Genomic DNA, 71,490 nt, shown 5'->3' with positions numbered 1-71,490 from the left:
AGCTAATATCGTTTATTTAGAAAATATATGAAGCTTTCATTTACAAGCAATGAAATGTCGGAACCATCAACCATCCGCTAGAAGAAAAAAAAAAGCCCGAAAATATTACCAACAATTCCTGCTCTCAAAGCACCAGGTTACAGAAATACAAAGCAGAGCATCATGTCTTGTTGCTTTGACGCTTTTGGTTCTGGATTTTCCTCCTCAGCATCTGGTCAGGAATGAGGTCGGACTCTTTGACGTCTCCGTTTCCACAGCCAACCACAGGACACCTGGAGGACACACACCACATGTTGAGGTGTTCAAACGGAAAGCAACTTTAACGCTCAAAAAGCTCTCTGTATATCGACTGGAGAATTGTTTTCCAACATGTTCTGTGGGATAACCGAGTGCAAACCTACCTCGTATGCGGGTGCATCTTTGTAAAACAGAAGAGCATTAAACAGTTTGGATATTTCAGTAACTTTATTCAAGAAATGAAAGTCATAAATTACATAGACTCGTGTCACAAGGAAACTTATTTTGAACATTCATTTTGGCTCATCAACTCCCATAAAACTGGGAGTGTGTTTCATCTAAGAATACTAACAGAAAATTGAGTGGAAGGAAAAAGTGTGATAGAAAAATGTGCGCAAGCAGAAGTGTGATAATTGCAGCCTGGAGGGGATTGTGAAGCAAAGCTCATTGAAGAGTTTCGGGAAAGAAAGGAAGAACATCAAGAAAGTTGGACTTTCTCAGAAGAGCAACAGGCTGCTCTCCTCCATGTCTCTCTGCACTCATGCAGGAAATCATGCAAAAAGAGGCCCAACCAGGTTCAGTATGCCAACATTTCTGTATTAAAAATTATTTTATTGTTCATTTACGACATTCAAACGTTGCAATAATCTAGGTTTCGAGCTTATAATAACTACTTTCATCAATCTTTCATCACTTTCTGATTGAGTCACTCTGAGATTTGCTCTTTTCAATATTACTCTTATTTACTGAGATGATCCTGCAGCAGCACGACTTATTTAATATTTAGTGAGAATTTCATTAAAGGCCATATCAAAAACTTAAGAATGGAGAATGGAAGATTTTCTTTGGGATTTTATCAGAGCTCCACATTTAGCTCGACTCCAACATCAAAGCGCTACAATGAGGAATCCGTGTTTTTTGGGGGGGTTTTTTAAGCAATTAAAGGCAGCCTGCTGCTGGTCCCATGCCAACCTGCCGAGTTGTTTACCGGCGCTGAACCTGACTCGACTCTCTAAGCGTCCTCGCAGGGAGAGTGTCTTACCGGCACGTCTTCTTCTGGCTCTGCTTCGTTTTGATCAGACTCAGTATGGCTTCCTCATCGTAGTGGTGGTTGCACTTCTTATTCTTCATTGGGTTCACCATCTCCACCTTGAATGCAGATAAAACACAGCAGGCAGGTTGCTTTGAGTAACAAAACTTATTAGAACGAAGGAAGAAAGAAAGAAAGAAAAAAGAAGAAAGAAGGAAAGAAAGGAAGAAAGAAAACAACAACATTCAGTTGCTGAAACTGGAAAGTGTGAGTGATTTCTAATGGGAAGTCCAGAAAGAAAGTGTTAAAGCATCCAGGAATGATTTACCTGTGTGAGTGGGCAGGTGAAGTTGACCTGGCTCTGGGTGACGGCGATGTCCTCGTCGAGTTCCTCTATGCCCTCTGCGGAATCCTGGTCGGCTAAAGAAAGCACAACATGCACGCAGCTTGTGTCCAATCACAGCGAGTCGGTGATGATGAACTGGAACATCAACAGGACGACTGGAGGATACCCAGTATGCAAAAGAGGCGTGCTTGGGCAGGATTAGCCTTACAGATTATGCCAGGAGGAAGCACTTCAGCGGTGATGGATTCAACGCTTTGCTCCAAAATAAATCCCCTTGCACAAAGTCTGTAAGTTTCCCATGAAACATTTATCACAAACACAGGATTGCAGTTACATTTTCTATTGGGGCTGAAACGATTGATCAAATGAATCGTGACTAATCGGTTATTGAAATAATCGTCAACTAGTTAGTAATCGATTAATCACTGACTGGATTATACACACTCATAAAAACCCATTTGCTGAAAGACATACTAACTCAGAGAGGTAATTAAACCAAAACTGTACAAAATTTTTTTCTTTTTTGCATTTAAGATGAAAAAAGACCCCACTTTGTAAATACCGTATGTTCCATCCTCTAATGTGATAGTTTTAGTTTCATGTGGGTCAAATTCTCTAAAAAGATAGAAAAAGAATAATGGATTACTAAAAGAATTGTTAGTTTCAGTCCCATTTTCCATATGGTAAAAAACAAATAAAAGCTAAATATCCCTCTATATTCAGTGACCCGAGTCATATTACCCACATGTATGTACTATCTTTTGTTAAAGTTGCAGCTGCAAGTCATTGGGTGTCTTTCTCGTACTTTTGCACACCTACAAAGTGGCTGGTCTGTCCAACCTTCTTTGCAGAATAGCTGAAGCTCAGTCAGATTGGATGGAGAAAATCTGGGAGCAGCAAACACCACTGAATGTATGTTTTGGATCGTTCTGCTGTTCAGCTCCATCCAAGTTCCCTCTAACTCCGACTACCTTCACTGTCCCTCCTATAGAGAGGCACACCCACAGAATGCTGCTGCCACTCTCATGTTTTCCCTTGGGGATGACGTGTTTAAGGTGATGTACAGTTAGTTTTTCAGCACAAACAGCATTTTGCATGTAGGCCAAAAAAAAAAAAAAAAAAAAACCCTCAGTTTAAAAAAAGCGATGTCTTGGTAGGTGCCATACTCTTAACCAACATAAAATCCCAACCAAAACACGCAGAATTTTGTGCTTTTAATACGAGACAGTGGCAGAAAGGCCCAAGGGGTGTAAATACTTTGTATATACATCAATACCTGACCAATAGAATCACAAAGTCTAACCTTCTTGCAGAGAGTTCTTGATGTTCTCCTTGAATGCAGCCACTTTCTGGTGATTGTTCAGATCAGCGTTGGAGAGTTGAGCGATTCTCTCTGCAAACCGCTCCTTCACTTTGGCAGACAGGCTGAACATGGCCTCTGGATGCTGGGGAGTGACCTACAGATAGAAACACATGTCAGTCAGCTTATTAAACTGGAAAAGAAGCTTCATGTAATTGATCTAAAGCTTCAAAATTATTTATTAGATGTGGAAAATATCAAGTAAAAGAAATGCCAAAAAAAGAAGCTCCAATGATGTATTCAGGAATCAAACATTTACATTGTACTTTTCGTTAATTAAAGTCTTCTTCTCCATAATCCCTCTTATGTTTGATCTTGGTGAATTAAAAGAAGTGCTGGAGTGCTTTCCACTTGGATGATTCTGATTGTGACACATTGTGATTCACCTCAGCTGTGGCTTGCTGTACAATATCAACAAAGTAGTTTATCTCCCTGTCCAGCTTCGCACACTCCAGAATCATGGCCTCCATCTCTTTGATGCCAGGGTTCATGTCTTCATCTTGAGCAAAACACACACACAGGCACACAGGGAATTATTAAACTGCTTTATTTAAGTAAGTAAATGTTATCTGATAATAATTGTACACAGAGATCAAGCGTCTTAAATCTCTGATAAGACACAAATGAATTAGTAGCTTATTTTCAATTTGGCAGTCAGAAAACACATTTAGCTAAAGTTTCAATTTCAATATTTGTAACATTTTTAATCTGATTTAAATTCCAGATCATTTCGATAGCCAAATACAAATGTTTAAAGTGATCTTATTGAATTTTAGTATTATTAACAGCTCCAAAGCTGTGCACAAAGCTAATTTTCTCAGCCGGTTAAAACTCAGTCATGATAAGAGATAAAATTATACGAACATGTACATGATCATGAGTTATGCATCTCAAAACTCCTTGATGGGCTCCCAATTTTATTATCACATTGTGTCAATGAGACAAGAAGTCAGTAAGACTGAGCTTATTTTATTGTCACAACTGTTGACTTCACTAAGTCAAAATATCAAAGTTATTATTTCGACTAAGTTTTTGTTGTCCCATAATCACCAAGATAATAAAAATGCTGCTAGTCGAAATATTAAGGTATTCTTATAATTCTTGTGGGAAAAATAATATAATAAAGAATCACAGAATATATATATACTGCTTGGTTAAACTTTCCTCAAAAAATATTGATTACATTCTGCAAACATATAGGTTTGACATCAAAAGGTGAATGTTACACCTGGATCCTCCTAAAACACAATCATAAGTTTTGGGGAGAAGATCAGAGGACTTTCATTTTTGTAATAGTAGTAGTATACGAACATGCATCAGTTTCATTATTATAGTTGAAAAACGTCTTTTTTTAAAAAACATTCCATCCCTGACAATAAATATGTTGATTAAAAGCAGTACAAGAACAAAAACACGCCGGAGAAAACTGTTACTGTACCAAAAAAAATTTCACAAAGAGTCTGTGATATTTACCCCGAGTTTCCGCTAGGTCCATAGCAATATCTGTCACGATGTCCATTCCTGTCCCGAGGTCTGTCTGACATGACTTCAAGCTGGACAGTATTCCGTCCACAGCCTTCAGAGACATCCTCAACTGCAACGTTTGTCTTTGGTGACAACAGAGGCGACTTCCGGTTAGCCTAGCCTGCTAACGTCCGCGGCAACCTGCTACGGCTAACACAGCTAGCCGCAAAGTTATTTCATTAAGTTTAGAAACAGCGTCTTTCCGTGTTTAATTTTTGAAACGTTTTTAGAAAACACACATTGAAGCCAAATGACGATAACACGGATGAAAAACCCCTTCTTAAGCGGCTAACGTTTCATTTCCGGGTAAATTATTTTCAAAATAAGAGAGTCGCATAAAAATCAGATGTAAACAACAACAACAAAAAACTAATTTGGAGATCATCAAGAATCCTTTTTATTGGCAAATTTCAGTAAACAATGGCACAAATTATTAGTACATTAAGGTAATCCACATTAGCTTTGTGGTACAACTCAAAATTAGTGCATATTGTATTAGTTTAACACATGAAATGTAAGTAAACTACCAGAGGCGGCTTACATTCATAAGGCATTATTATAACACCTTTTATTCTCCTGATATGACATATAAAAAATGTATTAAAAAGGTCTATATTTCAGGAAAGGAAAAGTACAGTATCTTACTGAAAAATTGTTGTTGATATGTATACCACTTGTACTTTTTCCAAGCAACAACACAAAAATGGAGGAAAAACCCCAGGCAGCAAGTGGGGGGATCTTAAGATGAAATGACATAGCCAGATCTTCACAGTACTGTTCTGAACTCATCAAAAATAAAACTGGGCACGTGAGCTTCGACCACCTTTAGAATACAGAGGAAAGAGGAGACAGATGTTACCATCGCACAAATAAACAGTCAAATGTTTTAGACTCGACTGCTTACTACATTACAGACAAGCATTGTGAAACACATATATACTGATTTAAAATTATACGTCTTTTTAACATTTACAGATCCTTACCGCGTTTTCGGATGTGTAAGATAAACTGATTGTTGCCCTACCTTGCGTGAGAGTTTCGTGTACTTCACATAGTCTTCGAGGAACATCAGCGCTCCCACCACATCTGAAGGCATGTCTGGGATTTTCTGACTGTTGTGGAATACAACAGAAACCGAAATGTGCAGTTATGAAGCTCTAAGAAACAACCAGAAACTACCCTAAGAATCAAAGTTTTCTGCCGTTTTGTTACCTTGTGCACTGCTCCATGATAGATCGGATGAACTGACCGATGAGAGCCAGGAACTGCTGCGTGTATCTGGAGTGGAACTGCTTGAGGAGCGTGAGCATCCCGAGTACTAGTGGTGGCCAGTCAACTGGGTCTGTAGCTTTCCTGCAGCTCATTCCTTTGAGAAATGAGTCAGGAAGTCAGTCAAAAAGCCGAAAAGTCAACATACTTTTTTATGTTTTTGTGATGTTCCAACCACAAACTACAAAGTATTTTACTGAGAATTTATGTGATGAACTAAAACAAAATAGGCCACTAATAAGATGTAAAAAGAAAAGTATATATGGTTTTACACATTTCTTTAAGAAATTCTAAAAAGTGTGGCCCACACTTGCATTCAGTCGACCTCTTCCTTACCTAAATCCAGTTGAAAATGTGTGGCAGGAAGTGAAACTTGCTCTTCACAAATGCTCTCCATCCAATCTGACTGCACTTACAAAAATCTCACTGTTGTAGCGACACGCCCCCAACAACCGAAATATACATTGGAGTTTGTGGTTAAAACAGAAGCTAGTGAATAAGTTAAAATACTATGAGCACTGTTGTACCACATTGTCTCTAAAAAAATAAAACACTAAAACTGCACAAGAAGGTACCCTGGTTCTTGTTGTACTGAAGCTTAGGCAGCTGAGCCACAACAAACAGGAAGTTGATGATGGGGAAGTACGGAAGACGCTTTGTTGTGATGTATATCTGTAGAAGATGCAAACCGATAAGGCAAAATGAGACTCTTGAAAATAGCAAAATCACTGAATTGTAAGTGAAACCTTTGTTCTTGCAAACCTTATTGAGTGGGTTATGAATGCCAGCGGCCTCCAGGTAGGCAGTGATCTCGTACAGAAGAGTGTTGTCTTCTTTAGGATAGGGCAGGGTTGGGTCTTGGTAGTGGGCCTCAATGTCTGCTAGCAGAGACCTGGTGAGATACAAGCATATTCATATTGAGAAACATTCTCTGACGTTCCATTTATATCCAACATAAATGTTGATTGGCCAGATTTAAAAAATGGCACATTCTACAGATTTTTTTTTTTTATCACAACTCAAGCCAGTTTTAGAAATTCATTAAAAGATGCAAATAAACATTTTTTTAGTCATTTAAATGAGTAATTCAGCTACCCATTTAAAAAGATAAACATTTAATTGCCTAAAACGCAATAACATAGGATTTCTTTAGAAAATCTAAACCAGATGAAGCTAAAACTCCTAAAACCTATTTACAAAGGTGTTTTTATCTTAAACACATAATGTATACATATTTTTTATAGTTTTGGCTTTATTACTGATCTGAATATGTTAGAGTTTTTTTGAGTAAACTAGTCACCTATTCAAATAATCCATTAATTGCAACTATTCCAACTAATTGTTTCAGCCCTATCTGCATTAATACTGTATGTATATTTTGAAATGAATCCTTACTTTCAAGCACTGGCATCAGGAAAGCCATTTTAGTGCTGAGACACGATTAAAATATTCTCTGCTTGGTGGTGAGAACAGACGTACTTGTTGAGATTTTCCAGAGCAGCTGCCAGGTGCTTGGAGTCAAACTTGCAGGAGTAGTTCAGCTCATTTGCAATCTGCTGCCGGAGAATCTGCATCTGGCCAACCTACAACAATTCAGACTCTTAACATCATTTAAAAGCACTGAGTTTTTGACAGAAAGTTGACAGTGCCTCTTATTTTCCGTTCACTCCTCAGTTAACAGGAAGTTGCTACCTTCATGATGGATTCCAGATATGCACCCCAGATCTTTTGTGATTTGGCCACAGCACTTGCATAGAGTTTGCTGGCATTAGCTATTGAAACAAAAACCAATAAGGAAGATGTACAAAAAAAAGTCTGACAGATTGTACATTTTTCTGAGTAAACACCTACCCACAATGCCTTGTACTGGGTTGACAGCAGCTAGCACAGTTTTGAAAACATCCACCACTGCTTTGTCCTTAAGAATGGTTTTCTGGAGCATTGTCAGGAAGTTCTGAAGACACAATCAGGTTAGAGAATGAATATTAGTAAGCCTATGTGAGCGGTGAATTCGTAAGAAGGCTCTGGGATGTGAATTTGAATACCTGAAGTTCCCTGACGATCATGAAGCAGAGCAGTCGGTCGAGTCCGTTGAGACCAAATGTGCCCAGGGTGCTCTGGATCTCAGAGAACAACCTGTTGTTGGTCACTTCCTGGTGGCTCTTCAAGTCGTACCAGGTGTTCAGCTGGTCGATATAACATGTCACCCTATAAAAAAATGTTTGGTAGATGTCAGGTGGATATATTCGGTAAAAATAAAGAGTACTATTTTTACTGTTCTCCCAGTATCATTATCCTATTTTAGAAAAAATCCAACATTTACTATTAGTTCATTTATTTAGGGGGCAAATCTTACCAAGTGTTTCTGGTCTAGTTTCTTGTGCAAATATTTTAGTACACTTGAAATAAGACAAGACTGAATTACAAGTGACTTTTCCACAAGATTTTGGAGTTTACTGTAAGTAAATCATCCTTTAAAATTTATGAAAAAGTACTAGTTATAAGTGAAATAGTCTGCCAGTGGAACTGGAACTTTTTCATCAATATTAAGGTATAATATTAAGGGATTATTGACATAAAACAAACTCCTATTAAGACTGAGCTTTTAGGCCCCAAATTGTCCAGGTGGATTTGCGTGAGCAAAAGAAAATATGTTGAAATACGGGATGCAGTTTGACTATTTATTTTCCAAAGGCTTTGAGAACATTGTTATAATACATGGCATGGTGAGGTTTGTTTTTGAAATATCAGAAAATTAAAAAAATTTGCCAGACGTCCAAATCCACACAGAAATGATCAATCTTCTGCTATTTCAGTTTTCAGACCTAAAACCCATAGAAAACTTGTGACCTGTAGAAAACAACGCATTAAAGGGAACCCTGAAGTCTGGACGTAACCTAGTTTCTAGATCCTCGTAAGTAATTCAAGTTGCTTTTATGAACAATAGGGGTACCAGATATGCTCAGCACCTGTGAATTTAGTAAAAACAATTAACTCTCAATCAAACCTTCAAATTGAAGGTTGTATTTTCATTGAATGTTCAGTGTGGGATTATTCTAAACATAAGCTGAATTTATTTTCAGGCTTTTTAGACATCTCCAACCATGAAGCCAGTGAATATGGAAAGTAATTGTAGAAGTTTTGTAATCAGAATCTCTTTAATTTCCTATTGTGACCTACTTTGGATCGGTGATTCGTAGGATCTCTCTACAGAGACGACCGATGAAGGTGGCTGACTCGTCCACAGACGGGAATTTTGGAATGGGGATGTGTGTGGACTGATAGACACTCTGCCAGTCCTGGATCTGCGTGGCAGCAAAAAAATAAATAAATCTATTAATGTGACAATTAAGAACAAAATGAATAGCCAACAACCACTCTAACTAGAAGGGAGATAAATATTTATTAATAAATCTTCCATGGGGTTTTCACAGGCTTAATTCTGTGTTAAGCCTGACCTTGGTCCTGAGGAAACTGTTGCATTCCTGCTCCACATTGTAGTTGATGATGCGAGAAACTTCCTCTTGCCAGATTTTAAGGCCATAAATGCTGACATAGTCCTGGATGTACTCAAATGACCTGTAGAAGCCGTCCATGGTGGCCGCCATGTCCTTCAACTTCGGCATCAGTTCGCTGGGCTGTGAAAGTATTCGTATTCAGTAACATTTCGAGTTTACCTTTGCAAGGCGGAAAAATGACTAAAACATGTCTTCACTGAGATTTAAACCAGAAGAAAGAATATTTTGCATGTAATCTGTTTCTGGCTAGCATTCCGGAGAACGATCATCACTTCTGACTATCGATATAATCTGAACTGAAGACTGCCAAAGGCTCCAAGACACGTTGCTATCAGCGAAAAACAGATCTGATGTCTCACCTTAGCCTTGGGGCTGAAGGTTAAGCCTTTGTGCAAAGCATACGCCACCCTCTTCACCAGCTCCTTCCTGATGCCATCTTCCAAAAGCTGCTTGGGATCCACCTAAAACAACACCACACGTTAATGCCGCCAGTTATACAAACTGTACTTTGTGGAAACTGAGTTGGGAAACATTTACTTTGATGATTCCCACTAAGGTGGTCTTCATCATCAAGATGCCTTCAGTGAAGATAGAGATGTCATGGGTGAGTTTTGCCACCTGGAATGGCATTAAGAAGAGAGATGTTTGAGGCAGGAGTAATCTGCTAAACCAGGGATGTCAGAGTCATTTTCATTCTGGGCCGTATCAAGACCATGAATGCTCTCAATGGGCCGAATGTGCCAGAATGTATTGATGAAACCCATTAAGAAACTGTTAAAATATTAACAAATACAGTAGCTGTCTCTGCATTCAATGAGTACTTCTTAAAATTAAATAGTATTGAACATATTTTCACATTAATGTAATTCAGTAGCAAACAGATAAAAGCAGCTTTGACTCATAAAAATAATATTTAAGCACACAACTTCTATCTTGAAAGTTCGTTTTATGTGGCCCTCTAAAGTCTAAAGGGCCACATAAAAAGCTGCGGTGGGCCAGATTTGGTCCCCGGGCCTTAAGTTTGACACATCTACACACTCAAATCAGGCCAGTGTGAGACAGAATCGTTCTACTATAACCATCATTGAGACATTTGACCTAAGTTGTATTAGCATTTACTATCTTGTTTTTATTTGCAAGGACCCATTTATATTACCCACTGAAATCACATTTCATTTGAAGCCATTTCACAAACGAAAGCCGCGACCTCTGCCGTTCGCTTTCTAATTAAAAGCAATTCAAGTAACTCTACCGCCGCAATCCGTTTCTACACAAAGCCCTCCCGTTTAATTTGTTCTTTACATCAAAAGCTGCGAATGGGAACTGAAAAATGTTCCGAAACGCCAGCAATCACGACGTCCCCCCCGACCCCACCCCTCTGAATCCCATCCAGCAGATGAATCAACATCAAAACAGAGCGTCATAAGGGCCTCTTATCTATCTCCTTAATTTAATGCCGGATCAAAGGCGTTTTCTTCCACTTCATTGGCATGCAGTGAGCACTAGAGGAGGAGTGAGACTGAACCGCGGCGGTTGCTTTACTTCGTAACGGGCTCCTAGTTGGGAGTAGTCCTTCAGCTTGTCTTTATCCAGCCGCGTGGGCACTTCCATGATATTGTGGATCTGAAGTTTGATGATTTTGGCCAGAGAGGTGAACATGCTCTCTGGGATAATCTGAAGCACCTACAGCCACCAGAGCAGAAGCAGAACATTAATGTCGTTTGCTATGAAGTGCACTACGTTGTAGGGAAAAATTTATTATTTTGGCAAGCTGTCAACCAGAAGTTTCAAGAAACAATCATAATTCAATGACTAATTGCACACGTAGTGATTCCATGATCCCTAATGTGAAGCATGTGAAAGGCATTTTTTTTGAAAAAGTATTGAAATCCCTAAAGTGCGCCCAGATTTCATTACTCAGCAAACCCCAAATCTCTGGGTGTTTTATTTGGATTTTATCTCATAGACCAACACAAGCTGACACAAAATTTGCACAGTGCAAAAAAAAACAATACATGGTTTGCAGCATTACTTGTAAATCAAACTAAAACAAAGTGGCACATTTAACTCTAATACCTCTAAGGTGAAATCCAATGCAATCAGTTGCCTCTACCAATCACCAAAATAAATAAACAGAATTAAACTGAACTTAATCTCAGTCTAGATAAAGCTATGAAATGCTTTATCAAAGCATAACGATATGTGAAAATGAACTAATTGAGAATCATTGATACGATTTTAAAAAGATGTTAGCAGATCTCGATCCAATCCGATTGAGTGAGAATTATTTTATAAAGGAGAATTGCCACACATTTCAGTCGCTACGGATACAAAGCTGGTGGAGTAATCAGAGCATAATAGGTTTCTACAAAGCATTGACTCATGGGAGCTGAATACAAAATACTTTTCACTATTTCATTTGTAAAAAGTGTTAAAAACAGTGCCTCATTTCTTTTTGTGGCACAAAAAAAATCCCAAACAAATACATGCAAAATTGCAAAATAAATCAAATTTGAAAGAGTTTAAATGGTCTGAAGACTTCTGCAAGTTACTGCATTGCTAGGTACCTTTCTAACGTAAGCCACCAACTCTCCAGAGTAGAACTGGGAGACACTCAGCAGGTCGGCGCTGTTGGCCTGGTTGATGCGCAGCAACGGCAGATCCAACGCGGAAGCCAGCTGGGCACACACACGAACCCACAAGACGATCATTTTCCACCATGCACAACTCAGGACAACGGCGCGGATAATTTATCCGTGCTCGTTATCCGATCTTTGAGCGCCTGCATGTGGCTGACGTACAAACGGTCCTGACCTTCAGAAATGTGGCTCTGAGCTTTGTGACCATGGATGGGTTGACTCTGATGCTCTCCTGCATAATAGATGTAAAGCTGCCAAAGAAAACGAAAGTCAGGAGAAGAACGAGAAAAACTGCCACACGCAGACAAAAGTAAGAGCACAAATAAGCCCAAAAATCTAAACTATTGGAGCTCGGTGGCTTTTTAGGGCAATTTATGAGAAGGAAAGTTAAGCCGTAATGGTTACTGATGTTCTTGGCTTAATTCAGACAACCTAGAAACACAAAATAACCATGCCGGACAAAATAATTAAATAAAAAATCAGCTATTAAAAAGACAATTTTTCTCACCATAATTATTTATTTTTTGATTTACTGATACTGTGCTGAATCTCGCTTGAATTTTTGCCACTCTGGAATATTTCTGAAACATTTTACAATGCGTTATCAGTAAGTACCTGTCAATTATCTGCCACGCGTACGAAAGATCTCCAACTATCTGCATGGTGATCAGAACCTCCTCCTTGATGTTGATGGTGCGGATCATTTGGTGCAGGAACTTCCTGGTGTCGGCCAAAAACTGACACACCTGCAAGTTGGACTCCAGCTGGTGAAACTCCTGGACCTGGACTCAGAAAAAAAAAGAGCTAATTATTTAAAAGACTGAAAGACAAAATACTAAAAAAGGAGGAGTATTGTGGCAGTTTTATGGCTTCTTTTTATTTCCCCTGTTGTAAAAATGTATTTTCACATGTATTTTATTAGCCTCTAATATCTATTGAAGATATGAACACTGTCTGGATGTTTCACCCTTTAATGAATGGTCGAAAAAAAAAACCCAACTCATAGTGAAAACTAATGTCAACCAATGAGTAATGAGTAAAAATTCGAAAGTAAGTTACTACATAAAAATTCCCCTGATATAGGTCAGTATTTAGCAGCCTTTGGCTAAAATAACAGCACTAAGTCTGTGAGAATATGTTTTAAACACCCTCTCCCATCTTGACACAGTTAATTTGTTGTCCTATCTTCCTTTCTTTGTTTTTTCCCTATTCTTACTTAATTTTCTCTTCCTTTTCTTTCTTTGTTTGTTTTTTTATTTATCATTGGACCACTTCTCTGTCTGCTGCCACACCATGCATCATGGTGAAGATGGTGTTTATGGCAATGTACAGTGTTTCCCAAACCCAGAATGTAGTGTGAAGACCAAAAAGCATTTTGATAGCTCGACAGGATTGTTAAGAATTTTGTTTTCATTCTTATGATTGTTAATTATTTGCTTCTGTTATTATGATTCATTTTACAACCAAACTTTGTGGTAAAAAAAAAAAAAAAACAGTTTCTGTTTTAAGTTATCTGTCTTATCGCCAAAGAAGCTATTGCTAAAAAAAAAAATCTTACTTTTGAGTAATAACACAATGATGTCGGAATTGATCTAATCTGGAGATGTAACGCCTTGGTGAAATATAAATATCCTCCTCACCTCAACAAGAGCCTGGATCAGCTGCACCGTCTTCCTCCCAGCAGCTGTGGAGTCCTCATAGTTCAAAGACTCGATCTGCTTTGAGATTTCCCTGAACCACGCTTGTAAATTCTCTGTGAAGGTTAGCAGAGGATTGAGCAACACACAGATTAAATAATTTGCCTCCATTTATGCTACGTCTGGCATTTTTTACCACCAAACCTCCCCAGCAGCAACATTATTGTCTTTAAAAGTTGGAGCCTTTCTGATCCAACACTAACAATCAGTGGCCTCTCCATCCATATGCAGCTAAAACCACTTCCTAACTCACCGTTCTTCTCCACCCTGGTGAGAGGCTTGACCCCGGAGAAGACTTCGGCCAGTTCGGTCATTCTCTCAGATCCCTCTTTCTTGTAGCTCTCCCATTTGATCTGCTTCTCTGACAGCATCTGCTTGAACATCTGGAAGAGGGACCACGCAGATGGTTCGCCGATCAAGACGGATTAGACAGGCCTTATGTGTAATTAGAATATTAAATTTGCGTTGTAATAAACTGGCTGCCCCTTATGCTACCTCCACCGTAAGCTCAGAGCTAACAGGGACAGACCCGACTAACACAAATGACTGAGAAATCTAGTTCCAAACTTTTGTTCTTAATTAAATACAGGATGTTTTAATGTTAATATACTTAAAAGGAGAATAAAAAAAATAAAAATTTATGCCGAGTTTCCGCTCACCTCTTTGAGTGTGAACTCAAACTGAGCAGTGTCGAGCAGGAGCTGAAACAGGATCCTGGGGTTGTACTTGGAGTCGTTGAGCACTTGATCTTTGATCTGACGCAGCCGCTTGTTGTTCAAATCATAGGCTGCAAGACAAAACATGCCCGTTTTTTTGTTGTTGTTTTGTTTTGCATAAATTTTTCCCATACAGTGAATTAAAGAAGTATTTCGACCGTCTGAACTTTTTCACATTTCGTCAGGTTAAAGCGATACACTGAGATTTTGTGTGGCAGACCAGAAAAGAAATGGTGTATAGCTTTAAAGTCAAAAGAAAGACATTTCTAGTGTGGTATACATTTGCATTTCCCCTGAATCAGTACCTTGTAAGTTCCATTTTGGCTGCAAAAGTAGCTGCGAGTCTCTTAAAGCAAGTTTCTGTCAGCATTTGGACAAGTACAGACTGATGTTTTTACTCATTCAAATCTGCTAAATATCTCAAATAAAACAACAAGCACAACTGATTTACTTCTTTTAACAACAGCAAACTTTTTGACTTCCTTCTCTCCACAAACACCTGTTCGATATGCTCACCCGACTCTGCAGAGTGCAGCATCAGCCAGCGGATGGCAACGTTGCAGTCTCTCAGACAGTTCAGTAGTTTGGGAATGTTGTCCAAGATGAGCTCCTCTCTGAGGAAACCTTCCTTTAAGAGCTGCTGCACCTGCGGCCTCAGGCTCTCCATACTGGCTGCATAGCGGGAGCCCTACAACCAGTGATGGAAGTGAAAGAAGTAGATTTATTTATTTGTCCAAAGCAGTGGCTGTTACGATGAACGGCAATGCTTCCAGGACAATTGAGCATCTGGCATCTTTACTAAAGTAATAGGTTTGATTATGCTATGTCTTTTGAACGCCCGTTTCTTAAAGTGACACCCAACCCACTTTCCGTACATTCCCAAACAGAGTACTGTGAATAAAAGAAGTTTTTAACACCTGCTCTTTGACGTTCGCCGAGTCCAGGGTGTAGTTCAGAGCCGTCTTGGCAGCTTTGTACGGTTCCCAGGCCTCCACCAGGTTCACCGTGATCCCCATGTAGATACTGATGACCTACAACATAATATTCACAACATCAAACTGGCACGTAACGTTGAGTTTATAAACAAAAAAAACAAAAAAACGCCTCATGTTAAAATCAGAAAATGAGATCTCACCCAGTTGTCAGGGAAGTACTTATCTACTATCTCCCTCATCTTGGCCTGCTGGGTGTGCAGTATGGAGGGGCTGAAGAACAGGCAGACGTAAAGCATGGCGGCCTGGTTGGCCAGCGCCGTGCTGCGATGCTCCGGTAGAGGGTAGGCGGACACCTGAGGGACAGAAGGACACACACAGTCATGGATCGGATGAAGAATACAGAGCTGGGCGATATGGCTTAAAAATGAAATCTCAAGTTTTTTCATACCAGGTCCGATTTACAATTTCAATCGAATTTCTTTTTGCTTGCTTTCTTTTATAAAAAAAAAAGAAGAAATTACTGAATATATTTCAACATGTGGTTTTAATTTCAATCCCTTCTGTGGATTTGTATGACAGACAATTATAGCCAGGCTAAGAGTATTTTTGTTTAGTTACAAGAATGTAGTGATATTAGTAGAAAAAAAAGACACAATTTTACCAGGAAAAAAAAAAGTCTAAAAATTGCACAAAAAAAGTCGTTCTAATGAAAAAATAGTTTAGTTATCACTGTCTGATGTGACCAGTTCAGTTGTATAGATCTTTCTCCAAAATAGACGATCATTTGCACAAATGCTTCAAAGTCCTGCTACTGATAATAATTTGATGATGATGTGCTAAAAGATTAAGTATTATTTTAAGTATTAATATCATCTGTAAAGCTTATACCAGAGTATAACTTCACAAGATGCTCAACATTCCTCATTTTTATTTGATATTTTTCATGTTGGCATTTTCATAAAATTACAACTTTATTCTGATAATATTACTACTGTATTCTAGTACTATTATGACTTTATTCTAATAATTACAAAATAATCTTAGCCTGGCTCTAATATTACATCATAGAGTTGACCTGACTTCAAACTCCAAATAAATAAAGGCTATAAAACACTCTTGTCAAACAAGATGGCGGGCTTGGGCGCGCCAATATCACTCAGAATTATGGAAATCAAAGGAGTGCATTGGTAAAAAAAAAAAAAAAAAATCCAGATTTTCCAAAAATAAATTCTTCGAAAACCAAAAATTTGATTAATTCTACTAACACGTGGCTACAATCAAAACCTTAGGTTAAAGTCTCATCAGATCTACAGCATACTCTCTCTTATACACTCAATACATGCTTTATGACGCGTTTACTCACTTGGTTGTAGATGTCATCTGAGCGCAGCCTTCCAATAACCATGCTAATGAAAGTGCTGCTGATGGGAACCCTCTGGAAGTAGCTCTCCGGGTAGTTGGCCGGCCGTTTGGCTCCAGGCTGGGCGGAATAGCAGGTGCTGCGCAGGAGCTTGCAGATGTCGTCCAAGTTGGAGTCGGCAGAGGAGCGGGCGGCACTGAAGCACCAACAAACCCGGTCTCGGTCAAACCAGACATTGTGGCACTAATGCACTTAGATGTTTTTGTCAAAATATTCTACACATAACGGTGTAGCTTCAATACGGCATGCATGTGTTTTTTTGTTTTGCTTTGTTTTTATTTGAGAAACCGCTGTAGGGGGATAACCTTTGCATGAGCCAAGTGAGTGACTCAGCTTCTGCTGCGAGCAGGATTACACCGTGTCACTGTAAGTGTGACTCACTCGGAGAATGTTGCATCTCCGCGGGGGGTTCGTCGGCGGGGGCGCTGTGTGAGTCACACTCTCTCACCTGTATCTGTAATAGGAGACGAGCATCCTCTCCCGGACATCTCCTTCAATTTTCTGGTCGATAACCAGCAACATGACTCCGTACAGGTAGAGAGCCTCGCACTGGGTGGGCATTAAAAAGATGTAAAGGTTAAACCAAATCAAAACACTCTACTTTGATGTGAGAACTAGACAGAGCGCAGTCAGCTATGTTAGCTTGCATCTAACGGTAAAGGAAGCCAAATAAGAAGCATCACGATCTCTTACAAGGAGCTGTTTCCCATCCTCATTTAGGAGCACAGTTTCCAAAGTCTGCTGGATGTAAATGCCCTCATGGAGGTCATCCAAGTATCTGGAGAGATATAGCATTATAACGATACATGCAGAGCCTTGCACAAGTGTTTACGCAAACTATTAAAGTTAATTCCTGTAATGTAATAGTCCAAAACAGAATTAAGTCTAATGACGAAGTGGAAAGAAAAGAATAAATGGGATTCAAATTTTTCAGTGGAGTGAATGATGGTGCCGCCATGGTTCACTGTGGGGATGGTGTCTTCAAGGTGATGTGCACTACTAGTTCTCCTTTATTTGTGAAGACTTGTAATCTTTATAATTCATGAGAATTCTTTTCTATGCAGAGGAGTAAGCTGATGTACAACATGGACGCCAAAACTCCAACACCTGGGTGTGAAATGGGCTACAAGTTGGCAAAAATCCAAAATATCCTTATTTCGAGGTGAAATAATCGACTGAAGATACAGTTTACAGTTCATTTCTTAACTCAAAATATTACACATAGACTTGAAACTCTACAAGTGAAGTAATGCCTCTATTAATTTCTCCAAATACATCTGGAAAAAAATAAAAAATAAAAATGAAGTACCTGTTGAGATCCACTATGTATTTGTGGACACTCTCAAAAGCCAAATAGAACCTCGACAGAATCTCGATATTATTCTCTCTGAACTCTTCATCTAGGTCCTGTAGGTCCGGTTTGGCCTCCAGCTTCCCCTCATAATACTCAGGTCCCTGAAGAAAGAATTACACATCATACAAATACAAGCAATCATTCTGTCTTGCTGACAACGTAGATCAAGCCGAGACCTTAAAGCGACTTCATACAGCTAAGTTAAATGATTTGTTTCGTACCTTGAAGTAGCTGAAGTCACAGATAATGTCTCCATATTTTTGCTGATCACTTTTGTCTTTCATCCTAAACACTGCGGGGATGAAGTCAGAAAGACGCAGGAGCTCTGCAATAATGGCGTTTCCTCTGGAGACTATCCGGAGAATTGCCTGGCCACACAGGTTATTGTCTGCTAGGAAGTCCACCATCGTGGCTGGAGAGAGCAGAGGCCTTTCTTTTGTTGCAAATGTTCCAGATATTTCTACAAGGGAAAAAATGTTGGGTTTTTTTAAACTGTTTAAGACTTTTTGATCAGGTTATATTGTCCTGACTGATTACTAGTGCAGGATATCGATGAAAAACATTTTGAATAAATTCATATAACCTTAACAAATTTTTAAAGAATTACTATTACTATACCTCTTTTGTGTTTTGCAGCTCTTGGTGGATGTAGAGTCTGGTTTTTACAGCTATATAAAAATGTATCACGAATAAAGAAAAATGTTATGATTTATATTACTTTATTCCATGGTTAGCACACATCTTCTAGTCTTTTAGCACCTAGTAATTTAATGGTTTACACTGTTTATATCCGTCTCTCATGCTTTCTCTGCAAAGTTTAGGAGTGTGTTTTGCATATTTACATTTTATATGACATTTATTCCAGTTTTCTAACAATAAATATCTTTTTTACTTAGCATTTGTTTGGTGTGATTGTTGCTTTCATGCTAGTCCCTTTGTTGTAACTTGTTTCATACAAGGAGTTTCTTCTTCTGAAATGTGCTTAAATAAAATTAGATTGACAAAAACTTCAGCCAATTATAAGTTGACTCGAACAAATTTATGAACATGCAAAATAGTACAACTCTGTCTCTTTTCAAAATCAGCACATCAGTACAATGGCTATGTATTAATTTATAAGGACCAATGCACAACGCATAATTATGATGTTATTTTAAGAAAACTGCTTTCAACATTAGCGCACACACCCACGTAGACCCAAGGCGTTTTAACAAGAACTGATACACGTGAAGGATTGATATTTTAAGAAACGTGTTTACTTTATTTTACGCTTTTCCATCATCTGTTACTACTAGCCCGTTAGCCTTTAGCTTCAGTAGTGCCTTTAATCACTAGCGATACGGTAGGCGAAGTATAAATACATAAAAATGTGTATTTATTTTATGTCTGACGAGCCTTGGTTGAATTTAAGGCTGAAATGTGGTGACAAATATGTAAGCGTTAAGAGTCTGGCTAAAATGTCTTACCCCTTTGCAGCTGCCCTGTTTACTTCCTCATGACCAGTCACATGACTGTGTTGCTGGGTGCGTTGAATTCTCCTCACGGAGCTCGCAGGAGGTGGGCGGGAGCATCTGGTACCCTTTCACAGTATTTAAAATTGTATTATGTAAATTGTATTTTCTGTTTTTGCTCTCAAATATTATTAATCAGTTTGGAACAAATCTAACTGATGACTAATATTATGCCTCAATGCTGAATTCAATTTTTGGTTAAAATATTCCACCCATAAATGAAACACTACATGAGAAAGTAGAATACAACATAAATTCTCCTTGATGCTTTGTATTACTACACACGTGACTGATTATATAGCAATATCTGTTCTTTCATTAGGCAAACGTCATGTAGTTGTTTTGAGCTAAGGAAGAACCAACATAAAACGAGTAAAAGAAGCAACAAAACTTTGCCATATAGAAACATAACCTAGATTTTTTTTTAAATGTGTTCCTAATGTTCTAAAAGCGTATTATTTGGTAAATAATTGTTCCAAAAACAGCAGAATTTAAGCATGTACATCTTGAAACATTTTAAACATACTTACAAACAAACAAAACTAAAAATAAGAGTACTTTTGTTTGCTTTTATGCTTCTAAAAACATTTACTATTTTAATTGTTTACTTATGGTATATTGTACATTGGTTTAAGACAAATAAAACTACTGTAGTTCTTTCTTCAGGCTGTAAATCATGTACTTTATTTAGATAAACATGGGTTTGCTTCAAAATACGCATCATATTATTTTTGATGAAAATGTTTCAAATTAAAAATCTGCACCTTACACTATTTTTACCCTGAATGGTAACAATTAACTGAGAGTGATTTTATTTGGACACTTGAAACTAGACATTACCATGGTTACTGTGCCATAAGAAAATATGTTTGCTCAATCACTTCTTTCATTAGGCTGTTTATTTAAACAGTTATCAGTCCTGCTGCATTTGCTAGTAGACATTTTTACAATTTATACAACAGCTTCAAACTACTAGACCATAACTGCAGCTCTGTTGTTTTGTTGTATGAGGATGTTTTGAACAACAATATTTAAATTTTCAATGTATTTTTTTTTCTCCATTTTCTTTCCATTTTTCACTCGTTTTCTTTCTCTCTTTTGGACGCCTCATCCTTTGGAGATGCAGGGTAAGCACTGGGAATGAAGAGCAAAGGGTGACGTGAGCGCACACTCCTCTAGGTGGAGACAGAGATCCACTGCATCTTCAGCTTGTCTCGCTGCTGCTTCCGTCCATCAGTCAAAGGGGTTTGTGAACTTGGATATGTGGCTCCACAGGGATGCAGTGATTTACAGGGATCCAACCCGAGCAGAAATTAAACTAACCTGCTGTCTGAGAGATAAAACCACAGGGCAGAAGTGTGAAACCATCTGTCTTCCACCTGACAAGTCGTCCATGCATTAGGAAAGTGGACTTTCCCCGTTCAGAAAATGTTTGGATTATTCAGTTTTGGTTAATTTCCCTACCTGCATCTAGCGTGGCTGTATTGATGTCATACAGTCAGCGTGGATGAGCACGAACAGGCGGTGGCGTTTCTTTCAACTTTAGATTGAACTTGTGTTTTATTGCCAATATGTTCAGCACAGTGGCTGGCACTTCCTTTAAGCAGTGTGAACCCAAGGTTAATGACAGTCATATGGTCAGAGCTGCTTGTTCAGCCTGTTAACTGTCTGAGGCACAGAAGGGTTTCATCTGGATTTTTCTTTCCCTCGGTGTGGCCCGGCTGGAATATTGAAAATCCTCAAAATTCACCTTTTTTTTTGTAGTGAAACTCCAGTTTGAAACATAGTTTGGGGGGGGGGGGGGGGGGGGTTTACAAAGGGTTCTCTGCTTCAGGGTATTTTTGCAGACAGTCTTTGATGTTTCGACTTTTTTCAGCAGTGCAAAGTGTTGATAGATGAAAAATTGACAGTCTGTCACATATGGCAAGGTGAGCTGCAACAGAAAATCCCAAATTCGGAGCTTCTTATCCCTGGGAGCTCCTGGGGCGCAATTATTTCAATACGCTGAATATTAAGAGGCTCTGGAGAAAGACAAAAATAGTCAGATGTGCATTTAGATTCAGGGCTTGGCTTCTTATTGACCTGCCTGTCCACAAACTTACATACTCTGTTCCCCCCCCGCGGAAGCTGGATTTATTACCTGTTTACCATCACACCAAGGTCACTCTCTCAGCAGCACCTGGGTCAGATTTATGAGATTCCTGGAAGCATCATGAAAGGTTTTACACTAATGAGGTCTTACATTACACACCTTGTTTATTTCCTCCTTTTGTCGTGATGACTCTGAATGTGTATTTTTTTTCTCAGTGGTTTTGCTGGTCTTTTATTGGAGAGTTGTAAAGTCGTACAGCACACAGTTTAGATCTAATGAATCTCACATGCACCCCCCCCCCCCCCCCCCCCCCCCCCCACACACACGTAGACAACTGTGCACTTCAATAGTGCCGTCTTTTCCCACAGAGACGTTCCTACAGGACCTCACATCAAACCATATTACAACCACAAACTTGTGTATTTTATTGGGATTTAATCAGGTAGACCAACACACAGCAGTTCAAAATTGTACAGTTGAAAGGAAATTCTCCACATCACAATAACGTGCTACTTTTTTGTTTGCTCCATCTCGTCAAAATCCCAATAAAACACAATGAAGTTTGTGGTTGCTTTGTGACAAAATGGGAAGGATTTTTTTTTTTAACCCCCCAGCCATGTCAAATTGCTAATGAGAATTAATTTAGTCATCAGCTAGAAGGAAACCTAATGCCCCTGATGTTTGTGACCACTGACAGATCTCATTCACTTCACTAAGTGGCAAGGCGACCAGTGTCATCCAGCTGTGCTTTCCCTAATGTGCCTTATAATTATGACTGCCTCAGTGACTCATAAATTTAAAAATTCTTTGTCATTAGCTGTGTTGAGCAGCCACTGATTGGCAGTACTATGAACATACGAGTGCATGGATACAGAAAATGGTCTGGTTCCACGACCGCAACAATGTCACAGAAAGCATGCGTTCATGCGTGTGTGGGTGGGTGTGTGTGTGTGTGTGAGAGCAACAAGATGGATATGCAGAGATTCAACAAGGTGCGCCCTGCCTGTCCCCTGAGTCACTCTGCGCCATTTATTAGCACCAAGTTGACTCTATTTGGCTTGACTTGTAATTAAACCTTTTCATGGTTAGAACTTTCACACCGCTGTGAACTGTGTGAGGTGATTAAAGGCTGTTCAATTTGTACTCCGGTCCCACTGCTCTTCTCCCTCATTGATCTCTTTCGGGCCCTTGAAGCGACAGCTGCTCACAGGGGGGCTCTTCATGGAACAAAACAGGATGCGCGCCCTGCCTCTCCATGTCAGCAGGTATTACACTGTTAGCTATTGGATGTAAGCATCTGGTGTGGATGTTTGCTAGTCGATGATGTTTATATGACTAAAGAAATTATAGTCTTCTTGGGTTAATGCTCATAATTTGCAGAAAAGAATCACCTGTGCAGATACTGCAGATGTTTATCTCCATGTATGACATGGGGAGAAATTATATACTGTGTTGAAATTATGTACCGTGTTGTGAAAAGGTAGATTGTATTGCTTTTTTCTTCTTTTTTTTTTGTCTCACTTAAATGTTTCAGATCATCAATGTAATTTCAACGTCGAATAAAGATATCCTGAGGAAATACAAATTGCAGTTTTCAAATGAAACTATAACTGGTTGGGCCGCTGAGCACCAGCAACTGTCATTGAGTTTTTGCAGTTCAATTCAATTCAGTTCAATTCAATTCAGTTCGATTCAGTTTCACAGTCGGTGACGTGTGTCACCACGTGGTACTTTGCAAAAAAATAATTTCGATTCAATCAAACATACATTCTTATTCATCCTAGTTATCAAACGGTAGAGAAAGCTCAGATAAATGATGTAAAGTGGTTTAATAAGTTTCTGCAGCAGATTGCATTGAATCATCGATTAACAACCAGTCTTCTGCATCGCTGTGAAGGAGATTTAGTTAGCTTCTCGTTGCAGAGTTGTTTGTTTCAGCCAGACAACACTGATGGATGTCAGTGACTCTGTTTCTCAAAAACTGAGCATTTTTGAGCACATGTTAAGGTCATGTCACAGTGTCTAAATCAGCGTTGACTTTGACTAGGCCATTGGCCATTCCAAAACTTTGATTTTGTTTTAGGTCATTGTCCTGGTGCATACAGCAAATGTGCAGGAGCTGAGGGTCACAAACTGAGGGTCAGATATCGTACTTCAGAATTTTTTGATAGAGAGGACTATACATAAATCAATCAATAACAATAAGTCTTACATGTTATGAAGAGAAAAAAAGTTGCTCCGGACCATCACTCATCAATAATAATATGTATGACTGTTTGTTGTCTGTTGGCTTAACCCAAACATAACAGGACACAAAACGTCCTAAAAGTTAAACTTTTGTTTCACCGGTCCACAAATTGTTTCCCCAAAGCCTTGGCAATCTTGAAAACATTTTTGGTAAATGTGAAATGGATGTCTGCGCTCTTTTTTTTTTTTTTTTTTTTTTTTTTTTTGTCAGCAGAAATTTTCACCTTTGTACTCCCCCATGAATGCCGTTTTAACCAAGTGTGTTATTTTTGAATAACAAACAGTAACCTTAACTGAGGCGAGTAAGGTCTGCAGTGCTTCGGATGCTATTCTGGGTTCTTCTGTCATCCGAGTGAGTCATTGTCATATAATGGAGTCATTTTCCTAGACTGACCACTCCTGGGAAGATTCGCCACTGTTTCATGTTTTCTCCATTTGTGGATAATGCCTCTCTCACTGTGGTTCACTGGAGTCTCAAAGCATTGGAAATGGCTTTGTAATGGTTCCCAGACCGATAGATGTCAGTGACTCTGTTTCTCATCTTCTGTTGAATTTCTTTAGATCGGTGCCTAATGTGTTCCATCTCAGGTCATTTTTTGCCTACTTTATGAAACTTCATGCTGTCAGAAAGGTCCATTTTTAGTGACCTCTTGATCAAATAGTAATAGGGTCTGGATGTGAAACTTAACCAAAACAATCACAGTTAATTCACACGTAATTATATTTTCACACAAATGTCGGCTGCTTTATTTTCTTCTAATAATTGAAAACTACCTTCTATTTGCTCTGGTTATTTCTTGTCTAATATTAAATTTGTTTGATGATCTGAAACCTTCAGCTGTGACAAATAAAAAAAGCAAAACAAGAGAAGAATAAATCTCAAATAGTTATTCACTGCATTGTTTTTTGACATGAAAAATTAGGTCAGGACGAACAAGTTAAACTTTTTCTGATCTTTGGAGAACATTACAGCTGTTTTACATCCCCATAAATAAAATACATTCCACTTCCACCATAAAGGAGCATGAGCCGACGTTTAGTTTCTCTTCAGGCAATTGAAACATAAATCCAGCTCTGACCCAGGCTGCAAAGAGAAGAAAGAAGAGCGGCAGACCGGTTTTCACCCCACCTCTGCCAGATGTCAAGACACTTCCCACACAGAGTTACGGGGCTAACCAGTGATTTCAAGACAAATAGCAGAGGCTGATTGTGGTAATGCTCTAATATCGGATTCGATCAAGCAGCAGATGTCTTTTTATTGCAAGTCATTACTGCTGTCACACTTATTAGCATATAAATGGTTTCTGGGCCTACGGAGACCTAAAAGTTGTTGCACATGTAATTGAACCTGATCTCTGCTCTGTGATTGAGATGTTCCAACACACTCATGCATACATTACCGTGCTCCCAAGGGTAGTGAGTATTTTACTTGCACACACACACGCACACGCACACGCCTCCCACACGCACACACACACACACACCTACTGAGGCATGCTACTCTGTTTTACTGACATCGTGGAGATTCCTACACACGTCTACATCCCATGTGGACCAACTTCCATAAGAGAGGTACTTTAGCTTATTAGAGGCAATTGTTGGCTGCCTGGAAACCACCGAGATGACTTCAGATGACTGTAAAACATGTAACCGCTTCTTTAGACTTCCAGCTAAAGAAGCGGAAGTCTTCTGTCAGCGGTGTAGTCGCTTCCAGTCGGAAATTAAAAGGCTGAAGATTTCATCTCCAGTGCGAGTTTGTCAGAACTGCTACTACAACCTTCAGCACGAGCGAAGCATCGACGACGGCAGCGCCAAAAACTGATAGGTTAGCAAACCGCCTGGATCCCTCCATCTGCCCTCCATGTGACCTGAAACCTCCCAGAATCCCTATCCTCTCAAGCGCCAAGGACAAACAGTCTCCTCTGTTTGTCCTTGTCCTGCAGCTGTCTTTAAGTTCTTTAAGTTCTCCAATGAACTTCACAACAGCTGGGTGAATGCTGCCTTCCAGAGTGTCCTAAACCTGAGCGTCACCAGGAGGTGTCTCGCTCAGGAAAGGGTTTTTCTGGAGGCATCGTCCATCCCGTGTTGTGCGAGTCTCATTCTCTCAGCTCTGGAAGATGATAAAGGTGCCTTTGGAGAGGAGCTAAAAATATTAAATTCAGAAGAAGAAAAAATCCCAGAAGACCTAATTAGTAACCATTTTGAGGCTGGAGAAATCTGACTGGGACCAAACATGTGTCTTACTCAAATTTATGGGACAAAAGGGTAAAAAGATTTGACAGGCTTCTTGTTTGCAGGTTTCTCTCTGGGCGCTCCATCTTCCTGCCACAGTCTGAAATCACAACCGTTTAGTTAATTGGGCTCTAAATGTGATTAAAACATTTATTTTTGTGAATAAAACCGTTCCCTGGGTTTGAATCCCAGCCTGGATTCTTCTGTCTTCATGGGTTTGTATGTTCTCCAAGTGTATTAGTGGGTTCTCTCCGGGTTCTCCAGCTTCCTCCCACAGTCCAAAAAGATGACTAGCTGACCTTTGCCCCATGTCTTCTCCCCTCTCTTTTGCTTAAAGTAGTTTCGACTACTAGGCCCAAAACTACTTCAAGCAAATGTCAAAAATACAATTTGTAATTAGATTTCATAAATATCAAAAAGTAGTTTTCTGTTTGCAGGTTTCTTTCCGGGCGCTCCGGCTTCCTGCCACAGTCTGAAATCATGACTGTTTAGTTAATTGGTCTCTAAATTCTCCTTAGGCATAAGTACAAACATTAATTTGTGATTAAAATATTAAAAATTATAAATACATACATACTGTATATCTTATATATATAGATGTGTCAAATTCATGTCAGCTTGAAAATGACTATTCACTGACTGAGGTTGAGAAATTTTCAAATGAAAAATAGCTAAAAGAAATTCTGTATATGAAGAAATGGTAGGGACCTACCTGCAAATACATGCAACATATGGTGCGTCTACTGACAGGGGTGCTCCACACAAATGAACGCCACACTTTTTAAATTATTTGGAGAAAATGAGGGAAACCACGTTTCCCCTCCACTTGACTGACAAGCACTACTAACGAAACGCAGTGTGCGGTTGTAACGCAACAGATTCTGAAAAACACATCACAGGTGCGATCGAGCTTCGTGCTCATGAATTTTGAAACATGCTGAGCTGCATAAATTCAAGAGGCATAAATACTGTTTCAAGGTACTGTTTGTGTTTCCTGGAACACGTTATCATAAATCAGACTACGAACAAGAACGCCTCCAAATGAACCAATACCCTAAAGCCTTAAAAATTCTCCCCTTGAAAATGTTTTTGGGGTTTTTTGTAATATTTCTGTCCCTGTTACAGAATATGAGATCAATAAACACATTTTTTCCCCCCATGTGATGAAAATGACATGGATGTGCAGAATAATTGGTAATCTTATTTTATGACTAGTCATGCAGGTTCAAGACACAGATATTTGCCACATGCAGCCTTCATTTCACTTTTCATCTTGACATGCTCAGAAATGATTTATGCATGTTAGTGTCAACACAGATGGATGTTGCTCCTCTCCAAGGCTTCCTCTGAGAGTTGGAGGGGGGGGACCTTAAATTATCGCAACCAAGGCTATGCTCAACATGAAAGGGGGAGCACACATGCATATTGCTTTTTACACAGCAGCATGTGTTTGTAGGTGTGTGTGCGCGTGTGTGAGTGTGGGTGTGCGGGTGTGTAGGGGTGTGTGGGGGTGTGGGGGTATATCTGTGCCACCTCGCATGAGGCTGGAATGTTAATAACCAGTCTGCAAATAGTGAACTCCGAATGCATTAGAAGGGAAAAATAAATTTCAATTTAGCTGCTTAGCTTGGCATGTCACCTTCGGGTGTCACCGGTAAACACTGCTCTGACCCGGGTGCCTTCAAATTAGATACTGGCATCGTAGCAAAATGTTACACAGTGGGAGCGCTGCTCTGGCTCAGTCCCACCCACCACCCACCCCTCCGCTGCTCTGAATCTGGCCAGAGCTCATCACCGCAAAAACAATGCATCAGCAGGGGGACCGCATCTCCACAGTCTCATTAGGCAGCAGATGATGGTTGGACAAAACAAATCTCCAAGGTTTTTACCCATTTGTATTCATCTGGCATCCAGTTGACTGTCTGTTGTTGTTTTTTTTTTTTCATTTGTCCTGATTTATCTATTTATTTATTTATTTATTTTTAAATCTTGTTACCGCATCCAAAAATAATTTTCTGATTCCGTCAATAAAAGAGCTCAGAACAAAAGCAACATTCATCTACATAACGGGACGTGAGGAGTATTCATTTATTCAGAGTTGTCAAACAGAGGGGATGAAAGGGGGAGATGCAAGGGAAAGACGACGAAGAACAGAAGAAGGGGTGATGGAAAGCTGGTGTAGATTGAGAGAGGACAAAACAACAAAGAAGAAGGCAGTAGGCCGCAGAGGTGACCATCACTCACCTCACACTCTTTGATCAGTGGGGCCGTGGATTACCAAAGGAGCCCGGATGGCTAGCGTGCAGCTCTCAAAGAATGCAGGTGCTCTTTACAAGCTTCAACTAAATTACTTGGGATATCAGACCACAGCAGCCGAGAAACAACATCAGGGTCTGGGTTTACCTCCCAGAAAAGAACCAACCAATTCATATCAGCTGGCCTGGACAATCATGGTGGATTTTTATTGTTATTTTCACATACAAGCAAATATTCAGACTTGACATTTACGGTAATTCAAATGAAGTGTATTTTGAAGGATACTTCGGGAGGATGAATGAAAGCATAAGGATCCTCCCTGTACAGTGGAAAAAGCTCAAAGGGACTAAAAACGCAAAGGAATGCAGGGGAGGATGTCTGAATTTCAGAAATAATATATAAATTTGAGTTGAGCCATCAGTTAAATGATAATGATGACAGTGCAGCAAAAAAAAAGCTAGTCCATCACAGAAAATGTCTTTTTTCCCACAAATCCTTTTACAAGATACACAAAATATAAGAAATACCCTCACAAGTCAGTCAATTTATAAGTAAAGACCACCTCTAAATAATTTAACCACAGTGTACATTTAAGCACAGTTCTTTCTATGTAAAGAGCCATGCTTGAGGGAGTTCTACACTGCATGTCTCCTTGAATGCATTTGTGATTGTGAAACAGGGTGGTTGCAGGGTCATGCTGCAGAAATGTCATTTTAAAAGAGGAACATGAAAGCCGGTTGATGGATGAAACTTATACAGGGTGATTGGTGACAGTTTCTTGAGAAATGCCACCTTAGATGAGCCGCTCCATCCACAAACAGAATATACTGGGTAAACAAAGAGATTTCATTCAAATTAATAAAAGAAATAACAATAATTGTGCTCACCTTACTTTGATGACACTCCTCATTTAACACATGTTAATAGCTAATGGTCTTATCATAGTGAAAGTAAGTGCACCTGCCAACATTTTGTCACACGACTTTAGTATAGATGTACAGCTAGAACTCAATAAATTAGACAAACCTCAAATTTCTAATGTAAAAGTAATGAAAATAGAAATTTAATTTGTGAGAAAACTGGTACAGTACATCAGCTAACAAGGGGTTTTTATAATACAGAAAAGCCCTTCTGTGGCATGGATGTGAACAGCCTCTGGCACTTCTGAGGTGTTAAGGAAGCTTGGGCCCTTTTTTCTCCCATCCACTCAATGTTCCTTTATTATGCATATGAATAGCACCTACTGAACAGCTTCTTTTGCTATTACATATTTGTGGGCTACCCTCCATAAGGAGAGCGTCAGTGGCTGTCAGATGGGCATTCAAATCAGAAATCTTTCCCTAATCTTGTGTGTATCCCTAAGCAATACACATACACTTTCTCTACTAAATCTCCTATCAAAATGAACAGAAATAGAGATATACATCAAATATATCTCTAAATATTTTTATTTTGGATCAAAACTGTTGAAATAATTTAACTTTTTTAAATTGTAAAATATTGTTATTTTTGATCATATTTTACAATTTCTATACTCTTGAGCCGTACCTGTACGTGTTTGAAAGTGAAGGAGTGTGGTGGAAGCCCCGCCCGCCTCGGATATGACGGCAGCCAATGGGAAGGCACCGTGCGCCGTGGCGGAACGTCATCTAATGGGCACTGGCGGTCACAGTAGTGGGACGGCCCAGCCGTGTTGAGCTGCTTGGCTCGTCTCGTTCGCCGCACTCCTGTTTGTGAGTGTATGAGCCACCACTTGAGCACTTTACATGACTGGAAAAATTAAGGTAGATGCTAATTTACCGGCTTCGAGGTAGAAGACACGTTTCCCATCCGAGGAAAGAGGTTGTTTTTATTGCGGAAGGAGACAGATTTGGTTTTGCTGCCTTTTCTTCCAGCCAGCGGCAGAGATCTCTGATACCGAGCGCTTAGCTAACAAGCTAACTGCAACTGTTTTCACATACAAGCTAGTATAGTTAGCTTGCTAACAGGCTAGCGAACGTCGGCTTTAGAAATGTATTGTCTCGGTTTATCTGTTGTAATGTTGGAACCGGCTACAGAGCCGTTATATGAACAAACTGGCGTAATATCTCCTATGAAATGTTGAATGTTTTAAAGCTCCTGTCCTAGTTTGGTTTATAATCTCCAGTGAAACCTTAAGACTGGAGTATAGACAATAGTTAACTGTCTGGGCAACAAGTCTAGCTCACTCTGCTGCTTTAACTCAATTATGTACTCGTATTTCATATTGTCGGTTAATATCCGGATAAGACAGAAACTATAGCTCGTGGCAAAAATAATCCTTGTGGCTCAGCAAAGGTGGCGTTACACAAAGAAAAGTAGAGTGCGACTTAGGATGTCCAGATTTGAGTCCATTCGGTAGTTTGGGAAAAGCTGTTGTCATTTTATCAGCAGCATCACGACCGACGAGGTGGATGGACATTAAAAATCGCCCACATGCGTTGGATCAGCTCCCGGACTTGTGAAAGGCAACTGAAGCAGGAGGAGGGAGACGAAAGCTCGCAGCCCTTGCAGCCCGGGGGAAGATGGCGGAGCGCTCCCACAGGAGGTGGTGAGACCCAAACTTCGCAACTTGTCGGATTCACAGACTCGCACCTTATTTCCGATCGCCGGACACATGCAGGCCAAAAAACGATACTTAATCCTGTTCTCCGCCGGCGCCTGTCTCATTCTGCTGTTGTGTTTCGGGGGTATACAAGTCCCGCTGTCCGGACGGGGTCCCAGCCGGCGTGATGACCGCAGCCTCGCCGGTTCTCACCCCGGGGCGCGGTGGCGGCGCCTCCAGGGATACCTGCAGTCTTTCAGCACCTTTGAGAAGGATCGGAGCGATGACCTCGGCGAACACATATCTCCTAGGCAAAAGAGGGACACCAACTCATTCCTGTACACTGGAAAACGATGCAGAATGGAGTCCTGCTTTGACTTCTCTCTGTGCCAGAGGAACGGATTTAAGGTTTACGTGTATCCGCAGCAGAAAGGAGAAAAGATCTCGGAGAGCTATCAAAACATTCTGACATCCATCGAGGGTTCCAGGTTTTACACGCCAGACCCAGCACAGGCCTGCCTGTTTGTCCTGAGCTTGGACACTTTGGATCGGGACCAGCTTTCACCTCAGTACGTGCACAACCTGAAGGCGAAAATCCAAAGCCTTCCTCTCTGGAACGAAGGCAAAAACCACATAATCTTCAATTTATATTCCGGCACATGGCCAGATTACACAGAAGATCTCGGCTTTGACATTGGCTTTGCCATGCTGGCCAAAGCCAGCATAAGTACAGAAAACTTCAGGCCTGAATTTGATGTTTCTATCCCCCTGTTTTCGAAGGAGCACCCCAGGACAGGTGGAGAGAGGGGCTATTTGAGACATAACACGATCCCCCCTTACAGGAAGTACGTGCTTGTTTTTAAGGGGAAGAGATATCTGACTGGAATAGGGTCAGACACAAGGAATGCTTTATACCATGTGCATAACTCACAGGACGTGGTCCTCCTCACCACCTGTAAGCACGGGAAGGACTGGCAGAAGCACAAGGATGCACGCTGCGATAAGGACAACGCAGAGTACGACAAGTGAGTATTTTTCTGTCATTAAGTTTTCAAATAATTTTAATTTACCTCCTCTTACAGTCTCATTTGGTGCTTTTAGAAAAACTTGCACTAAAATAGTCAGCTTGCTGATCGTGAAGGTTTGACTTAGGGGCGGACAATATGGACTTAGAATTTTATCGCTGATACTTTGTGATACTATTGTGATAACAATAAGGTATGTGATTAAAAAAATACATTTATTACTAACTTTTCTTTTTTAGTTAACTGTATGGCTGTGACTGCATAGCATTCATAGCACCACAGACACAAATATTGTTGTTGAAAAACTTTACTATTTGAAATGGGCTTAATCAAGACACCACATATTTAAAGAAAGTATGATTTATATCAGTAAGCTGCACACAGTAACTGGATTTAATCATGTTGCCAAATTTACTAACATTTATTGATGCCTTTATGGAACAAACGGTGGAAAAAATAGCAAAAATAACATTTCCAATGGCACTGACAGTTTTTTGTTAATTTATCATCAATAAGTGAAATTTATCAAAATAATAAATGAATCAAAAGTCTTCATGATAAACAATATGATAAATGCCCACCCCTGGTTTGACTTCATTTCTTTGCAGTAACAAATATTGTAAATGAACTAAACTGCTTAAAAGTATAAGCTAAAAAATAGCAAAATATGTGGTTTATTAATGTGCCCATAGTTATCTTTTCTGTATAATTTAGATTGCTTAAGACTATCTTTTAGTTTTTTGTTATAAGAAGAAAAAAAAAAACACTGACCAGGAATGTGCTAAAGATACTATCCCGCCACAAGGGTTTGCTGTTTATTCAGTTCCCCAATATTTGCTCACATCATTTACTCATTTATGGACCTTTAATGGAGGCCTGTGAGGCACTGATGAGAAAATTAATGTCAGCCAGAGGCACTGCAGTATTACAGCCATTTAGTCAATATGTCGATCTGTTGACTCAGCCATTGATAAGTCTGCTTCTGTGTTCTCTGTATCCTGACATTCCCATTATCTTTGTCATTTCTTGTACAAAAAATCTCTATTGTTAGAGATTTTATTGAGTTTATACTAATTTGTTACTTGCCTGTTCTGGTGATGCACAAGTGACTCCTTTAAATTAGCTTTTTTTTAGACCAATATAATCCTATGAGCAACCAGGATTGTTGTCTTTATTAAGAGAATACTCCATAGAACAGAAATGCAGCTCTGGAATCATCTCCTGGTGTCAGCCAGGTCATTTTCTGAGCTCAAATCTGATGAACAGTGGGACAGTGGACAGTGGGATTCAGGTTTTGTCGGCCAGGGCTGTGCCGTGTTTTTACTGGTGGTGTTTGATTGGAGATCTTTGGACTGGATTAGCAGTGACAAAGCTCTGGTGCCAGTTAGGGGAAGCCACTCTGGCTTCTGTTTGCTCAATCATTTCCCAGACAAGCCCAATCGCATTAGCCAGGAATGCACTGCCTCTGACCAGTGTCCTGTTTGACCCCAACATGTTGGGGGGGGCCAAAAGGTAATGACTTGTCTTTTGACTTTATGCTATATTTTTATTTTTTGTTTGATACCAGTGCCCTTTAATTGCAGTATTTATACAGGAAATGGGTAGAGACAGAAGGGGAGAGCAGCAAATACCAGGACTGGGAATCAAACTCCCATTTTCTTTTTCTTTTTTAAAAAAAAAAAAAGAATTTTCATCACTTTATCCCCACCAATGGTTCCTGGGCTTATAAGACATAAAATATCTGATCTGTGTATCACTGAGTGAGGACTAATTGCTCCCTGCTGAGTGACCAGAGAGGGATTTCATGTAGAAATATTATCTATAACTCAGATGACAATTCATTTTATTAAGAAGCATTGGGGGCAAATAAGATATGAATTTCTAATGTGTGACAATTCCAGCTTAATTACATTGTTTAGCAAGAGTAAGTGCTTCTTACTCAATGTGCCTTCTTTAAACCCAACTAGTGGTTTTACTTTGATTCTCAATGCGATGTTAGGTCTTTAAAACGTACCAAATTGTTTATATCGTTTTGTGTCAAGACTCTTTCTGCCAGAGCTCCATCTATAAAATGACAAAATTCACACAGACTCTGATCGCCACGAGCATGCTTGATGTCTAAAGTTTAAAGTGTGTAAATGGCATTTTGACATACACACCAGCAGTGTCCTGAATCCCGACTTGAAAGTAAAAGCCCATTTGCCATCTCCTCAAACTGCTCCATCTGAACTCTGTTTTGACAGTATCAGGTGTCCATGTTTTCTGAATCACCGCACTCTGCAAATGTGACTATTGGATATTGCCAAGCTTTGTGTTTATATCTACTTACATTCTTTGGACCTTTGATACCAATGTTGGAAGCGGTGGTCCTCTTGTTGGGTGACCTCTACCCCAGATTGTCCAGAGCACATGACGCATGGCGTCATTGATTATTTAACAGTGACTTGAACAAACCGCAGTTCTGCATCTAGCTTTACAGGAAATGGCCGATGCAAACATATGGATCTGAAGTCTTTAGGCAGACAGGGAATCTTATTCACGTCATAGCAAGAGCTGCAGCTGTTGCCTGTTTTTGTTAAAGGGATACTATTGGATAGTTCCTTCATTAATCAAGTAATTGAATAAATGTGTAGAACTAAAAAAACAGGTTCCCAACCAGTTTTTTATTTTTTTTCGACTTAAACCTACAAAGAGCTCTTTCTCACTTTTTCTGCTTCACACACATCCCAGCCTACCAACTCTTTCCAGGAAATTTTCTTTGTAGTGTTTGTTGTGCGTGACTGCAACAATGTGGTCGCCGATACTTCATTATGTTTTTGACATAATCAATCATGACACCGTTATTTTGAGTTGGAATATAGAAGGCCACCGACTTATGATTGTTTTTCTAAAAACAAATGCAAACATTGTTAAAACTGGTCTTAATCTCCACTCCACTCCACTTGTTGGGTGTTGGAAAAATGAATTGTTGCATTTGAGGCGACCACTGACGGATTCTCATTTAGTGTATTTCCATCTTACTTTATTAATAATTTAGGGTTTGACATCTGCCTGTTGCTTCAAGGATAAACACCACTTTGTAGTTTTTATATTTGATATTGTGCTGTTATGCTAAACTTATGTATGACACACTTTTCTCTAAATTAGTCATTACAAATTTGGCACTGTTGTGTTTTTTTTTTTTTTCTTTACATTTTTATGTTTTGCGACTGCACCTTTGACAACGTTATTCAGTTCTATGCAATAAACAAATATTTTACCTTAAGTCATTCAGTGCATCATTTCAGCTTGATATGTTTTTATGTCCAATTTTCTATAAACATAAATAGTTTAGTGTAATCCTACATTTTAACGGATTTAGATCGGAGTTCCTGTGTTCTAGTCTTACTTTAAGTGGAGATCAGATGTAGAACGACCTAAATCTGTATCATATTTTTTTCCCACCATTTGATTCATTAATTTTTTTCTGTGAGGGTTTTGGTTGTAACAGAGTTGCTGCGGCCTGTTATACGGCCGTCTGGGCCCGACAGTGCAGTCTGGCATCTAACTGGGTGGAAGTAATTGTTTCTGTGCCTGGCTGTGGTCTTTTGTGCAACTAATCCCTCTTATCCTCTCACAGTGCAAAAAAAGGAAGTTATGATAGAGTCAATGTAAGCCCTCACAATAATTACCATGTCAAATTCATGTCAGTTTTCAATCGAGACTTTGATGCACCATAGATTGACTGGTTGTTACTACATAAAGATACCACACAGTGCTCCCCATACTGCTTAAAGCTATCTGGGAATTATTTTATTCTTTGCTATTCATTGCAATTAAGTTACCAGCAGTTGAAGTACAAAATTCAGTCTCCTCAATATGATTTGTGCAAACCTATTAAGACCCTGATCTGCTTGTTTACATCTCTGCCAGCATCTCTTGCGAAGGGTTAGTCAACGGTTTCCTTCCCTCATCTCCCTGTACTTGTATATTTGTACTCCGCCTCTGTGCACAAGCCAGTAATGCTGCTGGGAGAGAAGAGGAGAGAGATTGCTGGGAGAACCAGCAGGAGGCAGATCAGATGCAATTTTAACCTCAGACTGAAAGCCCTCTCACAGCTTGTTTCCAATTAGGAGGCACTACCAAGTGCAAGAGCATGTATGGGATAAAGTGAAAGATTGGGGGTTGGGGGGAAGCTTAGTCTCAGAAGACTGAGATGCAAGTGGAAGTTGGGGAGGAAAATGGAAGCACAAAGGAAACAAGCCCTCTCAGAAGTGACGAGATAGATTGAAAATAAAAGGCAGAAAAGAGGGAAAACACATGGCCATCTATTCAGCCGTATGAGGTGAGTGCAATAGCTGGCAGGCTGCTGACGTTAGTCTGCTAGGTGTATTTATAGCCTTGGAGGATTTTTAATCCTCAGTATTGGCCAAAGCCCCTGGCAGAGGGCTGCTAGCCAACCTGATGCGGGCTTTACAAGCTTGGGGAAAATGATAATCCATGGGGGAGGATAGCTGATCTAAGTTCCTGCACATGAACTATATCTGACTTTTTTCCCATTAATCTTAACTATATTTCCAACACATTGGATCAATGATTTTTTTTTCTTCAATTTTTCCCCCAATTGTTTTTTTAAGTAATTGTAATGTACTTGGTCATTTTGTCAGAATTTTTCAGTGGCTTTCCTCCTTTAAACCTGATCTGTGTGGCTGTCAAAAGTCAAAGGATAGTATTTAAACACAATTGAGACCCATCCATTAATTTGTTCCAGTCTCTTCAGCCAATAAGATCATCTTCTAAATGCTTGTTTCTATGCAATCTTTTGTCAGATTAGCTGTAAAATGACCCCTTCAGTCAACAGTCATTAATTACTACTTTAGCTTGGCCCTTCCAGCTACTGTCCTATATATCTTTGCTATGCTTCCAATAACCCCACCAGCTGCCTCTTCTATGTAGAGCTAAATGATACAGCGTGCAGAGAAGACACCTGGTAAACCACAAAACCACTCTACACAGACCAGACATTTGTTTTTAATAAACCTATATTGGTACACTGCCCAGCCTCTGGAACGATCAGTACTTTTGGTTACTTGTAAAGTTTGCCTTTTACTGGGGATACACTTTTCCAGTGACCCTTTTTGGAAGTCTATAGTAAGGATATTGTTTGGATCTTGGAAGAAATTTTCAAAAATCATTTTGTAGAACTGGTATTATTAACATGTTACCAGTTGTTTGAAGTGTTGTTAATAATTAAGATACATCAATTTAAGTGGCAACTGAAGTTCATGACCACCTGGAATGAAGAAGAAACAGATGATTAGGTAATAAGCTTGATTTGCACAAGGCTTTCTCACCAAGCAAATTCCGCTTGGTTTTCAGCTTTTATCTGAATGTTTTCAGTATTTCTCTTGTGACGGAAGTTGGTAACCACCAGACCATACCAATGGCACTTGTTTTCTGTCATTCTTTTTCTATTACTCAGTGAACATTTCATAATCTTTCCTTATCTTTAACAGTGGCTGTATTTCTTTGTAATTGGACTCTATTACAAGTGAATTTGAGTGAAATTTAAGAGTTACAGGAACTTCTATTTATGAGGTAAATATTGAAGTGGTAAATGGCTTTAAGGGTTGCCATGATAAGATTTTTTTTTTAAATGTCATGGCAAAATTGTTTTCAGTCATTATGACAGTGTAAAAATGCGGTTTTTATGATTATCCATCAAATTCAGTGCCTAAGGGAGTTCACTGCAGACAAGAGCAAAGGACAGTGCAAAAACAGTGGTGATATTTAAAACAAGACGTGCCAAGGATTAATTTTTTTGTCATATTTTAAACTTTGCAACTCCTCAATAAAAGCTACTCTATAGCTTCCTATTGGCTCTTATGTTTTTAAATTTATTTGTTTTAAAACTGGATGTGTGCAGTTTACGCGATGGTCTGGTTTGTCTCTTTAAACTGTTGCTGGCTTGCCTGATTTTTTGGATTAAAGGTATTAGTAGGTGAGGGGCTGCTTGTTACTCGGCAAGTCGGCCAATGTGGTTTACTGGGGGGACTGTCTGTAATTTGCTTGTGACATCATTTATTAGGGTTGTTGTCAAATTCTTTAACTTTGTTAATCTCTTGTACAGGGAATGTTATCTTTTTATTTTTCCAAGGCAGAACTTTATAGTTAAAAGCTGAGATGATGTAAAACGGCTTTTATCTCTGTACTTTTTATGACAAGAAGATATAAGACTGTCAAATTCAAAGACGGCAGCCATGCCAACATTGTTTGAAAATAAGCAGGTTGAGGTGTAGGAACGGAGGAGTAATTTTTTAAAGACAGGTTTCCTAAAACTGGTGCACAAGGTACCGTGGTCTGGCTCAGTGTCATGACGATGGGAGTAAAGGAATTAGCTGATGTGTCTAGAATAAAATTGGCCAACCTCCCAAAGTAAAATGCCTTTAGTGGCATTAATGAAGGGCTCAAAATGATAGATTTATTAATATTTCATAGCTTACTCCACCATCATTATCAGAAGTGCTGCAAGTGGAGCCTTTAAGGTCAAAGATGTAGTTTAATGGCGCTGACTCATCAGCGAATCATTGAAGTAGTGCTTAGCTGGCCATGTACGACGAAGTGTGATGTGAGTGCTACATGCAGAACCGAGGACCGACTCAAAGGCAAAGCTTGTAGGATTGTAATCCCTCAGTTGCCATGGTAGAGGAGATGGCACAGAGATAAAACTTGGTGCTACGAAAGTTGATGTCAATTAGTTTTTAGTCACTATCTCTGTTGATTGTCAAAAATAGTTGGAAAACATCATTATTCCGTTGTCGCACTGTTCTGCCTTGGAAACTGTACCAGGCAGTCAGAGAAATAAGCAGCCACTCTGTTGGTCACTCTTGGCCGAGTTGTGGTTTTAAATCCTCAGATAAAACCAGCACACAAATATGTCCACACACATATTTGGTATCTTTTGCTGTCCTCCTTGTGCAGCACTTTGTCAGATAAGGGCTTTAACCAACACGGTGTGAGGAAGGTAATCTCTAGCACAAATGATCACCTTGAATATATCATGGCTGGATATCTTCATTTGTCCTTCACTGATGCAGTTTTCACCTAAACGTCATGTTTAGCTTTATCTCTAGGGAAAAAACCACACACCTATCTCTATCACTGAATGGTGTTCGTTGCTATGACTCACACAGTTTGATAGCGATTCAGGCTGCAGCAGTCGTGACAATAGATTTCATTATCAATTGATAAAATCTAGTTCCAGGTCAGTGCGTGAGATAATATAAAGGCATTCAGCTACCCTATGGAGTAATGCTGTACTGTGTATGGTGTGATCTTCAAACCTTGTGCTTGTCTGGCACATTGAGTTTATGAAGGATGTGCAGTGGATATGCTGTGCTAGCCATGTACTGCTGCATTGGATGACATCAATAAACCTGCAATATATCTGAAAGTGGAGATCATGTCCAGTGGATGTTTTTTGTGACTATTTGTAGGAATGTAAGGTTGTAGTAGTAACACTAACAAGAGTCCCATGGGTTTATTAATGTCCTGCTTTTGAAGCATCTTTTGGCTTCAAACCTCAATATTTAGTGTGTATGTTGGTACAGTAAACAGCCCACATCTGACTGGTTACCAAGGAATATTGTGCCACAATGGTTATCCATTAATATTGATGCATAGAAATGGACTGAATCACAGAAAGGCACATTTTGACTGTGGCAGGGTTAAAAGTTGGTCGGTTGTTTTATGTAACTGTGGCAATGATTTAAGGGGTTAAAAAAAATCTATTAATTTCTTTAAAATTTTGAGGCAGTGTCTGCTAAACAGTCATTTTGAGAGGCGTTTGTTGTGTTTTGTATGTGAAGACCTAAACAAGAGTGAATAAACATTTTCAGAATTTAGAGAATGTCTTCAATAATCAAACCTATTCCTGAGAAAACTACATGTATTTATCATTTTAATAAAGTAAAACTGAGTGTAAAAAGCTTTCTAATGCCTTGATACTGGAAACTGATCTGTTGTGTACATTCTTAATCATTAAAACTTATAAATATTAAAAGTCTTGCTGATTAAGCAAGACCTATATCAATATATTGACAATAAAATCACTGACTCATTCTGATGTCTTCCTTGTACCGTTGTCTTCAGGCTTTTGATTAATAATTTGAAAAGTTTCTGAAGTGGCTACAACAGCAAAAAATGTTGAACTTTCCCAAAATACTGTTAATATTTTTAAAGAGCTTTTATAACACACCTAACACATCCTCTCCTCTCCCTCCCTATCTTCTATATTGAGGAGCGTTGCCAACATATTATCAAAGTGCCACCGATTTCTGCTAGCTCCTGCAATTTGTTCACATTGTATGGGAAAACGGCAGCATTTTTCACTTTATCTATCATCATCTGTGCAGCCTCCACCCTGTAATCTCGCTTTCTGCCACTGAAGCAGTTGGGCTTCCCTCTCTGTGGTCTCGTAATTGCGCAGTAATAATCTTTTCCCTCTTGAGAGTTACAAGACTGTGTTTACACTTCACTTTTGGCAGCTCGACTTGGCAAGACACTAATTTACACTTTCTGCCGCAAAATGAAGCTCCTCTTTGGATTAGTTTTGCTGCCTTGCCAGAGCATTAGAGGCATCACAGTTATCTATGGGTTTGATGGGCTTCTCAAAATGTTCTTTTGTATCTGTGATGAAATAAAAATGGTATTTATGCACAAGTTTATAAGTGTTTTTTTATGTCCATAGAAAATGAGGTGTACACCCCTTCTTTAGAAGTAAAACTTCCCTGAAAGGTTAAACAAATTTTCTTTTCTACATTTTGACAGATGAAAGCTGAAATCATTTAAGCTAAATAGCCTTATGTTTTATGTCTGAGTCATACAAAAACATCTCTTTTCTGTTTTTTCATGGTACAACTCTCCAATCCTATTTATTTATTTTTTTTAAATTGGCTTGCTACAAAGCTAGAGTGATGTGTGTTAAGCAGCGGAGTGCAGGCTAGCTAATCTAGACAGCTAAATAAACAACTAATATCAGCTGTTTTCATGTCCCTCACCAAAACTATTATGGAAATCTGCACTCTTTCATTGAGGAAAAAAAAAATCTTCACTAGAACCAGTCACATTTGTTAACGTACAAATATAAAATTAATGCCAAAGCACTCCGTGTTGCATATTTTCCAGAAAATAATCACAAAATATTACAAAGGAAAGTTAATCCAGAGAAATCCCATCCCTTGCAGCTCGGCATTAGCTTTATTCATGTCCCTTCAATGGGTATCGGCTCAGACGCAGCCTGCAGGTTTGATGCTGCGTTGATAGCAGACTCGGCTGATAACGCCCCATCGTCTGATCTAAGATGGGTCCGTCTCCCTGACCATCCTTTTTGTCTTGCTGTTTTCATTAGATGAGGAAGACCGTCTCTGTGGAGGCTGACTGGAATGAGATTTTCTGATCAATGAACAAAAGAAAAACTAATTAGAAGCCGTCCACACATCAATATGTTGCTGTTTATGGTTAGAAATACATTTCACTTTATTTGTTTTTTCTTTCTCCCCGTCTCCGCCGATAAATTTTCAAATGTTTTACATGAATCTATATATGTGTTATTTCTTCTGTTTTCCTAGTTGTTGATATTCTTGTTGCCTTTATGCTACATCATTCTTTGCATCCCGCCACCTTCTTTTCTTGTCCTTTCCATTATACATGCAGGATATTTCTTTTTCTGTGTGGCTTCCCTCTGTCATTGAATCTAAATTTTTCATTATGGACCATTACAGCCGTTTATCTCTTGCTCCATCCATCTTTCATCCAACCTCCGAGCTTTAAGGAACGTGACCTGGACAGATACGTTTCTGCACTTCTAAATAACCTCTGGACTTTGCTCTTCAAGTTCCACTCAGACATAAACTTGTGAGATATTTAGAAAGACTTCAGGGTTATTCCCCCCCTCTAAATTTTGTCATTCCCAAATTCATATGCTAAGTTTCAACCTTTTATATACCGTACTTTAGCAATTGTGTAAAAGTGATTGATTAGTTGTACAATATCTCTGTGGGCTCTGTGAAGGGGGAAAGGATTTTTCTTTTTTCTGGTTTATAGAGGGAGCTTAAAATGGATGGAGATTTGAAAGCAAAGAATAAAGTAGAGAGATAAAAGACTCAAAGAATAATATTCCAGTGCATTAACCTCAGGTAGGGTAATGTGGTTCTGATGTAGACCCTGTCTGTGTGTTGATAAATGTTTTATGAAGCTCTCTTTGAACTCATTAACCACAGGGAGATGAGTACTGTAAGTCCAAGGTACCTTGAGGAAATGAGTGGAGTTTTTTTTGTTAGTTTTTTTCTTTTCACTAAAGCTATTTTGGTACTACCCTACTCTTCTGATTTGACTCTGGGTAATGCTTTTTTCAACCTCTTAGCAGTGATTGGAAAAGTTTAAGAATATCGGAATTCAAACATCAAAAAGGAGCTACAGTATTTCCCAAACACTACACTTTAGATTTATACTTGGGATGAAGTGGTCCTTAAAACTGGCAAAGCATTGAAATTAACTGTTGTCTGGATCTCCAGACAAAAAAATGTAATAATCTACAAGAGTCACAGTTTTTAAGATTGTTTGAACAAGAATCATTACTGACATATTGTTATACCAAACTAAGAAAATCAGAAGCCAGTTGCAGCATTTTTGTTTCATGATTTATGGAATCAAAAGATAAGATTGGAATTTCAAGGTTAACATTTTCTACTTGAAATGCCCTGAATGTCTTAAAAACTATAGAAAAAAAAATTGTAATTTGCATCTGGAAAAGTATGTTTTCCAATGGAAAAATGAGTCGGAACTTTTTATAGGTTCATCAACATGATTCACTGTTTTCTTTAAACCATAGCTGTTCTGCCATACAATGCGAATAATGAAGTCATTTTATAAAATGCCAAAGAAAAAAAAATCCCATAGCTGCAGGTGAAACAGCCATGATTAAGTACACCATTAAGACAAAATAGTAGAGTGAACCTCATTACGATGGCCTTATTCATTAATCTGTGACATGGCACCTTCAGGCTACCGACTATTTTAAGCATCGTAGCAGGCGCAGTCATTCTTACCGTTAAAGATTATATTCTCCCATGTCTAAAACGAGAAGCTTTCAGCTGGATTATATTGCCAGACCTAGTCTCCCAGTGTAATTTGAATCCTGACAACAACTGAGCTTCCTATAGGAGGAATCCAGGACTCTGCAAGCCCTATAAAACCGTGGCTCGTGTATCACGTTTCCACATTTTTCAGGAATCGCTGCCCACAGTTACCTGATGCTCTTTCTGATTTTGAAAGACGGGACCAAACCAGAACGGAGACCTTTCTATTTGCTAGCACTAGCTCTGAAAAATAGTCTTGTGGTGACTTGTAAATTAAAGAAGTGCTCAAATTGGTTTGAAAAGGAAGTACAGGTTTTACCTCAGAGTTTGTTGGATTTGATTTCCGGCTCCAACAGCTACATCAATGGGGATTCTTGAATAATTTAAGTTGCTCTGATGCAGGCTTGGACTAAAATAAAGCTCTATCCGTGTGTTTGAGTTGTGACATTCTCGCCAGAGATGCCTCCCGGCTTTTCTCAACTTGGATCCAGTGTATATTTCTCAGCTGCTGTTTTCCCCTTCCTTCCCTTCCTAATCTATTGACGCTCACTTTCACTTGGTGGCTTTCAGCCTGAAATTCCTCTGGCTTAAGCTTGTGTTCCTGGCAACAGCCTATCAATGTAGCGTAACTGTGACAGTAAAGAGGGAGCATAAAATTAAATGTGAAGTCACTCTGAAATAATAGGGGGAAGGAGAGAGAGGAAGCTGGTTTTAGAGCTGCTATAATTTTCCTTTCGGGAACTAAGTTCATCTTGGAAAGTTATTCTTTGTTTACGATTTATGAGAGTTGTCATTTTAGATAAACGCACCATACTTCATTTGTACATTGTGTACAATATCAAAGAATAGGCATGTTAAACTAAGGTCTGGTAAGATACGAAAAAATGACTAAATCGTACTGGCGTCCTGTAGCTAATACACATCTGACAAGTGGAATGAAAGTAATTTTGCAAAAAAGAAAAAAAAAGCTGGGTTCTTGTAAGATTTGAAGGATCAGAGCTGTGGACAGAGCTGTTGCAAAAATGATTCTCATTTGTTCCTGATTACATTCATATATGTTGCAGATTAAGTGATTATTAAGTGAACTGAAATGATCAGGACTTGCCTGAGATGTACAAGTAGATTTGAGGAGCATAAATCGCCAACACATTTTAACTGTGCTCCTTACTTTTAGCGTTTCTGAAACTCATCACAGGCTGGGAGATGATTATTACCAGTGTTGCTGTGGTTAATATTATGCTCTTTCCGACCTATTTTTATTTCTATATTTAAGTAAAAATGTCACCATGGATGAAAGGTAGTGATGTCTGTTGCTTCTTTGTTTTTAAATGGGCATTTTAATGGTGATTAAAAGCGGTGCACCGATCAGAAAATATCGGGCCAATCTCTGATTTAAATAAATAAATAAATACATTTTTCAACTTTGCGTTGCCAAGTCTGATTTCTCTCTTAGAGGGAGAATATAGAAATCTATAAGAACAGCATTGAAAATATTTATGGTCTTCCTGTTGGCGATCAAATATTTATACTAGAGGCAGAAACATCATGCTGTTTTGTGAGAAAACTGTTGGTGTAAAGCAATTTTTTACTATGGTTGTGGAACAGATGTCGCAGTTTTCAGTGTTTGAGATGCCTTTCTGCATTAAGACAAAGAAAAGTAAATTATTAGGCGGACTTTCTTACTGTAGACTGAAGCTGTAATTTCGCTATTTGATTCAGGATCGTTTGACCATGATGAGTTGACGGGGAGTAAAGAACGGGTTGCTTTTGACAGCATCATACATCCCAATTCTTTGTTTGATGTTTTTTTAAACACCATATTGAAGCGGTTATCTCTTTTTTTTCTTCCTTCATTAATGGCATCCACACTGAAGAGTGTTTTAAAAAAAACATGAATCTTATCGCAGTGACAACAGTGCATTTGTAAGCATTTTGATGATTAAAAAATGTTCAGATCTTACAGTTTATGACCGTTTGGTTTATTATCTGAGCTAATCAAAAATACAGTTTATTTGAACAAAGACAAACTTGTGATTGAATCATTTCGGGTTATTTTCTTCTCTTTGAAGGTAATCGAAGATATTCCAGCATTGGCTTCACTTTTAACACCAAGACTTCATCCATCTCAACCCTGAAGCTCATTAGAAGTAGCAGTGCCTCTTTGGTTAACACTCCCCTCTCAGTTTTTGGGTTACATGTGTGTGTGTGGTCCTTTGCAGAGATCAGAGAAGACCAACACTGTTCCTCTGAGTCTCCTCCAACTGACTTAGTGAGCCACGCATTTGCTTTTTCACACCATCCATCCTTGTTGCTAGGATACTGCTTGATGTTTTGTTTTTTTTTTTGCTTGACCTTGTTGTTCCTTTCTTTTTGAATCTTGATGCTTTTTTCTGTATCGAAAGCCATTTGCTTCTGTTGATGAATGACTAACCTAATATAAGTTCCTCAGTGCATTAAATGTGAAGATTTGCTCATTTTCTGCCAATAGAACTTTATTCTTTATTTCACAGAGAGTGAACTACAAGATTGAGACGTGTTCCAACATTGGACTGTTTAATTATTGACCTAGCCTACATTCCTGTAATTAAAACGCAGCACTAGCTGAATGTACACATCTGTTCTTTTGTAGTTGTGGAAAATTGATTATCTTGTCTCTCTGTGGAAACTTGGTTGATTTTTCTTTATTTCTTTAGAGATTAGATTGCTTAGATGAGAACTGCATGTTATCACTCCTCTGTAAGTTTTAGGGTCTCAGTCATAAAAACAACACCTCAAATATGGCAGTTAAAATCTTTACAAGATGTCTAGTACATCATTGACTTGCACTATATGCATGCATGGCACTTTAAATATTATGTCCTACCAAATATTGCATCTAAGCAGTCCGTGGCGATTGCTGTGTATCACGCATCAATATTGCATTAAGTTTCAGAGCTTGAATAGGAGTGTATTGCAAACAGCAGTGACATTTTAATACAAAACCTTGATTAAATATGTATTTCTGCAAGCCCAAATCGTTGATTTTATTTGCATCCAGTGTGTGAAAAGAACTCTGAAAACCTAACAATCATTGCTTTGATTATCTGTTAAACAACCGGAACGCTATAGTTTGCTTTTTACCCGGTTCCCCCTACCCCCTCATTAAATTGTCACTGACTGCACAAAGGAAGCAGCCATATAAAAGCACTTCAGTTTCCCAGCCAGTCAGCAGCTCCTGGATGGTCAAAGAAAGTCCACAGTGTGGTCACTCTGATTGGACAGTCGGTCTGGGTTTAAACCTCAGTGGGGTTTGAATGTTCACCACATGCCGTCACTCTGAATGAAGCACTGCAGACTGACCAGCAGCAGCTCTGCTGTTGCAAGAGTTCAGAACTTGTACCTCAAAACACTTGAAATATTCACCAATAATGTATTCTTACTTCAGATTATATGCATTCACAATATGCCACAAAGTAGTTTTTGTTTATTCTAGTTTATAAATTCATGTAAAGTAGCATGGCACTATTTCCATCACTGTTCCACCTATAAAAATGATTGTGGCAAAACAAATGTACTGAAAGGAAGGTTGCACAAATGTATAAGCTGATTATACAGAGTTTGTGATTACAGTATGATGATTAGCTGGGCGCTGTAAAACTCCTGCGCTCGCTAGCGACCATCTGGATGCTGCCGTGCTGAAAATATGGGACGCGGCAGGGTTTGCCTCGTACGATGCAGTGTTAATTGCTGACATCCGACATGACTGCGAGGTGCGTGGTGTACGAAAACATCCTCACTGACAACTGTTATTTTTTTGTGTGACATAAGAGCAGCAGTGAGTGGGGAAAATAGAGCTGAAGGTACTGGATGTGGCTCCAGTGGAAGATGGGTTTCGTACATATGCCTTTAAATCTCCACTGACATCCAGAGGCTGCCATCTGGAAGAAAAGGGAAGAAAGGAGGGGGAACATCTGGTTCTGTCCAAGTTTGCATTGGCAAACTCTTGAGTTTTACCACAAATCTGGGCCAGAAATGGATCTGAATCTGTGTTAGTTTAGTTTGGATAGTTGGTTTAGTTTGGGTATAGCAGAGATTGTCCATCACCAACTGACATGTTTTTACTTTGAGTCGATGTTTTTTGTTTTTCTGACTTTGTGATTAAGGAATTTAACAAATTGTTCACACGACTAAAATAAAAATAAACATGTATTAAACTTACTGCAGAAAATGGGAGTTAGAAACATTAATCCTACAAGCAGTAGTGAAGCAATTATATTATGCATCCATCCCTGTTCGATTCAGTCCTCATGCTGCTTCTGAGGTTTGCAGCCCTTTTAATGTTTTAAAAGGGCTGCAGTTGAGTAGATAAAACCTTTTTTTTTCCCCCCTTCTCTCACATATGTCGGACCACACCGAGAGCAGTGCACACGGTCTTCCAAAGCAACATCTCCACTACACATCTCCACTACACAAACTGCTTTAACTTTACATGTTTTTTTTTTCTCTCTGGTTCCAACAATCTCCCCTGCTGATTCTGTTCTTTTGAAAGTTGGAACTGTAATCTAGAGCGTTTGCAGAAATGTCTCCATACTGTGTGGTGAATCCTGTTTCCCCAGTGGATCTCTATGGCAGAGATTCAGTAGTGCTGTCTCTAACAATAGTTGATCATTTGATTCTTTGGCTCTTAGACCTTTTGTTAAAAAAATTATTGGCCAGGTTAATTATGTTAATTATGTGTCTCAACAGATGCAGTATGAGAGAAATAAAAACTTAAAAGTGGGACATCACAGAGTTCAGCATCAGCTCAGAAACTAAAGATTTGAAGTAGAGATTCACTGATGTGGAAATCCGGGCTGATTTAAAATATAAAAATTCCAGTTGTGGCCAATATTTATCTTTTTTGATATTTTCCGTACCCTTTCAACATTAAGAAAACAACCATACCACTGACATCAACTAAAAAACAACCGCAGCATCATTGTCGCATGACCCAACCTCCTTTCCGTCCAGAAACATAAACCGCAATAAGACTTCCTCAATTTTACATGCATGACTAATACAGATTTGTATAAAAAAAAAAATAGACCACCATCAGCTGATACGATGTTAATACCAATATATTGTTTAACCATAAATTAAACCAATAAATGCCCCTGGAGTTGTTAAATTGATGTCTTTCCCACAGCAATCCACTGCTCTACAAAACTCGGACCGCTGTGTAGCTGGAAAAACATGAGACACCTTGATGTAGAACTCATCAGTCGATCTGGGTCGGCTAGACTACTCCAAAAGTGATCAGAATAAGTAAAAAAACAACCTCATAATTTTTTTTTTTCTTCAAGAAGTATTGCAATGAATTTATGAAAATGCTAACTTTTTAAATTTTTTTATTTTAAACTATCTAGCAACAATATCTAAATTTAAAAATCGTGTTTGCACAATTTATACTTTTTAACAGATATATCCAGATAGTAATGCTGACTGGAGTGGAGTCACATCAGCTCTGAAGACATTCTGATAGAAAAAGCTTCCTTAAAATGTTCGACATGCTGGAAAAACCACATTAGCTGTGATAAACATCCAAGAGTTTTGCTGTTAATGTCTACTTTCTAATCAGTGTTTCGATGGCATAATTTAATGCTGCTTTTTCATAAACCGATCAAGCCTTAAAACATGAAAGAAGTTGTGACTGAGATGTGCCAGGAGCAAACAGCATGACATTTTCACGGTGCATAAGGGCTTGGAGTCTGGTATCGGTTATAATAAGTTTGCATAAACAAACATCAGGTAAGAGAGGCTCGGTAAAATGGCTCAAGGAGTCTGCAGTGTGTCTCTAGCTATTTGCTCCTTACTTTTACATTCGTTACGTCTTGCAAATGTGACTGCGGCTTCACTTCGCAGCACACATTTGCATGTGTGGCTGTTGGGGGGGCGGAAAAATAAGACCCGGAAAAATTACACTTTCAAATTTTCGGTCCTACTTAATGGACCCCAACCTAAAGCCTAACAAGGCAGAACAGAAAAAGAACACCTTTCCTCTCGCCTGCATACATACATTATCGGGGGAAGGAATTCCAAGCAGCTTTCCTAATCAGAGCCGGTGTTGACTGAGGGCTGAATTGGAGAAGGAAAAGCATGCAGGTTTTAGACGGGCAGGTGAGAGGGCAACCATGCTTAAAGGGGAGAACAATGGACATCTGAGATTGGATTTTTGCTTAAAAAAAATATGGATGCTTTCTAGGAATTCCATGCTCAATCAACGTTCTGGAACTCTTCCATGTTTTGTTTTTTTTTGTCTTGTGAGCATAAAATTTGTCTTTCTCCATTGTTGTGCAGGTATGACTACAGAGAGATGCTGTACAACTCCACGTTCTGTCTGGTTCCTCGGGGTCGCAGGCTGGGCTCCTTTCGTTTCTTAGAGGCTCTGCAGGTGAGTGATACTCAAACACATCTTCCAATGTAAGCATCTCAGACATATTTTCACTTTTTACTTGTTTCTAAAACTGCCACCATTTCAGGATAACTGCTTAGCATTTTTTTGTACGTTTTCTAAAATAAAATATAAACTGAATAGTAACGGCTAGTCCCAATAAGCATTTCATAAATTAATCGGAAGATGAATTAAAATCAAGTTGATTTATGATGAAACCATTATGATGATTAATATTTTTTCATATAAAACTTCATTTTATTTTCTGTTTTGTGTAATTTTGAGTTCTGTTTTTTATTTGTTGTTTTTGGTTGTTGTGTTTTAGTTGAGATATTTATAATATGTTCCAGTGTTAAGGATTCTTTACAAAATTAAAGTTTACTGATCTTTTAGAGGTTTAACTTGCATTATTAGGTCATTAGCTATGTCTCGAATATAGTCAAAACAACAATGTTATTGTTTATCGCAGTAATTACAGGGACAATTTATCGGCCAGCAAAATTTGCTATTGTGACAGGCCTATTCCCAGTTAAACAGTTGAAACAGTTAGAATGCATATCAAATAAATATTTGCTCTGCATAGTGGTAGGAATTTTAAGTCGGTTTGCTCTTTTACTCAGCACTAATACAAAATGCAAATATGTGTTGTGTAATTAGTTAGTCCATCAACAGCAGAGATTTAAGCACCATTCTCTCAGAAAGACGGATTTCTGGCGCTGGAATCTCTTCTTAACATCTGAATTTGTGTATGTTTAATTACCTCCCAAGACGCCCCAAAGATAAACAGTCATAGATGTTCCAGGTTTTGCTGAACATTAATGGAGTTAACCTTTCTGACCATTTTTCTTTCTTTTTTTGGTGGTTTTTAAAAAAAACTCATTGTGGCATGTCTGCCCTGGCGTTCAGAGAAAAAGCCAAAAACCGGTGTATCTTAAACTGAATAGAAAAGCACCGAGTCGGCCCCACAGGCCGTCTCCCACACTGTCAGTCATTTTGTTATTGTGCTTCCAGTTTTTTTTTTGTTTTTGTTTTTTCTTTTGCTGCCTCTGACTGTGTGTCCTCGCCCTGTCATTATGTCTCTCATGTTGGAGTCTTCTTTTCACTTCTGGCTCTCCACCCACCTACTCTTTTTCTGACTCTTTATTAATACGTTTCTTCAACTTGTGGAAAAGAAAATACTTTCCAGAGGAAAATAACAATAAAAATATAAGATGAGACAAGAAACTCTGCTGATTTTTGTTTTTTCCTCTATACGGGAGCATTCCCAGACCATCAATGTCTCATCTCTCTACCCTGCAGCTGTGTGTTTGCGTTCTTCCAAATATTAAAGCATCCCTGTCACCCTCAAAAGTATTGAAGGATATTACACCAGCTTCTCTAACACCCCCAAAAGGCGTCTTTTCACCTGCAGCCATGTGCTCATACAGCTACCCTTGTTAGTAGAACTAATGTCACATCTTGTGAAAAATGGTATCGCTCATGCAAAACTTCCCAAATATTCTTCTTAAATTGTATTCTCACAATATGACTAACAGGGTTAAGATGATCAGAAAATGTGTTTTATGGGACTTTATTGTTTAATGTATGTCTTAGTGATGTCAACAAAACAAGACTGTCTTGGTGTGTAAAATGTAAAATTTTAACCTTTCAGAATTAAAGCCTCTCAATTATTTTCACTTATGTAACTAGGATGGGGAAAACATGTTTTATACTGGCAGCTTTTTCATTGTGTTCCCAAAATCAGATCGGTGTGAGTCATATCATTCCTAGAGATTGTAAAGCTCTCTTGATTTTACGCCATGAGCACAGTACAAGCTAATGTCGAAATCCACTTAATAGGCAGTTTCACTTCAGTGACTTTAATCTTATTTGCCATTCTCTGCATTTCCACTGTGTTAGAAGAACAGGGGTTCTTCTATTATCAAGTAGAAACAGAAAGCAAGCTGCTAAGTTCTCTTCAAAGAGTATTTCTTTGCAAATGTAGCATCATTAGGTTCTTTATTTCCTCTAAAACCCATATTCACAGACTATAGGGATAATCCATATTTTTGTTAAAAGAAAAAAATTTTAACTATCATCACTGTTTGCAAGAAAACTACAGGTGTTTTCATTATCAAAAGTAGTGATTAATTTTTTTGCGTATGGCAGAAAAGCCTCCTAATGATAAAGGAATAAATTATGTCAAGCTTATTTCTATACCACCTATTCATAACAAACATCTGTCAAGGCCCTTTACAAGGTAAATGAATTCAAATCAGGTAAATTTATTCCAGTACAATCCAACACAACCACATCAACTAAATTGTACTACAGCAAAACAAAATTCATTGCAATGCAGAACTGATTAAACGTTACAGTACCTATAAAAAGTATTTACTCCCTTGGATGTTTTACCCTTATTTAATAAAAACTAAAAGGCCATCCCTCAAACAGAAAGATTTCCTTTTAGTTCATCCCCAAAATATTTTATGAAAAAATAAAACATACTTTAATGTGAAAGTGAAAGGTGATTTCTGCAAAATAATAAAACCTTTTTTTTTTTTACATAAAATTAGTGATTGCATAAATAATCACCCCTTTCAAGTCAATATTTAAAAGATTTACCTTTAACTCTTGCAATTCTACAAAAAAAAATTCTTGCAAAACTCAAAAGGGGCATTCACAGCTGATTTTTGTCATTTTGTAGAAATCACGTTTAAACTCAATAAGTGATGAATTGCTTACGATAGCAGATGGTTGTCATCACGTTTTTGTCCGACAAATGGCTATAACCTGATAATAATTATAATTACTATTGACACAATGAGACTGCACTTTCTACCTGTAAAACCGAGATAGAAATGGAAATCCTTCAGTCCGTTTGATAAAATACAAATTTGATTTTAATTGAGAGAGCTGCTGGCTGTAAATTAAGCTCAAATTGGATTTCAAATGGTTCCTGTAGTTTAATGCTTCCATTGAAGGATGCAGAGTGCCATTTTTAACACCGGATTTATAGATTATGTATATCACACTCGAATCAGAAAATTGTTGGGGTTTTTTCCCCCTTCATACACATTGAGCAGGCTGTGCTAATAGAAATATACTTCTGCACATGAGGCAATATGTGTGTACTACATATATATAAAACCGTTTTAGTTTTATGTCAAACAAAATTAATTAGTGTCTAAACTCATTTTTGTTCTGTGATATTTGTTTAGAATGTTGTAGTCAGTGACCTTAGAATAACTATGACCTTTGACCTCAGAAGAAGGCGGACAGTTTGTCTGTGCTGTATGTGACAAGATAATAATTACTTCCCTGGGGAGTTAGTGATGAGATCAGGTGAGCTAACAGGAAGACATTTGCTGTCGTACAACTGTGGTCTGAGTGTGTGTGTGTGTGTGTGTGGGCGTGTGTGTGTGTGTGTCTATGAATTCACACTCCTGGCCTTAAGTCGGGCAGACGTTGATACATTTCAACCAGTTAGTCGAACATGGTTTACTGTGTAGTCATAGTGCCATAGGGAGGTTTTCAGATGGACAGCCAGAAAGTAGTGGAGAATCTCAGTGCAGCACACTGCAGATCAGGTTGTGCAATGCAGAAGGAATAGGAGGGGAAAAAATGTTTCATGCATCTGGTTTCCCCAGCTCAGATGTTTTAATGACTGTTGTACGCTGGTGTGATATTATGACGAAGGAGAGGATTGGAGTGCAGGACTCTGGAGTGGATTGCTGTGTGAGAGCAGATAAGCAGGTAAAGCTTGGCAGCCTTTGAGCAGATTGCTACCTATGCTAATGACACTACGCAGATTAGAGAAACGCAGACGCAATCCAGTGTAGGAATGTTTGTGCCGGGACAAACGTGCGTGTGTGTGTGTGTGTGTGTGTGTGTGTGTGTGTGTGTGGGTGTGTGTGGGGGTGTGTGTGTAGGGGTGTGCGCGTGTGCTCAATGACCAATCAGTGAATGGTATCCCGCTTAGCAGATTACAGAGCCTGTCACTGCTGGCAAGAGGCTGCTTTTACTATCCCACACACACACACACACCCACACACACACCCACGCACACTCAGCTGACTGAATCAGTTTGTAAGAACATGGATCCAAACAAACACACATGCTGAAAGAATATTAAGCTATTAGAAACAGGGGATTAATGTTCTGGTATGCTTTTGCTTATGTCCTTCTGAACATGTTTGTTTCTGAAATAGTGCTTAATATTGTGTTAAGTTTGAGCAAGTATATCAATGAAACGTTAATGTGAAATATGTCCAGTTGTCTTTTGTGACTTAGCCTGTCATGATAAGCAATAAATCAATTTATCGATTGATAATTTACATTTTGACAAGATGCTCTCCTTTAATATGTTTTCTCTGTTTTGTTTGTTTTTAATAAAAGTGCTAACTGCCACATTTTTCTCTGTTTCCCTATGGAAGCTGAATAATAATTTTTGAAATGTAATTTTGGTTAGATTTCATTATCCATTTTAAATATGCTGTTCTTTTGTTTATTTTGGATGTTTCAAATGTTCTTTAGAAACTATTTGGGATTTTTTGCATTAATATGCCATCGTTGTTGTATTAGTTGAAAATGGTCTCAAGGTGATAATCATTTACCACAATCATTTCTGGGTCATTTATCATCCAGCAAAATTGATCATGACAGGTCTGTGTGTGACTACACAGGGATTTAGTAATGTTTCAGATCTAACTTGTTTTCTGTAGATCCTGAATATACAGTAAAGTAATGATCCCTAAAAAGTTCCAGCTAAATATAATAAATTTAAGACTCTGGAGTAGCTAGCTTCTCCAAATCAGATGCTGAGGCCTGTTTGTTTGAGCAAATACATAGATGATGGGAGATTGCTCATCTTTTGTTTGCACATGATGATGTTGCAGGCAGCTTGTGTGCCAGTGATGCTCAGCAACGGCTGGGAGCTTCCCTTCTCAGAAATCATCGACTGGAACACAGCAGCTGTGATTGGGGATGAAAGACTACTGTTGCAGGTAGAAACACTGTAAATAACTGAAGTTTAAAACCTACATTGGGTTTGATTGCTTCCTTTTTGTTAGAAATGCACCAATCAGGTTCGTGTTACCGATTTCCGATGTGAGTTTTTTTGTTTTCTTTGGGCCTGCACATTCTAAATTTAGCGAAGTCCAATTTCTCTTAAATTGAACATATTCGTTTTTGCCTTCTCGTGATGACGGATCATTGACGTTGTCACACATTTTAGATGTTTTTAGCATTTTATATTTGCAGTTAGCACAGATTGCTTTATTGTCCATAATGAGTACCTTCCATTGGTTGCATGAAAGCTCAACTAGATAAAACCCAACTCCCCTGTAAAACATGCAGCCTTCCTGTTATCTGTTGGAGTCCCAATTTCTTAAACAGCCTGATTTTTTTTATTTTTAATGTTCTTCCTGTTTAAAGCAGACTGGATTTCTGTTATTTCACATGTCGTTATAAAACAGCTTTTCTTGTGTTCATCTGTAGTAGGAAGTCCACACTAGAGTGCCTGCATGATAAATTAAATGTTTTATGTTCTCACTAAAGTGGGTCAGTTATCTAATTGTTGTTTTTTTGTTTTTTTTGTCCCATCCCATCTCTGTCCCAGATCCCTTCGACAGTACGCTCCATCCACCAGGACAAGATTCTGTCTCTGAGACAGCAGACGCAGCTCCTGTGGGAGGCTTACTTCAATTCTGTGGAGAAGATAGTGTTGACCACGCTGGAGGTACGCTGACACATACCCAACACGCACAAGAAGAATTTATACACCATCATCTATTCTATATAACCCTAACTTTAACTCTTGTATTTCTACTACGGATGAAACGATTAATTATGATTAACCCATTATTGAAATAATTGTCAACTAATTTGGTAATAGATTGTCACCTAGATTATGCAGACTCAAAAAAAGGCCAATTGCTGAAAGAACAACATATTCAGAGTAGCAATGAAGCTGAGAATGTACAAAATATATGTACATTTTGCGTTTAATATATGTAAAAAAATAACTTGTCTTTAAATATGTTCTTCCCAAAACTCCTCAAGTCGCTGTTTTTGCTTCACCTGATTTAGATTCTGTAAAAAAATAATAATAATTAAAAAAAATCCCATTTAGCACCTTTTGGTATCCATTTATAAATTGGTTAATCCAAAAGTAATCAACAAATCAGCCCTACACTGATTTGCTGTTAAGTCGAGCAGAAAGGGCAGAGCTTGTCACATGTTGATGTCACAAGCATGTTTTAGCTGCAGATTAATCCCCCTGCAGATAATCAGGCTTTCACTGAAGGAATGCTATGTGTAACCCGAGTTACATTTTAAGATTATTAAAAAACCCAAATCAACGTCACTCTAAGTGAAAAACTAGGTTCCAGGTTTGTCTACTGGAGGTAGTGGCAAATTGCAAGACACATACAACTGGAGAGTGCAAAATCAATGAGGTGTATTTATATTTACAATATATACAAATTGTTTCACAGCTTTAAAGTCCAGTTCCTTAAACCAAGGAAGTCTCTGTCGGTGACGGAAGGGAAAAAACAAAAATAGTCATTTAGTTCCAGCTGTGAAGTGGTTGGTTGAATTTCCCTTCCGGTTTGGAGATGTTTCCTCAGATTATGGGTGACTTTCTGAATCCGCTATGGTTAGCTCGCCAGTCCGGTCAGTATACAAAAACCAGACAATTCTTAATGTGTCCCAGATCCTTCAGTTACTCCGAGCGGGGGTGGGATCTGGAACACACCTGGCCTGCGAAAACAGGCCCGACAATCAATGTACATGTACATGCATTTCTTAATAATTGAATCTGAGCCTACATAATTACATGCGATTTCAATCCAAATGTGTTTTTATGTAGGTGTGTAATCACAGGCTGGGAGGCTAGCGCTAGCATTCTAGCTCCCGAGCAACACTTACCAGTTCCTCTTTTGACAAACAGAGATCGTTTCAGCGTTCAGATGAGCGACCATATGTCTGTAATTTAACAGAGGTATACGATTGATGCATAATCGACATTCAAAAGCAAAACCGCTTTGGGAACAACACCCAAGCCTACCTGCACGTCAAAGTCCCACAGCGTCTGCTACCCAAGGTGCGATTTAGCAGCAATACAACCCCTGGCAAAAAGTATGGACTCACCAGTCTTGGATGAGCACTCATTCAGACATTTCATGCTGTAAAACAAACTCAGATCAAAAACATGATACAATATTAAGGTCGTTCCAAAGTGCAACTTGTTGGCCGTGGGGAACACTCAAAGAAATGAAGAGAAAACATTGTGGAAGTCAGTGAATGATACTTTAATTGACCAAACACAGGGAAATAAATATGGAATCACTCAATTCTGAGGAAAAAAGTATGGAATCATGAAAAACGCATAAACAAAAGACCATTCAAAATACATCACTAGTATTTAGTTGCACCACCTTTGGCTTTTATAACAGCTTTCAGTCTGTGAGGCATGGACTTGATGAGTGACAAACAGTATTCTGCATCAATTTGGTGCCAACTCTCTTTGATAGCAGTTGCCAGATCAGCTTTGCTGGTTGGACCCTTCTTGTGGACCATTTTTTTCAATCTCCACCACAGGTTTTCAATTGGGTTGAGATCTGGACTATTTGCAGGCCATGACATCGACTGAATGTGTCTTTCTTCAAGGAATGCCTTCACTGTTTTTGCCCGATGGCACGATGCATTGTCATCTTGGAAAATTATGTCATCATCACCAAACATCTGTTCAATTGAAGGGATGAGAAAACTGTCCAAAATGTCAATGTAAACTTGTGCATTGATAGAAGAATTAACCACAGTCATCTCCCCAGTGCCTTTGCCTGACATGCAGCCCCATATCATCAAGGACTGTGGAAATTTGGTTGTTTTCTTCAGGCAGGCCTCTTCATAAATCTCACTGGAACGGCACCAAACAAAAGTTCCAGCATCATCACCTTGTCCAATGCAGATTCTTGACTCATCACTGAAGACAACTTTCATCCAGTCATCCACAGTCCATGATTGCCTCTCCTTAGCCCATTGGAGTCTCGTTCTTTTATGTTTAGGTGTCAATGCTGGTTTTCGTTTAGCTTTCCTGTATTGAAATCCCATCTCCTTTAGGCGATTTCTTACGGTTCGGTCACATACATTGACTCCAACTTCCTCCCATTTATGCTTCATCTGTTTAGTTGTACTTTTTCGGTTTTCAAGACAAATGGCCTTAAGTTGTTTGTCTTGACGCTTTGATGTCTTTCTTGGTCTACCAGTACGCTTGGCTTTAACAACCATTCCATGCTGTTTGTATTTGGTCCATATCTTGGATACAGCTGACTGTGAACAGCCCACATCTTTAGCAACCATGCGTGAAGGGTTACCTTCCTCAAGAAGTTTCACAATCCTCTCTTTTGTTTCAAGGGACATTTCTCTTGTTGGAGCCATGGTTCTCACCACTCCACTTCGTCCAGCAGCCCTCCAAGGTGTCATGACTGCAGGTGTTTTGAACTGCACACTAACGGGCACATCTAATCTGGGGCAGGTGTCCATTTAGGGAAAGGAAATAGACTGGGTGTGTCCTTTTTTTCTACCTCCAATTTGAGTGATTCCACACTTTTTTCCTCAGAATTGAGTGATTCCATATTTATTTCCCTGTGTTTGGTCAATTAAAGTATCATTCACTGACTTCCACAATGTTTTCTCTTCATTTCTTTGAGTGTTCCTGAAGGCCAACAAGTTGCACTTTGGAACGACCTTAATATTGTATCATGTTTTTGATCTGAGTTTGTTTTACAGCATGAAATGTCTGAATGAGTGCTCATCCAAGACTGGTGAGTCCATACTTTTTGCCAGGGGTTGTATAAGCAGTGGCTGTCAATTTAGGACTGACGTGCAGCTGTCGCATGACGTTAAACCCTCGCGAGAACAACCCTGCTCTCGCCCGGTTAGTGTCGAAAAAGTAAAAAGGAGGATTTTTTAAATTAGATCTTTAAATAAAACAAAATAAAATTAGATTTAACAAAATAGAAAATAAAATAACTAAACTACATCTAATATAGAAAAATTATCCTGGTTACATATGTTATTGCATTTTAGGCAAAAAATGTTTTACTAGCTTTAAAAAAAAATGTTGTTTTTATTAGCATCTTTTAATGCATTCCTAATACTGTATAACGTAGCTTAAATTAAAAATCTGCACAATGTGCCAATCTTTTTAATCCGATTAATCGTCAGAATAATCGCTAGAATAATCGATGACTAAAATAATTGTTAGTTGCAGCTCTGTTTTCTACATTAATATTGTAAAAAATTCCACATTTTGTTCATAAAAGCTATTTATTTAATTGTTAGATCAAATAAACAAGTCTTTTAAGGGTTATCAAGTGAAAAATTGGGATATCAACCATATGCATGATGCATCCTTACTACCAGATTTGCAGTGACATACATCTGGGTACTGTGTAGCTTCTAGATTGAGTAATACAGAAATCTGTTGTAAGAAGAGGGCTGTCAATATTTTTGATGCAGCATCCTGTTCTGTCTTGGCTATCAATCACATCAGTAGTTTGTTTCTGTCAAGCTCCATTTATCTGCCTTCCTCCCGGTGAGTACCAGCCGATCAAGCTGCTGCCGGGTTAGAATTGCAAACGGCTGAAGATGAGAGCCGAGAAGAATAGAAATTGACAAGGGCACGAGACACCAGCCGAGGGAATGTCTAAAGTTCCTTATGAGTACAGCAGGCTTTTTGTGTCAGCATAGTTCATCGTCACTAAGCTCCCAAGCACCATCGCCGTTATACCTTCATATGTCAGCAGCGGACCTTGAACTTTGAAGTGGTTGGTAAATTACCTGAGTGACAGCTGGAATAGAGAAGCTATTCGAAGTTATCTCAATTTTGTGTTGCATGTGAGACCGAGCCAGCAATAGGTCACACCATTAGCCTCCATCTTTTGATAAAAGCAAAGGCACTGATGTACAGAGGTGGATTTTTCTCTAACAGCACAGCAGCATGAAGTTGCAGAACCAAGCAGCTTATCTACAATCTGTTTACACTTTCCGTATCTTAACTCTTTTCCGGCAGCCATGTTTTGGCTTCAGATGTGCAATTTTTATAAGCCTATCATTATGTGATTCCAAATATTTTACTACAAACTAGGGCTGCAACTAACGATTATTTTAGTAATGGATTAATCTATTAATTATTCTGACAGTCGGATAAAAAAAAAAAATTCACATTCTACAAAGTTTTCATTTAGCCACTTAAGCCTTTTTCTGCAATATTAGAAATACATTAAAATATGCAAATAAATTATTGATTTAATCCCTTTTTTAAATAAGAAAGTAAGCTTTTTATTTCCCAAATTGCAATAGAATTGTTGCATGATTGTTTTTTTTTCACCAAATAGCTTTTTTTTTTTTGAGTCTGCACTAAATTAGTTGACGATTAAGTCAGTAATCAATTAATTTGGATTAATTTGATTAATCATTGCAGCCCTACTACAAACATAACAGAAGAGACGAGTTGCATTATGTTTTAGCCTTTTTCTGTTGCTTCATTATAAATTCTGACGGTCCTTGACATTTTATAAAAATATCTTGTTCCTTGGTTCTCAAAGTGGTTTTTATCAAGAGGGAATGATTAATGCTGCGAGATATAACCCTTATGACAATCTTTTCTTTCTTTTTTTCTAGTCTGAAAAACAAAATTAATTCTTAATGGTTGACTTTTAAGAACTGAACCAGTAAACTTCAAAGCTTTTGTGTTTTCAAAGATAAGATGCTGAAGGGCATTATTTTATTGCATCATAAGCAACATACCATAGCTTTTTAAAGTTTAAGTATTTGTTGTTTGTGGGGGGTTTTTGTAGATAACTATTGAATGTTTATCAAAACTTATTACATTCAAGACGTTTAAGAAAAAATAGTCAGCGGCAGTCAGTTGAGTTTGTTTCTAAAAAATGTCATTAGAAGCAGATCAGTAGTAATTATTGAAATTATGTTCTTTATTTTTTTTAATGATCCATCTTCCTCTCCACTATAATGTTAGATCATCCAGGATCGCGTTCTGGAGCACAACTCCAGAAGTAGCCTCATGTGGAACAGCCTTCCTGGTGGGCTCTTCACTCTGCCTCGCTACTCCACTCACCTGGGGGATTTCCCCTTCTTCTACGCTACGCTGGGTCAGTAGGTTATTGCTACGCCTTGTATTGTGAGCTCAGGTCACTTAACACGAGCTCCCCTTATAATAATTTTCAATTTTTGACAGATTTTTATCTCTGTGACTCGACCCCAGAACAGACAACAACAAAAAAAAAATTAATAAATCAAGATGTCTCATAGAAAAACTTACCATCATGTTATAGAACTGCTTGGTTTTTTGCTCTATTGTGACTTTTTTTTTTTTTTACACAGGATTATAACATGTACTTACTTTATTCAACTTCATTCATTTATTTTTCTCAGGGTAATTTTACAACTCATGTTTTTTTCATACTACAATAATTACATGTTCCTTTGAACTTATTTCTCTTTGAACTTGATTTTCTGTTTATGTTTTGGTACCAGCATCATCAGCCGGAAACATTATGTTATCTTTCTAACGGGTTCCATAGACCTTGAAGGAGTTTTTTTATTTTCTTTCCAACAAATATTCGTTTGAATAAGAGACTAAACCAATTACGAGCTGATATTTGAGGCTATAGTTCCTTCCAAAACAATCAATTAACAAAGTTTTATCATTCTAAAACAAAATGGGGGATTTTGATAGTTTTCACTTAATTGATATAATCCAGACTTACTATTTTTTGCCTTTTGACTGTTTAAACGTCCACATATCCTGTATACGTCCATAGTTGTCCATTGCAATTACAATTCTTACCCTGTAAGCTTTACTGTTTGCAAAGCAGAACATGTAATGACAGTATTATGTTCCCCCCCGCAGGTATCAAGCCGTACCCGAAGTTTACAGCAATCATTCATGTGGTCACCCCACTGGTCTCCCAGTCCCAGCCAGTGATGAAGCTGCTTGTAGCCGTTGCCAAATCCCAGTACTGTGCTCAGGTGACCGACACATTGATTCCCACGTGTTCCTCATGTGTTACTCCATGAAAGTGTCATTGAGCAAAATGAATACAGAAGGTTGTCCCATCCTCAAACAAACCAGTCTAAACTGTTTACCAGTTAACGGAAAAAGCAGAGCAGCTTGGAGTCGTCATTGTGCTGGTGTAATTTCTGGGGTCTACCTGATCAATTTAAACTGCTTGTTAAATGAGCTTCTTATTCACATTTGAGGAATGACAGAAATATGTTACGATCATTTGGAGACATTCCTGCTGCAGCAGATCCAACCTGTCGGTCTTTATTTTTTCCTCATATCGTTTTAATATTCCTGTTCACACTGCAGGGAAAACTACACTACAGGTGTAACTAAGCTGGTGTTGTTGTGCCTCACATACAACAGTAGTGTATGACGTTATGCTATAAGACTGTTATAACAGTCAACAGTCGCTTGAATCAAAACAACTCCTACGGTCAGAAACATGCAAATGAGGGTGATTCATGTCGCCTGTTTTCTCCATGCAGGTGATCGTTCTTTGGAATTGCGACAAGCCTCTTCCTGCCAAACACCGCTGGCCCGCCACCTCGGTTCCTTTTATTGTCATAGAAGGAGAAAGCAAGGTAAACCTCTGAGCCATAATCCTCCGCCACTGAACACATCACTGCATTTCACCCTAGAAGTCACAACATTTTGACCTGGGCTGTTTACGCACGTTTGAAATGTTGGAAAACTGCTGTCAGATACAGGAGTTAATCTACAAAGGATATTCAGAAAGAGTTGCTTTCTGAATATCCTTTTATGCCTTCAGGTCAAATGTTATGATTTGTTAAAAGAAAAGAAAATTTATCAGGTAAATGTCCTTTAATTCTTTGGTTGTTTCCCGCCATAAAAAGCGGTTGTAATGAGCGTTCTGGAAAATCCATAAAGTTCCGGTTTTACAGCCTGTTGAATAAATGATGTTAAATTAATTTTTATGACATTTTAAATTACTCCAAAGGGAGCATTAATAAAAGCTGCTTCACAGGCGGGTCAGAACAGTTTAGAAAATTCTGACGGCCATAAAGAACTTTCCTGAGATTAAGCTGCTAATGTCAGGAAATAATATTTGGACTCAATTTCTCGAGGTCTCGCTGAAATATCAGTCACTTCGCAGTACTAAACGTTCATATAGCTTTTTGTGCTTTATTCCTTTTTAATGTGTATTGGAAAGCTCAAGATATTTAGCTTCCCTCTGCTGCGCAGCAGGTTGTTACAGCTGGTGTATGGTTTGTATATGAACAAATTACCAAGTGCAGAAAGCCTTTGTTGTCGAGTCTGACAGCTCACTACAGTGAACTCAGTTCAGACCAACTCTCAGCAAGCTGCCATAATGCCAGTTTTATTCTCAGCTGATACATTCATGTTAGGAGTTTGTCATTGAATAGCTGTAATACAATCCACCACAAAGAACCTGCTGTTTCTTGAAAGGGAGGAACTACACACACGCATTAGTTTGCACACAAAAGCTTTAAAATACATTCATCTTGTATTACAGTGACGCAAACTCTTGCTGAGGGGAAAAAAACCCCAACTGTTCAGCTAGTGAACAACAACATTTGTTCACTGGGTAAAATGTTGAGAAAAGAATTATGCAACCTTTTTTTTTTAAAACAATATAACTAAAGGGGGTGTTTTTATATATATATGCTTTCTTAGTTGATCAAAGGCTTTTGTACCTGTTTAAAAATAGTAATCCACTACTTTCAGTTTTCCTGAGCATTACAGTAGCTATTTTCTTTTAGCCACTCACCACTGGAGTCGTTTGTTTTGCCACCACAGACGGGGACTATGAGTCGATTCTATGAGAGTAAGTGATGCTGTGGGCCTGTTTCTCTTCCTAATGCCCTGTGAACCCTAGCATAGCATCATAAACTATTTGAAGTACCAGAAGGTGTTTTTAGTTGGACCCAAAATGATTTATGTGCTTGGGAGATTTAGGTCTAAAGTAATTTTTTAAATTCTACTAATGTGTTTTTTGTTTTTGTTTTTGGTTTTTTTGGCTGGAAGTGATATTAATGTTTTTGAGTTGATCAGAGTCTCAACCAGAAGCTGTGCAGGGAATAAAAAATTAGATCATTTTCTTTCTAAAGCCTGAACAAAACTGATTTTTTTTACTTCAGAGTTGATACTCCTTTTATTTTGGTTTATCTTTTGAAATGCAAATCTCATCTCCTCTCAGAAAACAAAGTTCTTGATTAAATGTACAAAATTTTAAATCCATGTCAGTCAGGAGTCAGTATGAATGACCTTGTGCTTATGATAAGGAAAATGACGTAAAAGTGGGGGCCAAATCAACACAATACCCAAAATCAACCGTCTTTCTGGGCTATCTTATGGCTCAGACATAACTGCTGTAGAAAACCTGTGGCGTGAGCAGAAGAGTGCATCAGAGGGAACACTGAAGGTCAAAGATTCTTCTCTCGATGCTGCAACCTTATGAAAGAGAAGCGAAGAATAAATGTTTTATTGGCAAAATGGGATTGTAACAAGTATGAAAAGCAGGATTAGCAACACTTATACAAGTAGTGACTTAAAAAAAAACATTCAGTTTTTTCCCTCTGAATAAACATTTGCTACTGTGTTAAAATTAAAATTTATTTTGAAGATTACTTGCACGTCTCTGTTAGGGATGCTAACACATTTGTCTGCAGCTGCAATAAAATGACGCAACTGTTTACTGACTGTCGGCAACCGTCGCACGTCTCTCTCTGTCCGTTTGTTTTCCAACTCCTACCAGGTGATAAGCAGCCGCTTCCTTCCCTACGACACCATCCCTACAGATGCTGTCCTCAGTCTGGATGAAGACACTGTGCTGTCCACCACAGAGGTTAGTCTCCTGTTATACGAAGAAAGCTTTCTTATTCACTCTGTTTTTGTCATTTTTTGGTACGAGTGCTTTGCTACTTTTTTTTAAAGTTTTTAAATCTGCGATCTGGCCGCAGGTGGACTTTGCCTTCACTGTGTGGCAGAGTTTCCCCGACCGCATCGTCGGCTACCCGGCCCGCAGTCACTTCTGGGACAGCAGCAAGGAGCGCTGGGGCTACACCTCCAAGTGGACCAACGACTATTCCATGGTGCTGACCGGGGCCGCCATCTACCACAAGTACACTCTTTTGTTTTTCATTTTCCACCAACGCGGTTTTGGGCCACCTTGTCTTCTAAGCGCTCCATTGTTCTCCGTGTCACACTCCTCCCATAGATATTACCACTACTTGTACACCACCTACCTTCCAGCCAACCTGAGGACAATGGTTGACCAAATGTCAAACTGCGAAGACATTCTTATGAATTTCCTTGTGTCATCCGTTACTAAGCTACCGCCCATTAAGGTCACGCAAAAGAAACAATACAAGGAAACCATGATGGGACAGGTGAGACACAGTCTTTCACATTCACTGGTGATTTGTATTTATTTGGATGGTGAGGTTAAGCTGATTTATTTGAATCTGACCGTGGTAATTCAGGGATTACTAATACAGGGTTCGTACTGATGCTTGAAACCCTTGAAAATGCTTCAATTTCAATTGGATGTTTTCAAGGTTTGAACAGGGCTTGGTTCTGTCTAAAGTCTTTTAACCCTCCTATTATGTTGCGGTTAAAACATAAAAAATTTTAAAAGTTTACTTCTTTTTTTTTTAAATAGTTGGAAATATTTTTTTTGCATGAAACTTTTTCTACTTGTCTTAATAGGTGCACACTACATATAAATTGAAAATGTATTCATTTTACACATTTGCAATGTAATATAATTTTTTTTTTTTTTACAAAGGATCAAATTCAAGGAAATTGGGTTTTTTTTGTTTGTTGGTTTTTTTCAGTCGACATAAAAAAGTTTAAATTCCATTTTTTATGTCCGAAAGAGTAAATGAGTAACTTGTCGTCATTGATCCTTTATTTGTGAGAAATAAAAAAACATCAATGCACAAATATTGATTGAAATGGTTAGTAATGGAGTTAATAATCAGATACAAAAATGTTTTGGAGGAATATTTTGGTTTCTGACACTATTGCATGATAGAACACTCCCCGGGTCAGATTGACCCACTAACATTATTGCTGTACCTCAGAAACAAACATAAAGTTTTTTTAACAGAAGAGGTAAAGTGTAATAAAGTGCCATCTTTTGATTGAAAACCTCAGTTTGAGTAATGTTATTCACATACACATATAGATATTTTCATACACCTTCTGAAAAGACACATATGGAGGGGTTTTTTTCTTACTGTCTGAAGTTAAATCAGACTAAACCTTTCTTGTTTTAGGTTAGTTAGAATTACCAAAAATTATTTCTATTTGCCAATTGCCATAAAAAGTAGCTGGAACATTTATTTTATTTTATTTTTGAATATTTATGATTACTAATGTCTCAATAACTTATTGACTGTGTAATTGAAATAAAGTTATGCTTATATTTTATACATTATGCAGCCTTATTGAAATTGGGGGATTTATTTATTTTTTTCTTAAATTTGTGTTTTGTTCACGGACAAGTCAGGTGTGTAGAGTGTGTGTGAGACATTTCAAGACATAAAATTTTGTTTTATTTTAGTTTACCTTTTCCCTGCCACAAGACGTAGGAATGTAAGCTAAAATAGTATAAAAGACATTTATTAATCACAGTAATTAGTCATATAATAGTGAATGGAAAGTGTCTTTTTTTTTTTAGTTAATTTGTATTGTTTTTATTTCTAAGGTGTAATGCTGGAAAAGTTTGAAAACTTGCCTTGATAATGCTTTCATTTTACTGTGGGAAAAGTGTAGCAGCTTATAGCTAATTGGCACATTACACTACAAAAGGCCACATGGTGCGTTCAGGACAAAAAGGACAGTGTGGTAATTTGTAAATTGAAGTTGTTTTCTTCTAACATGCCTGGTTTCAGAAAAAAAAAAAAAAAAAAAGCTGTGAAAGGTCACTGGAGCACAAAACGAATAATTCATTCAGTCGTTTCCTTCCTCTTCCTGTCGGAACTCATTTGTTGTCTGCCGCTACTCTTTCCTCGACCCAGAGCTCCAGAGCGTCCCGTTGGGCTGACCCGGACCATTTCGCCCAGCGTCAGACCTGCATGAACAAGTTTGCCAACTGGTTTGGCACCATGCCTCTGGTCCACTCCCAGATGAGGCTGGACCCGGTCCTCTTCAAAGACCAGGTGTCGATACTGAGGAAGAAATACAGAGAAATCGAGAGGCTATAACCCCCACAGAAGCCCCCAGCTCCCTGTGCTCTGCGGACACAACAGATGTGGAGACTGAGTGGGGAGGTGGTGGGGGGGGGTGACTTGAAGAAAAGAGCAGACGATCGTTTAGAGTTGGTTCCAGGGAAACGGGAAGTGAAGAAACTGGAACCAACGTGAAGGACGCCACATTTTTTCCCCCCTGTCTTCTTTGTTGTCCTTCTCTGTCTCTCCTTTCAGCTGCTGCTGTCTTGTGTTTGTTGTTCAGGCGACTGAACTCATAACATCAATAGCTACCTGAACAGGTAAATTTGCTCACCTTTGGTCACAGAGTCAGAAAATTACAGCTTGCTGCATAAAAGTCCCCAACATTGACAAACCCAGTGCAAGTGACACTGTGTGTGTTTGTACACTATGCACATGTTTGTGAACATTTTTTTGCTGACAGGATATTAATAACTACGGAGATGACAACACTATTTCGGATCGTGTTCAACTATTTTTTTATACGGTGTACAAATGGCCAGCATGACTCTCTCTTCTTTTTTTCTCCTCTGTTGTCTTAAACAAGGATGGACAAAGAAAAGTTTGAAATCCTCTTCAGAGCCCCAGACCAGCTGGTGACTGTTGATCTGACAATGCCTCAGCATTTATCAAAAGGTTCTGTGGATCTGGGAATCTGACAGATAGAAGACCGGGTGCAGATTTTGCGCCTTGATAGCCCTGCTGTCTTTTTTTTGTGTGTGTGAGGGTGTGTGTCGTCTCACCGTGATCTGTTATTTTCCATAGTACTGATAATGTGTTGCGTTTTCCAGATTATCAAAAAGGTTTGATGAAAATATATTTTGCATTTGCAGTCAAACAAACAAATGTCTGTATGTGCCATTCTGAACAATCTCCCTCCCCCAGAGCCAACATGAACAGCTAGGTAGCCCACATGTGAATAGAGATGCAGATTATTTTTTTCCATTCTTAATGACTCGGATAAGAACCTGGATTGTTTGCTTGAATACATGCTAGCCTGAGGGATGCAGGTGCTTCATGTGTGTTGCCTTGGTGAAGGGAGGCTCGGCTTGCCAACACGCCAGAAACTGGTCTATTAAAACAAAAGCCACTGTGAAATCTACAGAACATTTTTTTTCCCCTTGTTTGGGCTTTGGTGAATGAGGGAAATTTATTTGTTAGCCCAATTTCATTTGGTCAAATGGCAGATAAGGCAGCAGCAAGCACCTGGCACAGAGAAGCATATCCACCAAATTTTTGTGAATAAATATGAAATCTCTCAGTAACTCTGATAAAAATCAATGAAGAATGTTTCACGATCGACCAGCTGCATTCACGTCAGACCTAAATCGACCCTCGTTTGTTTCGGATCTGCTATCAAATTGGGTTTTTACACTCGCTGGTTTATTATGCTATCTAACTTAGAAATACTCAATTAACAATCTAGTTCAGTGTTAATTTTTTGTTTTTTTTGTTCTGACCTGTCATATCATGTTATCTTAAGATCTTGTGAAGCTGTTTCATGTCAAAGCCAGTAACTCCTTCCTCCAACTCATCTTGTGATGGCTTTCTAAAGATGAAAGAAAAGATGGTTTTGGTGAGCTCATTCTCCTCCCTTTATGTGCCAATGGAGCGTTTGTTTGTATTTTTTCATCTGCAGTGGGGAATGCCACACGTTCCCTCCTTAATCACGTACTTTCTGACTGGAATGCGAGTGAAAACGACGGGAAAGAGTTTTTTTTAGTGCCGGAGCGCCACAGACGGAGAGGGTGCTCGGTGTTGCTCTCCACTTCTGAGAATGTGTCATCGGCGTGAAAGCTGATAAACAGTCCCAGCTGAATGAACATCGTGCTGAAACAGAGTTCTGTTTTAGACGTGAACTTGGTGCAATATAAAGGATGACATTTTCTGTGGTGTTTTTTTTTTTTTGTTCTTCTTTTTTTGTTGGTTAATGTTTCAGAGGGGGGGGGAAGTTATGTATTGATGTGCCTTCAGAGGAAATACACTTGAGATTTTTATTTTCATCAGCCTTGCACAAAAAATCCTGACCCTGTTATTTTAATGGCAGTTCTTCAATATGCTTTTTTTTTTTTTTTTTAATCAAACCTTAATGACACCCCAAATCATTCTAACGCTAAAACCTCTGATTTACTGTTAGCTGTTTATTAATACCATTTTCTGTTTTTTACTTTCCTGGGATGTTTGTCAGTGTCTTGTTACACCCGTCTCCACTTCCTGCCTTGCGTCAGACTGTGGGATTCCAACCCTCCTCCTCATGTTCGTCACAGCCGCAGTAATTTATGGACGGACATCTGACAGGATTCATCTCTGGACTCGATGTCCGCCTGCTTCCTTCTCTCTCTCTCTCTCTCTCTTCCGAGCCTGCACCCTTTGCTTTTTCTTTTCTTTTATTTTTTTCTTTTTTTAAGACTGATTGAAAGATGGTTAAAGAAAATCATGGTTTTGTTAATTAATTTTATAAAAACAGATTGAAACAATTGTCAAATAAAAATCTTTGATATAAACCAACTTCATGTGCGTTTATTACCGCTTGCTTTGTTTTTAAAGTGCCCTCCGAAATCTTTTGAAGTCTCGTTTTGTCACAGCCACAAATTTGCCGCACGTTTCTGAAGTTGAATGAAAGAATGCGTGGTGTTCACATGTATCAATCAAATTTTAATTTCAGAGAATCTCCAGCCCACTCGCTTACCTTCAGAAGTTGCATAATATTGGAACTATGACCCCGAATCCAAGATGAGTTGAGGTTTAAACTTTTGCACGGATATTTAAAGACAAGTAGCAAAAGCAAATGATATGGATTAGCAGAGCTTGCTAATTGACGCCGATGTGAAAATTCTCTGCTTCTTGAATACTGAGCTGTTGACTTGTCATACAGAAGCCACTTCTTCAGTCAGAGGCCTCTCTGGATTCGTTGCAGCACTGACTGCCGCGCTGAAGATAGCTCCCCAGCATCACAGTCAACAACCACTTTGAAGAAACCGTGATGAGATGAGTCGCATTTAAGGTCCCTTTGGGATAAAGTACTTTTAAATTGAATTGAAATGACGTGCGACTGGAGTGGAAGTTCTTGCGCCCCAGGTGACTGACTGGCCTTCAGAGTGTCGGAAGAAAGTTTTAATTTTGTAGTAAAAAGCTGTGGGAGTCATGTTCCAAAAGACCTGCAGTGGCGCACCTACAACATTTAGGGTCAGGGGAGCTGAATACAAAGAATTATTTTTACTGGGAAAAAAAATAGATATATATTTAACTATTTATCCCTATTTTTAAAGATCTTACAACTTGTCAAACACATGTAAACATGTTTTTTCGTGCTGGGGGGTCTTTAGGGTGGGGGGGAAGATTGCAGTTTTTTTTTTCTTTTTTATGTTTTTGTATATCCGTCTAACAAGAAATTCTAATAAAAGATGTGGGAAACAGACTGTATCACTCCACTTTGTGTTGGTCTATCACTTAAAATCCTAGTAAAATATATATATATATATATATAAAGGGGTATGGCAAAATGTGGAAAATATGAAAGGCGCTGCTACAGAATCAAAGTTGCAGTACGCTAAGAAACATCCAGCCACATGTTCCCCTTCTAATCAAGCAACCTTTTTTTTTTCTTTTTTTTTTTTTTTCCAATTTCCCCAACTTCATATTCCTAGATTTATGCACTGCAGCCACTGAGCAAGATGCAAGCTAAGTAATACTTTCAGCTTCCCTTTTAGTCCGCACTTCAGCCTGCGCCAAGAAACTGCCGTGTTTACATAATTCTCTGTCAGGATGATTGGTTTAGACACGCTGCGTAAATAACGGCATCTATCTGAGATGATCCCCCGGTGCCAACTCAGCTGGAGAAAGCACTTCAGGAGCAACTGCTGCAACTACAATACACGCACACACACACACACACACACACACACACAGAAAGAGAGAGAGAGACGGGGGAGATGTCTAACTGGGCAAAAAAAAAAGAAAAGAAAAATCATTACTCTAAAGCTCTGCGCAATTTCAAAGCTTAAATGGTACCGAAGGATGAATCATCTAGTGTCTATTTGAAAGGAGAAACGCTCTGGCCCATTTCACTGAAGACTTTCCAAGTTGTAGATGTGTGGCTGACGGAAGTATGACTCTCTGATAAGCCGACCTGTGAAATGTCAAGACATAATTGCTGCAGAGTTTCGCTCGACCGACAGGGTTTATCTCCCGACAGTCGTTCCTGATTAAATAACATGTAAATTAGCCCAAGTTTTAATCCCGTTGATGAGATGCGTATCGCAGCCGAGATGGATCAGAGTTTGCGCGCTGTCAGGACTCTCCCCTGCTGTTAGATTAAAAACTCTCTGACTTGAGGCTAAACTTGAGAAAAAGCCTTTCTACCCTCTCTATCATCTTTTCATCAGATATCACCCTAGCATGAAAAGTGAACTTTTTTTTTTTTTTTAAAGATAAACTTAAGTTTGCAGGAGAGAACTTTGTTGCTACTTTTCGGCGCTTTCTCAACTCAACAGTGTGCCGATTCGTATCCAAAGCTGCTTCCTTATTCTGTTGGAAATTTTTGTCGTCAGTGCGTGTTTGTGTGGACACGTCTCTTTTTCACTCAAACACTTCAGCAACAAAGAGAATGCATGATCAGTAACTCTGCAACCACTTTATTTAGATGCAGAATGCTTCACATTCATAGCGTGAAACTGTTAATTTAGCACATAATGCCTTGCAAAAGTATATCCATATACCTCTAGA

At 38.7% G+C, this 71,490-nt stretch overlaps 3 protein-coding genes and 1 long non-coding RNA gene across 5 annotated transcripts in view; 1 reads left to right on the top strand and 3 right to left on the bottom strand.

Annotated features, from left to right (window-relative positions):
• The window catches only part of nsmce2 (NSE2 SUMO ligase component of SMC5/6 complex), a 4,760-nt gene extending 4 nt beyond the window's left edge, over nucleotides 1–4,756 (bottom strand). Inside the window, exons 1-6 of the mRNA XM_032558504.1 lie at nucleotides 4,447–4,756; nucleotides 3,360–3,472; nucleotides 2,917–3,070; nucleotides 1,596–1,687; nucleotides 1,280–1,386; nucleotides 1–272 (exon numbers count right to left, since the gene is read on the bottom strand). The exon at nucleotides 1–272 is cut by the window's left edge and continues 4 nt beyond it. Coding sequence (XP_032414395.1) covers nucleotides 161–272; nucleotides 1,280–1,386; nucleotides 1,596–1,687; nucleotides 2,917–3,070; nucleotides 3,360–3,472; nucleotides 4,447–4,561 — 693 coding nt within the window. The 5' untranslated portion in view covers nucleotides 4,562–4,756 and the 3' untranslated portion in view covers nucleotides 1–160. The remainder of the gene's footprint in view (nucleotides 273–1,279; nucleotides 1,387–1,595; nucleotides 1,688–2,916; nucleotides 3,071–3,359; nucleotides 3,473–4,446) is intronic.
• A 120-nt stretch (nucleotides 4,757–4,876) lies between these two features.
• Nucleotides 4,877–19,584, bottom strand: washc5 (WASH complex subunit 5). Of its 2 annotated transcripts, XM_032558502.1 has the most exons (30): nucleotides 19,512–19,549; nucleotides 18,664–18,713; nucleotides 18,267–18,505; nucleotides 18,001–18,146; nucleotides 17,385–17,469; nucleotides 17,140–17,240; nucleotides 16,635–16,827; nucleotides 15,472–15,624; nucleotides 15,254–15,367; nucleotides 14,853–15,024; nucleotides 14,280–14,407; nucleotides 13,874–14,003; nucleotides 13,564–13,676; nucleotides 12,539–12,705; nucleotides 12,099–12,174; nucleotides 11,852–11,962; nucleotides 10,827–10,967; nucleotides 9,822–9,902; nucleotides 9,644–9,745; nucleotides 9,225–9,404; nucleotides 8,947–9,071; nucleotides 7,812–7,974; nucleotides 7,618–7,720; nucleotides 7,459–7,538; nucleotides 7,246–7,349; nucleotides 6,529–6,658; nucleotides 6,342–6,438; nucleotides 5,710–5,863; nucleotides 5,522–5,609; nucleotides 4,877–5,320 (listed from the first exon to the last, which is right to left on the bottom strand). In XM_032558502.1, exons 3-30 carry the CDS (start codon nucleotides 18,450–18,452, stop codon nucleotides 5,264–5,266), a joined length of 3,480 nt encoding a protein of 1,159 aa, XP_032414393.1. In that variant the 5' UTR covers nucleotides 18,453–18,505; nucleotides 18,664–18,713; nucleotides 19,512–19,549; the 3' UTR covers nucleotides 4,877–5,263. The 2 variants fall into 2 exon arrangements, with proteins under 2 accessions (XP_032414393.1, XP_032414392.1); XM_032558501.1 differs by lacking the exon at nucleotides 18,664–18,713 and having other exon boundaries at nucleotides 19,512–19,584.
• Nucleotides 19,585–30,059: 10,475 nt separating this feature from the next.
• Nucleotides 30,060–69,278, top strand: LOC116716748 (exostosin-1b-like). The gene is made up of 11 exons (XM_032557569.1): nucleotides 30,060–31,971; nucleotides 49,404–49,497; nucleotides 54,375–54,482; nucleotides 55,097–55,216; nucleotides 60,521–60,653; nucleotides 61,415–61,533; nucleotides 62,056–62,151; nucleotides 64,308–64,397; nucleotides 64,513–64,673; nucleotides 64,770–64,941; nucleotides 66,577–69,278. The coding sequence occupies exons 1-11, from the start codon at nucleotides 31,019–31,021 to the stop codon at nucleotides 66,760–66,762; spliced, it is 2,232 nt and encodes a 743-aa protein (XP_032413460.1). The 5' UTR covers nucleotides 30,060–31,018; the 3' UTR covers nucleotides 66,763–69,278.
• On the bottom strand, nucleotides 55,917–56,600 carry LOC116716750 (uncharacterized). Its single transcript, XR_004338615.1, has 3 exons — nucleotides 56,546–56,600; nucleotides 56,407–56,463; nucleotides 55,917–56,238 (listed from the first exon to the last, which is right to left on the bottom strand). It is a non-coding gene; the product is annotated as an uncharacterized LOC116716750 (long non-coding RNA).
• Nucleotides 69,279–71,490: the final 2,212 nt, after the last annotated feature.

Source organism: Xiphophorus hellerii, chromosome 3 (genome assembly GCF_003331165.1).
Source record: "Xiphophorus hellerii strain 12219 chromosome 3, Xiphophorus_hellerii-4.1, whole genome shotgun sequence".
Lineage (NCBI taxonomy): Eukaryota > Metazoa > Chordata > Actinopteri > Cyprinodontiformes > Poeciliidae > Xiphophorus > Xiphophorus hellerii.
This window is presented reverse-complemented; position numbering and strand designations above follow the sequence as displayed.

Bases quoted from the DNA above. Each gene is read 5' to 3' on its own strand.
- washc5 (XM_032558501.1), bottom strand. From the start codon at position 18,452: ATGGTGGACTTCCTAGCAGACAATAACCTGTGTGGCCAGGCAATTCTC. The intron at 11,963-12,098 runs GTCAGGACCGTT...GTGTGTGCCCAG, and splicing joins TCAGAGCCACATTTCTGAAG to CTGGCTTCCGCGTTGGATCT. The intron at 7,350-7,458 runs GTAGCAACTTCC...GAATTGTTGTAG, and splicing joins ATCTGGAATCCATCATGAAG to GTTGGCCAGATGCAGATTCT.
- LOC116716748 (XM_032557569.1), top strand. From the start codon at position 31,019: ATGCAGGCCAAAAAACGATACTTAATCCTGTTCTCCGCCGGCGCCTGT. The intron at 61,534-62,055 runs GTGACCGACACA...TTCTCCATGCAG, and splicing joins AATCCCAGTACTGTGCTCAG to GTGATCGTTCTTTGGAATTG. The intron at 64,942-66,576 runs GTGAGACACAGT...TCCTCGACCCAG, and splicing joins AGGAAACCATGATGGGACAG to AGCTCCAGAGCGTCCCGTTG.